Raw genomic sequence first — 72,089 nt, 5'->3', positions numbered from 1 at the left:
TTCCTTATAACCGGAACCACCATCAGGAACTAACTAGCTACTAGTCTTTGTTAGCCACGGCTAGCGGTTTTCACCTTTAGCTCAGACACCAGCCAGCCTTAGCCCGGACAATACCTGCCAGTCTTCACAGCGCGATAGCAACCCAGAGCATATTGGACTGCTTCTCTCTACCACATCACCGGATTCCTGCCGCTCTGGATCATTACACCGGATCATTGAAGCTAGCTAGCTGCAAACGAGTGGCTACTGTTAGCTAATGCCTCTGTCCCGAAGCAAGCACCAGTTAGCCTTAAGCTAGCCTCGAGCTAGGCCCATATACCAGCTAATTCTAGGGCTACAATACCTATTTTTCCAATTGGCCTGGACCCTTTATTGTCGACACGGACCCCCGCTGATCCATCACGACTGGTTTGCTGACGTAATTGCCCGATGTGGTCTCAACAGGTTATTCCGTTACGATGTTGCCGAAGAACCATCTGCTAGCCCCAGCCCACTAGCTTTCTGAACGCTGTGTTCCACGCTCGCCTGGCGTAGTAGTGACTACCGAACAGCTCCCTGACTCACCTATTGCTGTTCATTGAACCCAATGATCACTCGGCTACACAGCTGATGCCCCCTGGACTGTTTCAATAACACGGTACATCATTTTGTTTATCTGTCGGCCCCTGCTTCGAACTCAGGCCCTTTATGTACCTAACTGACCCGCTCTGCCCATTCATCACCATTTACCCGTTGTTGTCTTAGCTTTCCCGGTCAACACCTGTGATTGCTTTATGCCTCTCTCTAATGTCAATATGCATTGTCCACTGTTGTCTCGGCTAGTTCTTATTGTTTTATTTCACTGTAGAGCCCTCAGTCCCGCTCAACATGCCTTAGATAGCTCTTTTGTCCCACCCCACACACATGCAGAGACCTCACCTGGCTTAACTGGTGCCTCCAGAGATGAAACCTCTCTCATCGTCACTAGGTTTACCTCTACTGTACTCACATCCTACCATACCCTTGTCTGTACATTATGCCCTGAATCTATTCTACCACGCACAGAAATCTGCTCCTTTTATTCTCTGTTCCCAACTCACTAGACGACCAGTTCTTATAGCCTATAGCTGTACCCTTATCCTACTCCTCCTCTGTTCCTCTGGTGATGTAGAGGTTAACCCAGGCCCTGTAGCCCCCAGGTCCACTCCTATTCCCCAGGCGCTATCATTTGTTGACTTCTGTAACCGTAAAAGCCTTGGTTTCATGTATGTTAACATCAGAAGCCTCCCGAAGTTTGTTTTATTCACTGCTTTAGCACACTCCGCCAACCCTGATGTCCTAGCCGTGTCTGAATCCTGGCTTAGGAAGGCCACCAAAAATTCTGAAATTTCCATCCCCAACTACAACATTTTCTGCCAAGATAGAACTGCCAAAGGGGGCGGAGTTGCAATCTACTGCAGAGATAATCTGCAGAGTTCTGTCATGCTATCCAGGTCTGTGCCCAAACAGTTTGAGCTTCTACTTTTAAAAATCCACCTTTCCAGAAATAAGTCTCTCACTGTTGCTGCTTGTTATAGTCCCCCCTCAGCCCCCAGTTGTGCCCTGTGAATTTATTACCCCCCATTTATCTTCAGAGTTCGTACTGTTAGGTGACCTAAACTGGGATATGCTTAACACCCCTGCTGTCCTACAATCTAAGCTAGATGCCCTCAATCTCACACAAATGATCAAGGAACCTACCAGTAACAACCCTAAATCCATAAACATGGGCACCCTCATAGATATCATCCTGACCAACCTGCCCTCTAAATACACCTCTGCTGTCTTCAACCAGGATCTCAGCAATCACTTTCTCATTGCCTGCGTCCGTAATGGGTCCGCGGTCAAACGACCACCCCTTATCACTGTCAAACGCTCCCTAAAACACTTCAGCGAGCAGGCCATTCTAATCTACCTGGCCCAGGTATCCTGTAAGGATATTGACCTCTTCCCGTCAGCAGAGGATGCCTGGTTATTCTTTAAAAGTGCTTTCCTCACAATCTTAAATAAGCATGCCCCATTCAGAAAATACTACTAAGAACTAAGAACAGATATAGCCCTTGGTTCACTCCAGACTTGACTGCCCTTGACCAGCACAAAAATCCTGTGGCGTACGGCGTACTGCATTAGCATCGAATAGCCCCCGCGATATGCAACTTTTCAGGGAAGTTAGGAACCAATATACACAGTCAGTTAGGAAAGCAAAGGCTAGCTTTTTCAAACAGAAATTTGCATCCTGTAGCACAAACTCCAAAAAGTTTTGGCACACTGTAAAGTCCATGGAGAATAAGAGCACATCCTCCCAGCTGCCCACTGCACTAGGAAACACTGTCACCACCGATAAATCTACGATAATCGATCATTTCAATAAGCATTTTTCTACGGCTGGCCATGCTTTCCACCTGGCTACTCCTACTCCAACCAACATTTCTGCACCCCCCCACAGCAACTTCCCTAAGTCCCCCCGCTTCTCCTTCACCCAAATCCAGATAGCTGATGTTCTGAAAGAGCTGCAAAATCTGGACCCCTACAAATCAGCTGGGCTAAACAATCTGGACCCTCTCTTTCTAAAATGATCCACCGCAATTGTTGAAAAGCCTATTACTGGCCTGTTCAACCTCTCTTTCGTATTGTCTGAGATCCCTAAAGATTGGAAAGCTGCCGCGGTCATCCCCCTCTTCAAAGGGGGAGACACTCTAGACCCAAACTGTTACAGACCTATTTCTATCCTGCCCTGCCTTTCTAAAGTCTTCGAAAGCCAAGTTAACAAACAGATCACCGACCATTTTGAATCCCACCGTACCTTTTCCACTATGCAATCTGGTTTCCGAGCTGGTCATGAGTGCACCTCAGCCACGCTCAAGGTCCTAAACGATATCATAACCGCCATCGATACAAGACAGTACTGTGCAGCCTTCTTCATCGACCTGGCCAAGGCTTTCGATTCTGCCAATCACCACATTCTTATCGGCAGACTCAACAGCCTTGGTATCTCAAATTACTGCCTCGCCTGGTTCACCAACTTCTTCTCTGATAGAGTTCATTGTGTCAAATTTGAGGGACTGTTGTCCAGACATCTGGCAGTCTCTATGGGGGTTCCACAGGGTTTAAATCTCGGGCCGACTCTTTTCTCTGTATATATCAATGATGTTGCTCTTGCTGCTGGTGATTCTCGGATCCACCTCTACACAGACGACACCATTCTGTATACTTCTGGCCCTTCTTTGGACACTGTGTTAACAAACCTCCAGACGAACTTCAATGCCATACAACACTCCTTCTGTGGCCTCCAACTGCTCTTAAATGCAAGTAAAACTAAATGCATGCTCTTCAACCGATCGCTGCCCACACCTGCCCGCCCGTCCAGCATCACTACTCTGGACGGTTTTGACGTAGAATATGTGGACAACTACAAATACCTAAGTGTCTGGTTAGACTGTAAACTCTCCTTCCAGACTCACATTAAGCATCTCCAATCCAAAATTAAGTCTAGAATCGGCTTCCTATTTCGCAACAAAGCCTCCTTCACTCATGCTGCTAAACATACCCTCGTAAAACTGACTATCCTACCGATCCTTGTCTTCGGTGATGTCATTTACAAAATAGCCTCCAACACTCTACTCAGCAATTTGGATGCAGTCTATCACAGTGCCATCCGTTTTGTCACCAAAGCCCCATACACTACCCACCACTGCAACCTGTATGCTCTCGTTGGCTGGCCCTCGCTTCATATTCGTCGCCAAACCCACTGGCTCCAGGTCATCTATAAGTCTTTGCTAGGTAAAGCCCCACCTTATCTCAGCTCACTGGTCACCATAGAAACACCCACCCGTAGCACTTGCTCCAGCAGGTATATGTCACTGGTCATCCCCAAAGCCAACTCCTCTTTTGGCTGCCTTTCTTTCCAGTTCTCTGCTGCCAATGACTCGAACGAATTGCAAAAATCACTGAAGCCTTATATCTCCCTCACTAACTTTAAGCATCAGCTGTCAGAGCAGCTTACTGATCATTGCACCTGTACACAGCCCATCTGTAAATAGCCCACCCAACTACCTCATCCCCATATTGTTATTTATTTTTTGCTCTTTTGCACCCCAGTATCTCTTCTTGCACATCATCATCTGCACATCTATCACTCCAGTGTTAATGCTAAATGTTAATTATTTCACCACTGTGGCCTATTTATTGCCTTACCTCCCTAATCTTACTACATTTGCACACACTGTATATAGATTTTTTCTATTGTGTTATTATATGGGCACAAGGCAAGACCCAGATGCAGACACGAGAGGCAGATGGTTTGAGTCTTTGATATTTACTGATAATCCAAAAGGGGTAGGCAAGAGAATGGTCGTGGACAGGCAAAAGGTCAAAACCAGATCAGAGTCCAGGAGGTACAGTGTGGCAGGCAGGCTCGAGGTCAGGGCAGGTAGACTGGTCAGGCAGGCGGGTACAGAGTCCAGAAAAGAGGCAAGGGTCAAAACTGGGAGGACTAGCAAAAGTGCCTAGAAAAGGCAGGCGCACGGGAAAACCATGCTGGTTGACTTGGAACATACAAGACGAACTGGCACAGACAGACAGAAAACACAGGTTTAAATACCCAGGGGATAACTGGGAAGATGGGTGACACCTGGAGGTGGGTGGAGACAATCACAAAGACAGGTGAAACAGATCAGGGCGTGACAGTTATTGACTGTACGTTTGTCTATCCCATGTGTAACTGTGTTGTTTTTGTCGCACTGCTTTGCTTTATCTTGGCCAGGTCGCAGTTGTAAATTAGAACTTGTTCTCAACTGGCCTACCTGGTTAAGGTGAAATAAAAATAAATAAATGTCTCAATTGTCTCAAGGCTTAAAAATCCTTCTTTAACCTGTCTTTATTTTATTTATTTAACCTTTATTTAACTAGGCAAGTCAGTTAAGATTTTTATTTTATTTACAATGACGGCCTACCCCTGCCAAACCCTAACCCGGACCACGCTGGGCCAATTGTGCGCATCCCTATGGGACTCCCAATCACAGCCGGTTGTGATACAACCTGGAATCGAACCAGGGCCTGTAGTGACGTCTCTAGCACTGAGATGCAGTACCTTAGACCGCTGCGCCACTCGGGAGCAGCAAGTGGATTGAAAAGCTACAACAATAAGGGATCATAACTTTCACTAGAATAATAGTGAAGACATCAAAACTATGAAATAACACATATGGAATCATGTAGTAACCAAAAAAGTGTTAAAGTATTGATGGACTTTTGTTTCTCTTTGCTTATTTGAGCTGTTCTTGCCATAATATGGACTTGGTCTTTTACCAAATAGGGCTATCTTTTGTATACCACCCTTACCTTGTCACAAAACAACTGACTGGCTCAAACGCATTAAGAAGGAAAGAAATTCCACAAATTAAATTTTAACAAGGCACACCTGTCAGTACTAAAAGTGGAGTAGCAATTCAACGGCTCAGACACAAGACGTATGTGGCAGGGTCTACAGACTATCACGGATTACAAAGGGAAGACCAGCCATGTCGTCTTGCTCCCGGACAAGCTAAACGCCTTCTTTACCCGCTTTGAGAATAACACACTGCCACCGACGCAGCCCGCTCCCAAGGACTGTGGGCTCTCGTTCTCCGTGGCCGACATGAGTAAGACATTTAAACGCGTTAACCTTCGCAAGGCTGCCGGCCCAGACGGTATCCCTAGCCCCGTCCTCAGAGCATGCACAGACCAGCTGGCTGGAGTGTTTACGGACATATTCAATCTCTTCCTATCCCAGTCTGCTGTCCCCACTTGCTTCAAGATGTCCTGTACCTGTAGAAAGCAAAGACTATCGCCCCGTAGCACTCACGTCTGTCATCATGAAGTGCTTTGAGAGGCTAGTTAAGGATCATATCACCTTACTTGACACCCTAGACCCACTTCAATTTGCATACCGCCCCAATAGATCCACAGACGATGCAATCACTGCCCTATCCCATCTGGACAAGAGGAATACCTATTTAAGAATACTGTTCATTGACTATAGCTCAGCCTTCAACACCATAGTACCCTCCAAGCTCATCATTAAGCTCGGGCCCTGGGTCTGAACCCAGGTCCTCGAGAGAACGCCACTATCCACATCGACGGGACCGCAGTGGAGAAGGTGAGTTCCTCGGCGTACACATCACCGACAATCTGAAATGCTCCACCCACACAGACAGTGTGGTGAAGAAGGGGCAACAACATCTCTTCAACCTCAGGAGGCTAAATAAATTAGTCTTGGCCCCTAAGACCATCACAAACTGTTACAGACGCATAATTGAGAGCATCCTGTCGGGCTGTATCACCGCCTGGTACGGGAACTTCACTGCCCGCAACCGCTGGGCTCTCCAGAGGGTGGTGCGGTCTGCCCAACGCATCACCCTGGGCACACTGCCTGCCCTCCAGGACACCTACAGCAACAAAATAGTAAAAATAAAGAAAAATCCTTAACGTGTCCAAACGTTTGACTGGTACTGTGTGTGTGTGTGTGTGTGTGTGTGTGTGTGTGTGTGTGTGTGTGTGTGTGTGTGTGTGTGTGTGTGTGTGTGTGTGTGTGTGTGTGTGTGTGTGTGTGTGTGTGTGTGTGTGTGTGTGTGTGTGTGTGTGTGTATACAGTTGAAGTCGGAAGTTTACATACACTTAGGTTGGAGTCATTAAAACTCGTTTTTCAACCTCTCCACAAATTTCTTGTTAACAAACTATAGTATTGGCAAGTCGGTTAGGACAACTGCTTTGTGCATGACACAAGTCATTTTTCCAACAATTGTGTACAGACAGATTATTTCACTTATAATTCACTATTTCATTAAAAATCTGCTGCTACAATAGTCATTTACAACATTAACAATGTCTAAACTGTATTTCTGATCAATTTGATGTTATTTTAATGGACAAAAAATGTGCTTTTCTTTCAAAAACAAGGACATTTTTAAGTGACCCCAAACTTTTGAACGGTAGTGTGTGTGTATATATATATATATATATATATATATATATATATATATATACACACACACTACCGTTCAAAATATATACAGGTAACTGCCAGTAATGGAAGCACTAAGTAAATGAGGGATACAAAGTATACACAGGTGTGCCTCCTGAGTTAATTAAGCAATTAACATCCCATCATGCTTAGGGTCATGTATAAAATGCTGTGCGGGTCATTATTTTGCAACGATGGCTATGCCCCCATCCACACGGCACCTGAGACAGCAGTTTCCACCACCATCAACAAAATACCAATGGCAAGTAGCCTAGCAGTTGAGAGTTTTGGGCCAGTAACTGAAAGGTCGCTGGTTCGAATCCCCGAGCCGACTAGGTGAAAAATCTGTCGATGTGCCCTTGAACAAGGTACTTAAGTCACTTTAGATAATAATTTTTGTTAAATTACTAAAACATAAATAAAAACCCAACCTCTAAGTCCTTTAAACATGATTTTGTGTTTGTTTGCTATGGTGTGACACTGGTACCTTTAGTAGGAACATTGGGGGTTTAGGTGTTACCATGACAGCTGGGTAGGTGTATTGGCAACCTACAGTCTGTTCCCAGCCTCACAGCCATTTAACCTGTTCCACCCACTAATCTTAGACTCTGGCTGGGCCACTGGAAATTATCAGCACTGTCAACTTGATGTACACATGCACACACACACTCTGACACAGTATCATTCTATATCAGGCCTTGGTTAAGCCCTGTGACAGCGTTGGAGCACTGGACACCGACTCCGCGTGGTGGCTGTGCTGGCAGAGGGTGTATTGGGTGGTGTGATTCCACAGCTCTTGGCTGCGTTTGATAAAGATTAATACAATCCTATTTTCTGCCCAGGATTGCCTTTCCTAATGTGATTCTTCTCTCTCTCTCTCTCTCTCTCTCTCTCTCTCTCTCTCTCTCTCTTCCTGGGAAACACTAAGCACCTTATCCATGTAAGGAGTGACAATGAGAGAGTGATGCGAGCAGTGTTAGTGTGCTATAATACTCTAATTCACTGTAGATTAATTATCTCAGGATAAGCAGCGTCAGGGTACAGGATTGGGCCAGGCTGAAACACTGTTTGGCAAATCCTCCTCAGTTCCTCTCCAGGCTGGCCAGTGGCACACAGTATGATATGATATGGACGGGCTCGTTACAGTGACGTACAGTATATAGCAGATCAATATTATTTTACTGAGAGCTGTTGTGAATGGGTTTTCACACCTGTATGAATATGGTTTCTACTCTCTTTATTTCACTGAACTGAGTATTCAGGCAACACTAGAATGAATTGTCATGTGACATTTTGATGGATTTTTGTGAATTAGTTACAAGGGAAATATCTTCATGTACACAATATTCTCTGAATGCTGTATCTGTACTGAGCATAGTTTTGTACTTGGAGGTAATCGGTCTGAATATGCCGTGTTGAATGTTTTCAAGGGACTGATTTTAATAACATGGACATACTCCAGTGATTTTGGTCACACAGCCAGCCTTACTTTCCCAAAGAGAGTGTGTCTTGACAAGAGGGAATCATTGTTTTTCTTCCTCCCCACTTTCACTTGCAGAGTAACAGACTGCCAGTAGAGGGCGATACAAAGTTCTAAATAGGAGTTCTGCATGAACATCAGCCTGTTGGTTATTCAAACAAAATCAGAGCGAGGTAATTTATGAATTAGGATAGAATAATTTCAAAATGACTTTATTACAGAAATCAATCAATGGACAAAAAAGATCATGTTGGAATTTTGATTTAATAATTTGTCCACTGCGGTATATATTTTCCTCTTAAACGACATAAGATAATTTTTGAAATCCTCAAAATTGCTTTGAGTTCATGATATGTCTCATGTAATGTAAGCTAAGATAGCATTATCTGTGTAACAATATCTATATGTAGCAACAGTGAGGTCTAGATCCATCTTTCTGTTTTGATATTGATTAGTGCAGTGGCTCCATATCAAATAAGTGGTGAGTCAACAGCCTACACAGGTGTCTTACTGGGGCTGGTTGCTCTCATGCTGTCACAGTGACCTCTGCTGCCTCGACTACCACTTCCTCCCTCTCTCTATACTCCACAACACTCACTGTGCATTCATCTGACATTTGTTTAGTGCATCTGAGAGGTTCTGACTCTTGTCCATATGGTGAGAGTGGACCTGAAGCACTGTTGGCTTTGGAGGGATACATATGTGTGTTTTTACATTAAGATGCTTGAATCTTAAAGGAGTTGGCTTCATCCTCTGATTACATTTGCATTGATCACAGTCTGTGGCCCAGCAGGTGAACCTATCGTCAGCATCCAATCAAGGGAATGACAAAAATATGTAGCATCGCGTGAATACACAAACATAAACACACACACACACTCACACCTCCCAAGCCTGTGGTGCATGATCTGGTTCCTCACACAGTGTAAGAGAGGGAGAAGGTGTTGATTAATGCAGCACTCAGGAGCCTGCAGCCTTGGCAGAGGGTTAAAGAGAGGGGTGAGCTAGCACCTCTTCTGGCCCCCCTCTCCAAACTAGAGACATGAAGTGTAAAATTGGGCACACTCTCATAAACACTCCATCACACAGGCCGAGCGGACAGGCAAGGCACATTCCCCTGGCTGCAATAGAGACAAAACAGAGAACGAATGTTGGAAATGGATCAGACAAACTATTGCCTTGTGCAAAAATAATAAACTGATGCCGACCAATTTTACGACTGAGATAAACAGTAAATGGCTGTTTGTGTCCAGTCACAAACAGATGTTACTTGCTATATGCGTATGCCCATAATATAATGTAGCATACATGTTCGTATACTCTAATTTGACATTTTATTTGTTCTGGAGAGATTTCGACTTGACCAACCCATTTCCGCCCTAAGACCTTCTGACCTTGCTTCTCTTCTCTTTTCCTTACAGCAACAGCGACGTCTTGACCTCCTAACCATCACCAGCCCTGGTGAGTGCCCAATGTTTCCTAACTCTACTGATGCTGATGGGGTGTGTGTGAGAGAGAGAGTGAGTGAGTGTTGACATTAGACAGAAAAAAACAGTGGACAGAAAACAACTTCTGTTTGCAGAGCTGATAGTGACTACTAGCAGAGTACACGTTAAAAGATAAAGGTTCCCTGGATAATGGGGCACTACAGGATCAGTTACCAGACACCCTGGTGTCATTGCTTTGTTCATTTTAGCACCCTGATAGCGTACACTCACATCCACTTTAAACTTTCTAAACGTCTGCACGATGTTATAGCAATGTGAATGAAGACATCAAAATATCTATTATGTTTATTTTCATTTAATTGGATTTAATGGGAATAACTCTTGTCTATTATTTTCATATTATATGGTATCATGAAACAGCATGTGTGTGCTGCTCAGCGGAGCTGCGATGTGTTGTGATCTGGAGCGCCCCAGTTGGACTGGTGCTGCTCTAAAGAGCCTTTGCTGGGGAAGGCGAACCCAATGTCTTGTAAAAGCAGCTGGGTGATGGAGAAAATTGCAGAGATGGCGAGGGGAAACAGATGGGTACGCCAGAAATGATACAGTGCCTATTATGTCTAAATTATCTGGATGGTCTAATATGCTTTGATTAAAATAATGCTTATGTGAGGGAGGCACGTGGAGCCTGCTAATTTCACAGATTTATTTGGCATCTGTTCCCCATGCCCAGGAAAGAATATCTCTGACCTTGACAACTCTGAAAAGGGCAATCAGACATGCAGAGCATTATATGTCATATCAGGGTCTTTGTTTCTTTTTTAAGTGACAACTCTTCTGCTCAATGCATTGGCCAGTCTGGTTAGTTTCCTGGTTTTTGATTTGATTTTGGCTGCGTATACAGGCAGGACTGCTGTACTGTACTCCTTGCAGACATATTGTATGGACCTGCACTGTGCTTATTACAATTCACAGTGGGAGAACAATAAGGAGTCAAATATAAAAAAAAAAGCATTTCTCACTTCCCCCCACCTGTGACTCTTCACTGGGCCCTTGCAGTCTGTGGTAAGGTTATTATGCCCGTTGTATGGAAAACAGCCTGTGCTTTTAGATGAATGAGGCTGATACGGAGGCAACAACAAGAGGACACTCTCTCCCTTTCTGCCTCAAGATTAAAGGAGACTCGATCTCTTCTTCTCTCCCTATCTTTTCTCTCCTATCTTTTCAATCCCTCCCTTTCTATCCTCTCTCCAATACATCTCTCCACTCTCCTCTTTCTCTTACAGTACGTGCAGTAGGGCAGCGGGGCTGCAGACGGTGCTGGAGGTGTGAGGACACTAATAAGATCAAGTGGGGCCATGGCCGTGGGTGTGGGGGTCTGAGGGAGGGTCAGAGGAGGAGAGACCCTCAGTGGTTCACAGGGCCCATGCAGCTCAGTGGGTGATGGTGTATGTGAGAGGGAAGGGCTCCAGGATGCTCCATGGATCAGCATCAGCCATTCTGGCCCCAGCCTCCGTCCAGGGGCCCTCATTAGCCCCTCTGTCTGAAGTGCGCTTCCCCCACAACCTAGGTATTCCGTCTTTAATTGGACACTTGAGCGGAGCGATGTGCATCTGGGTCTATTGAAGTCTGACATTTCAGACTGCTGACCTTTCCAGACCTGCCACAACTAAATAATGATTAGCCCTGGCCATTGTTTTCACCACAATGGTACACTAACACACACACTGCGGTGTGCCCAGGAGGAGAGGAAAGGTGCTAAACTAAACACCTGCAGTATCTACACTCTCTGACCAAAATACACATACTGTACCCAGAAACCTTTATTCACACAAATGCTGGGAGAATAGGCTTTGGGTGGTCACAATTTTTTGAGAACATATTGTCAATCTATTGATCTCAATGACCTTTTCATATATCTGGATTCCCTACAATAGTGTGTTGAACTAAATTAACTTAGCTTGGCTGTGTTAAGTCCCTTTTCCCCTTCATATGCTCTGTGCGTTACAGGGGGGAAAAGGTCAATCACATTCATGAGATTTGGATAGATGTGCGAGGCCTCGGAGCAGAGAGATAATAGGCAACCTTCAGATGTCCTCTAATGGTATGGTCGTTTCTCTTCAGTCTCAGTCTTCAGTCTCTCTAGGGCTGTGGGACTCCACTCTCTCAGGGCCCTGATATTACTATACACAGGTTGGCTGTTAAGCAACAAAAACGATTAACACAACCATGGGGCAAAACAGATGAGGTTGGCTTAGATTGTTGACAACATGTAAGCTACAGTATGTTTTGTCTCCAATGTTTATTGAAAACATAAATACATTTGCACAATGAGAACTTGTATCCTCTCAAATATATCTTTACAGTTGTTGGTTAGCTAGCTAGAGAATTTTAGCAATAATTATTAGCATTGACATGAAATCAGTCAAAACACCTCAAAACAAGACATGGTGTCAAGGACAAGCTGAACTGAGCCACTTACGATTCCCCACATAGCAGTTTGTCATTCTTGCTTGCAATCTGGCCATCCAGAATCACAACATCTATAGAGGCCCCCCCCCCAACGCTCTTTCTTTCTATCTATCTTTCCTTCTCTCTCGATCACTCAATACCTTTCAGTTCCTCTTCATTTATCTCAATCTCACAATTACCACACATGCCTCAGAACAAAGGCCTCATAAACAAATTAGCCCGAGGATAGGTGGGTTGTTTGTGGGGAGAAATCTTGACAGGTTCCCTCACACCTCTTATGCATGATGTGACAGTCAGTATGTTTTGCACAATGTTGTATTGTCCTTCAGTTTTCATTTACAGATAAGCAACAGTATGTCACTTTTTATCTCTGTTTAACACATGCCACTCCACGTTAGAGAACTGGAGTCTGAAGTAGACTAGATGTAGGCCTATACAGAAAGCCATTCATTCCTTGTGAAAAGCTGAAACTGAATGAGTCCATTTGTGCATTTATTTTTCCTAGTGGCATCACATTGTCTTATGCCAGACTTCTGAGAGGCTGCATAGCTTTCAGTCCGAGTATGCTGGTGTGATATCCACTGGCTTGGCTCCCCAGGACAGGCCTCTGCTCTGTGTGTGGATGGGACTCTAGGGCTTCAGCCAGCAGGGCAGCGGGACAGCTGCACAGGCCTGCTCTCAATACCTGGGCTCTGGAGCTGGAGCTGGGCTGGAGCGGAGAGATGTGTCTTTAATGGAACGCAGGGACTTAGCGCCTTGCTGAGATAGAGAGGGACATTATTTATAAAACACTATCAGGGCTTTGTATAAATGAGCAGCTGTGAAAACAACACTTTCTATTATTGCCCTAATTATATCCTTTCTCTGTGAATTTGCATATTTTATCTCCCTGAAATTCATTATAGGGGACTTTGCTATCGTTTTAATGAAGGAAAGAATACAACACAACAAAGAGACGGCTGAGCAGTGGAGGGGGCTCTCTCTTCTCTGGCTGCTTTATATTGACTATTTTCCAGTAGATTTTTTTCGAAACCCTCTCAGAAGCGTGGCTAAATAAGCAAGAGCCTGCTAATGAATTGAGAATGAGTGCGATAATTCAGCAGGCAAAGACGAGTGAGGTCCACAGTAGGGAAAGATATTTAGAAAATATGCATCATTAAACCATTATTTAAAATCATGTCTCTTTCCTACACTCAATATTTTTGACTACTAATGCCTAGAGTAAATATTCCCTGCCTTGCAAATACCACAATTTCACACTCTTCACAAAATCAGCCACAGTTTTCGTGTCTGGCATGTGAACAACAAAGCTAAAACTCAAAGGACACTAAATGACAATTCACAACATTGCTTTCCGGGTAACTCCCTCTGTCTTATTTGAAGAAAGAAGATGTTGGAAAACGTAAACAACATTTTAACAGCATCTTTGCTCCAACAGGGAAGACAGCTGTGATTATTTCTTTGTCACCAGAGCCACCACTGTTGCTGAGCACTGCTGTGTAGCAAATCCTTATAGAAAAAATAGATTGGATTTTTGTTCCTGGGTGCCTTTTGTATCTCCAGTAAGGGAGTGTATAATAGAGGTTGATACCGTGGTGTCTGTCCTGTGTGGATTGAGTTGGTGGGGGCTGGTGTGGTTGTGTGGAGTTGTGCAACAACCATAGCACCCATTGAACAGCAGCAGTCTCTGCTCTGCGACCTGCTCAGGCTCTCTTTCACAGCTGCTGGGCTAATATGGTTGATATGGTTACCTGTCGACTAGGCAGGCTTGTTTGCAGGGTCACTTCATTAGCTTTTTCTCAGTCTCTTACTTAGCAGTGGCGTCGTGTGTTGGCTCAATAAGGAGCAGCTAGCTGTCAGGCTGTATCTGCTGCGCCGTGTAGCACCTGGTTATCAGATCATGTCTCCATGTTCCCATTCCCCTCTGACATTTACATGTTCTAACAGCCCAAGATGAGCTGTGTTTTCACTGTGTCATATTAACTTGTCTCCATTATCTGGATGTGAAAGGAGATGCTTGTCACCATCAAAAGGGAATCTTGCTCCGTTTGCTCATTTTGAAGGGGCCCTTCTTTACTGAGAAATATCTGTTGTGAAATGTAATGTCTCTTTGCGGTGGGTGTGTTTCATTAATGGACCTTTTGTTTCTCTGCTTTTGCTCATTGAAACGAAGCAGGGAACAACAGTGCGCCACAAAAATGTGTTATTACTCTGATTGAAAATTGACCAAGCCGTTAAACAAATGTGAGTATCCATTTGAAATAGCCTGTGTGTATTCATTTTGAATTCCAAGAACTTAGATCCCCCTCTACGTTGTAGGCGGCATACAAACGAATTGCATTGTATGAGGTATTTCTCAAAAAAGAAAACAGCAAGAACTTCTTATGGCTGAAGGGGCAGTATTGAGTAGCTTGGATGAAAGGTGCACAGAGGTGCCCAGAGTAAACGGCCTGCTCCTATGTCATAGTTGCGAATATATGCATATTATTATTACTATTGGATAGAAAACACTCTGAAGTTTCTAAAACTGTTTGAATTATGTCTGTGAGTATAACAGAACTCATATGGCAGGCAAAAACCTGAGAAGTTCCACTTTCTGTTTGGATTTTTTCTGGGGGTGGCAGATTTTCAACCAAGCTCTCATTAAAATTACAGCGAGATATGGATGAGTTTTCACTTCCTACGGCTTCCACTAGATGTCAACAGTCAATAGAACTTTGTCTGATGACTCTAATGTGAAGGGGGGCCGAAGGAGACAGGAATGAGTAAACACTGCCATGAGGTGCCCACTCATTGAACTGGCGCGTTCACGTGAGAGGGAGCTCCGTTCCATCGGTCAACTGAAGTCAATGTAATTCTCCGGTTGGAACGTTATTCAAGATGTATGTTAACGACATTCTAAAGATTGATTCAGTACATCGTTTGACATGTTTCTACTGACTGCTACGGAACTTTTGGACATTTCGTCACGTTATAGTGGACGCGCTTTGTGACTTTGGTTAGCGCGTTTGGTAAACAATTCCAAAGTAGCTAATTGGACATAATAACGGACATTATCGAACAAATCAAGCATTTATTGTGGACCTGGGATTCCTAGGACTGCATTCTGATGAAGTTCATCAAAGGTAAGGAAACATTTATCATGTGGTTTCTGTTGAGTCCAACATGGCGGCTAATTTGGCTATTGTTCTGAGCTCCGTCTCAGATTATTGCATGGTTTATTTTTCCGTAAAGTTTTTTTTTTTAAATCTGACACAGCGGTTGCATTAAGGAGAGGTATATCTATAATTACATGTGTATAACTTGTATTATCATATACATTTATGATGAGTATTTCTGTTGAAAAGATGTGGCTATGCAAAATCACTTGATGTTTTTGGAACTAGTGAATGTAACGCGCCAATGTAAACTCAGATATTTTTATATAAATATAAACTTTATCAAACAAAACATGCATGTATTGTGTAACATGAAGTCCTATGAGTGTCATCTGATGAAGATAATCAAAGGTTAGTGATTCATTTTATCTCTATTTCTGCTTTTTGTGAAAGCTATCTTTCGCTGGAAAAATGGCTGTTCTTATTGTGGTTTTGTGGTGACCTAACATAACCGTTTGTAGTGCTTTCGCTGAAAAGCATATTTGAAATCGGACACTTTGGTGGGATTAACAACAAGATTACCTTTAAAATGATATAAGACACATGAATGTCTGAGGAATTTTAATTATGAGATTTCTGTTGTTTGGATTTGGCGCCCTGCACTGTCACTGGCTGTTGTCATATCATCCCGGTGATTGCAGCCATAATACAAACGAATTGCATTGTATGAGGTATTTCTCAAAAAAGAAAACAGCAAGAACCAAAAACATGACTTAGCTCTTTGGACATTAATTCAATCACTCAGCTATCATATCTCATAAGCTCAAAATCAATTTCAAGCTCCAGTTACAGGCATATAAACTGATGCTGAGAAGGTGTTTGTGAGATGACCCTGAGTGTCCTTGACTTGTATATTTGGTTTCAGGATCCTGCTGAATGGCTAAAGGCACAGTTCCTCCTCATATGCCGCCTGTCCCTGAGCGGGCTAACTTCTGTTTGGGCATGGGTTTATCTGCTATTATCTGTCAAACATCACACACAAACGACACTGGCCTCTGGTGCAATCCCACAGGCAAGCTGCTGTCATACCAACACCTTCAATGTGTCACTTGCTGCCTCCATTTGTGGCAGCTCCAGGGGCTGTAGGGATAAGCATTAAACCCTATTCCCCAGGACCAAAGCCTCCCTAACAGCTAGGCCTATGTGTTTAGTAGGCTGACAGTTTGTGGACATGGAAAAATATACTGTGAAAAATCATATTTTGTTTTCCCGTTCAGATGGATTAAATAAACCAGAATAACTTTTATTTGACATTTGCTGTCCATTGTTTGTCATATAGACATGTTTACCTCAGTGAAAATATTTGAAATATTCATGATATATGCAACAAATTGCCAACAACTTTTAGCTAAGTAACTGTGGTGTCTTTATAGTCTATACGTCCATACATCTTTGAGAATTCAATGACCCTCGCCCAGTGGTGTAAAGTACTTAAGTAAAAATACTTTAAAGTACTACTTAAGTAGTTTTTTGGGGGGTATCTGTACTTTACTATGCATGTTTTTGACAACTTTTACTTCACTACATTTCTAAAGAAAATAATGTACTTTTTACTCCATACATTTTCCCTGACACCCAAAAGTACATTTTGAATGCTTAGCAGGACAGGAAAATGGCCCAATTCACGCACTTATCAAGAAAACATCCCTGGGCATCCCTACTGCCTCTGATCTGGCAGACTCATTAAACACAAATTCTTAATTTGTACATGATGTCTGAGTGTTGTAGTGTGCCCCTGTGTCACGACTCCTACCGAAGGTGGCTCCTCTTCCTGTTCGGGTGGCGCTCGGCGGTCGTCGTCACCGGTCTACTAGCTGCCACCGATCCCTTTTCCTTTTCTGTTGGTTTTGTCTTATTAGTTACACCTGTTTCTTGTTTAGGTTTTTTAGTTGGGCTATTTAAGCCGGTAGGCCCGCCTACTCTTTGTGCGGGCTTGTTTTTCCTACTGTGTTATTGTGTGGTAGTGCGTCTCAGTTGTGGGTTTTCCTCCGGACTTGTTTTGTCCTGGTTTCGGGCGATCGCGTTGTGCGCCCAGTAGCTTGGCGCGTACGATTGTCCTGTGCGTAAATAAAGCACTATTTCTGTACCTTCTGCCTCTGCGCCTGACTCCGCACCCACTACGCCTAAGAGCGTTACACCCTGGCTATCCGTAAATAAAAAAACATTGTGCTGTCTGGTTTGCTTAATATAAGCACTTTGAAATGATTTATACCTAAGTATACTTAAAACCAAATACTTTTAGACTTTTACTCAAGTAGTATTTTACTGGGTGACTTTTACTCAAGTATGACAATTGGGTACTTTTTCCACCACTGCCCTCGCCAATCAATACAAAATACCCAGGGGGAAGAGTGGCCCTAATGAACTGAATAGTTTGGCGCTGAAATGTGATCACTATTTCTGCGGCAGTCATTTGTTCTTTTAAGAAAAGATCAATGTCCTCTGGCGTATCAGTGAGAATACACTGTAGGCAGGGGGAGCAATGATACCGCTCTACATATTTAATGAAGGAGTTAGACAAAGTTTGTTCGTGCTCTTGCTGTCAGTTTTGAAGTCTGTCTTTGGGCAACCCACACTAGTAATTAATGTCCCTCAGCCTATTGGGGGCCACTGTTCATTTCATGGGCTATCACTTTTTTTAATTGGAAACTGACTACTTTCATGGCCAATTAATTATTTATGAAGTGCTAATTAAGAAGCAAAATAAAGGAACACTATGACCATACTTAAAATGTAAAAAACATAATTGTTATGTAAATAGTCCCTTGATCAATAGGCTCACCCAAGTTTTAAAAAATCCATCTTGGATTCACTTCCATACTGTAACAATGTGCGCTGAGAGTCTGGAAGCAAGTTCAGGGAGTGAGCATTTTCATAAATAAATGAAAACATAATACAAAACAAGAGACACGAACAACGCACAGACATGAAACAGAAACAATGACGCCTGGGGAAGGAACCAAAGGGAGTGACATATATAGGGCAGATAATCAAAGAGGTGATGGAGTCCAGGTGAGTGTCATTATGTGCAGATGCGCGTAATGATGGTGACAGGTGTGCGCCGTAACTAGCAGCCTGGTGACCTAGAGGCCGGAGAGGGAGCACACGTGACACGTACCCTCATTTCCTGTGAGTGTTTACCTTACACTTGTGATCTTAAAGGGATACTTTTGTTTTTGTTCTTTTTTGGTGGTAATGGCGCTGGTGGGAATAGCGGCCATTTTACAGGCTCCTGACCAATTGTACTATTTTGTGTGTTTTTATGCGCTGATCTTAACTGTCGTTGTACATAATGTTTCCGCCATCGTTTCCTATGACTGAAAAGAGCTTCTGGACATCAAAACAGTTCACTAACAGTTCACTACTAGTTTTGTAGTGATTCATATGTTGATGATGTAAAGAATATTTGCTGGTCTGGTGTGTGTAATGAGGAGCAACCAGATACTGCACTTGACACATTTATGAAATTGCTTATTCCAGTTACTAATAAGCACGCACCCTTCAAGAAAATGACTGTAAAAACTGTTAAATCCCCTTGGATTGATGAGGAATTTAAAAATTGTATGGTTGAGAGGGATGAGGCAAAATGTATGGCAAATAAGTCTGGCAGCCCAACTGATTGGCAAACGTACTGCAAATTAAGAAATCATGTGACTAAGCTAAAGAAAAATGTAAATAAACTATACTATGAAACAAAGATAAATGATATAAAGAATGAGGGTAAAACGCTTTGTAGCACCTTAAATTACATTTTGAGGGAAATAGCCAACTCGGCTCCATCATTCATTGAATCAGATGGCTCATTTATCACGAAACCCACTGATGTTGCCAACTACTTTAATGACTTTTTCATTGGCAAGATAAGCAAACTTAGGGATGACATGCCAGCAACACTACACATCCAAGTATATCTGACCAAATTATGAAAGACAAGAATTGTACTTTTGAATTCCGTAAAGTCAGTGTGGAAGAGGTGAAAACAATATTGTTGTTTATCAACAATGACAAGCCACCGGGGTCTGACAATCTGGATGGAAAATTACTGAGGATAATAGTGGATGATATTGCCACTCCTATTTGCCACATCTTCAATTTAAGCCTACTAGAAAGTGGGTGCCCTCAGGCCTGGAGGGAAGCTAAAATCATTCCGCTACCCAAGAATAGTAAAACCCTCTTTACTGGCTCAAATAGCCACCCAATCAGCCTGTTACCAACCCTTTGTAAACTTCTGGAAAAAATGGTGTTTGACCAGATACAATGATACTATTTCACAGTAAACAAATTGACAACAGAATTTCAGCATGCATATAGGGAAGGACACTCAACAAGCACAGGAGTTACGCACTTGACTGATGATTGGCTGAGAGAAATTGATGATAAAATTATTGTGGTACAGTCTTGTTAGACTTCAGTGCAGCTTTTGACATTATCGATCATAGTCTGCTGCTGGAAAAACGTATGTGTTATGGCTTTATACCCCCTGCTATAATGTGGATAAAGAGTTACTTGTCTAACAGAACCCAGAGGGTGTTCTTTAATGGAAGCCTCTCAAACATAATCCAGGTAGAATCAGGAATTCCCCAGGGTAGCTGTTTAGGCCCCTTGCATTTTTCAATCTTTACTAACGACATGCAACTGGCTTTGAGTAAGGCCAGTGTGTTTATGTATGTGGATGACTTAACACTACTGTATATACGTTAGCTACTACGTGACTGAAATGACTGCAACACTTAACAAAGAGCTGCAGTTAGTTTCGGAATGGGTAGCAAGGAATAAGTTAGTCCTAAATATTTCCAAAACTAAAAGCATTGTATTTGGGACAAATCATACACTAAACCCTAAACCTCAACTACATCTCGTAATGAATCATGTGGAAATTGAGCAAGTTGAGGGGACTAAACTGCTTGGAGTAACCCTGGATTGTAAACTGTCATGGTCAAAACATATAGATACAACAGTAGCTAAGATGGGGAGAAGTTTGTCCATAATAAAGCGCTGCTCTGCCTTCTTAACAATGCTATCAACAAGGCAAGTTCTACAGGCCATAGTTTTGTCGCACCTATACTACTGTTCAGTAGTGTGGTCAGGTGCTACAAAGAGGGACTTGGGAAAATTGCAGTTGGCTCAGAACAGGGCAGCACGGTTGGCCCTTAAAAGTACACATTAACGACATGCATGTAAATCTCTCATGGATCAAAGTGGAAGAGAGATTGACTTCATCATTACTTGTTTTTGTAAGAGATGTTCACAAGCTAAATGTACAGAGCTGTCTGTTTAAAATACTAGCACACCCATACATACCCCACAAGACATGCCACCAGAGGTCTCTTCACAGTCCCCAAGTCCAGAACAGACTATGGGAGGTGCACAGTACTACATAGAGCAATAACTAACTACATGGAGCTCTATTCCACATCAAGTTTTTTATTTATTTATTTTATTTAACCTTTATTTAACCAGGTAGGCAAATTGAGAACACGTTCTCATTTACAATTGCGACCTGGCCAAGATAAAGCAAAGCAGTTCGACACATACAACAACACATAGTTACACATGGAGTAAAACAAACATACAGTCAATAATACAGTGAAAAATAAGTCTATATACAATGTGAGCAAGTGATGTGCGATAAGGGAGGTGAAGGCAAACAAAATATATATATAAATAAATAAAAATATAAAAAAGGCCATGGTGGCGAAGTAAATACAATATAGCAAGTAAAAAAACACTGGAATGGTTGGTTTGCAGTGGAAGAAAGTGCAAAGTAGAGATAGAAATAATGGGGTGCAAAGGAGCAAAATAAATAAATAAATACAGTAGGTAAAGAGGTAGTTGTTTGGGCTAAATTATAGATGGGCTATGTACAGGTGCAGTAATCTATGAGCTGCTCTGACAGCTGGTGCTTAAAGCTAGTGAGGGAGATAAGTGTTTCCAGTTTCAGAGATTTTTGTAGTTCGTTCCAGTCATTGGCAGCAGAGAACTGTAAGGAGAGGCGGCCAAAGGAAGAATTGGTTTTGGGGGTGACCAGAGAGATATACCTGCTGGAGCGTGTGCTACAGGTAGGTGCTGCTATGGTGACCAGCGAGCTGAGATAAGGGGGGACTTTACCTAGCAGGGTTTTGTAGATGACCTGGAGCCAGTGGGTTTGGCGACGAGTATGAAGCGAGGGCCAGCCAACGAGAGTGTACAGGTCGCAGTGGTGGGTAGTATATGGGGCTTTGGTGACAAAACGGATGGCACTGTGATAGACTGCATCCAATTTATTGAGTAGGGTTTTGGAGGCTATTTTGTAAATGACATCACCGAAGTCGAGGATTGGTAGGATGGTCAGTTTTACAAGGGTATGTTTGGCAGCATGAGTGAAGGATGCTTTGTTGCGGAATAGGAAGCCAATTCTAGATTTAACTTTGGATTGGAGATGTTTGATGTGAGTCTGGAAGGAGAGTTTACAGTCTAACCAGACACCTAGGTATTTGTAGTTGTCCACATATTCTAAGTCAGAGCCGTCCAGAGTAGTGATGTTGGACAGGCGGGCAGGAGCAGGCAGCGATCGGTTGAAGAGCATGCATTTAGTTTTACTTGTATTTAAGAGCAATTGGAGGCCACGGAAGGAGAGTTGTATGGCATTGAAGCTCGCCTGGAGGGTTGTTAACACAGTGTCAAAAGAAGGCCCAGAAGTATACAGAATAGTGTCGTCTGCGTAGAAGTGGATCAGAGACTCACCAGCAGCAAGAGCGACATCATTGATGTATACAGAGAAGAGAGTCGGTCCAAGAATTGAACCCTGTGGCACCCCCATAGAGACTGCCAGAGGTCCGGACAACAGACCCTCCGATTTGACACACTGAACTCGATCAGAGAAGTAGTTGGTGAACCAGGCGAGGCAATCATTAGAGAAACCAAGGCTGTCGAGTCTGCCGATGAGGATGTGGTGATTGACAGAGTCAAAAGCCTTGGCCAGGTCAATGAATACGGCTGCACAGTATTGTTTCCTATCGATGGCGGTTAAGATATCGTTTATGACCTTGAGCGTGGCTGAGGTGCACCCATGACCAGCTCTGAAACCAGATTGCATAGCGGAGAAGGTATGGTGGGATTCGAAATGGTCGGTAATCTGTTTGTTGACTTGGCTTTCGAAGACCTTAGAAAGGCTGGGTAGGATAGATATAGGTCTGTAGCTGTTTGGGTCAAGAGTGCCCCCCCCTTTGAAGAGGGGGATAACCGCAGCTGCTTTCCAATCTTTGGGAATCTCAGACGACACGAAAGAGAGGTTGAAAAGGCTAGTAATAGGGGTGGCAACAATTTCAGCAGATAGTTTTAGAAAGAAAGGGTCCAGATTATCTAGCCCGGCTGATTTGTAAGGGTCCAGAGTAACTGATGCAAGCAGTAGAAGTAACTGATGCAAGCAGTAGAATCAGACTTAAAAGCAGGTAAAAATACACCTTATGGAACAGCGGGGACTGTGAAGCAACACAAACATAGGCACAGACACATGCATACACACACATGATAACATACACACTATACACACACGTACACATGGATTTTGCAGTGTAGATATGTGGAAGTGGAGTATAGGTCTGAGGGCACACACTTAGTGTGTTGTGAATTCTGTAATGCATGTATTGTAATGTTTTTAAAATTGTATATAACTGCCTTTATTTTGCAGGACCCCAGGAAGAGTAGCTGCTGCCTTGGCAGCAGCTAATGGGGATCCATAATAAATACAAATAGCTGTCTGTTTACAGTTCAAGTTGGAAGTTTACATACACCTCAGCCAAATACATTTAAACTCAGTTTTTCACAATTCCTGACATTTAATCCTAGTAAAAATGTCCTGTTTTAGGACAGTTAGGATCACCACTTTATTTTAAGAAGGTGAAATGTCAGAATAATAGTAGAGAGAATGATTTATTTCAGCTTTTATTTCTTTCATCACATTCCCAGTGGGTCAGAAGTTTACATACACTCAATTAGTATTTGGTAGCTGTCACGTTCCTGACCTTATTTCCCTTGTTTTGTATTTATTTAGTATGGTCAGGGCGTGAGTTGGGGTGGGTTGTCTATGTGTGTTTTTCTATTTTGGGATTTTGTGTTCGGCCTGGTATGATTCTCAATCAGAGGCAGCTGTCAATCGTTGTCCCTGATTGAGAATCATACTTAGGCAGCCGGGGTTTCACGTTTGGTTTGTGGGTGTTTGTTTCTTGTGTCAGTGTTTGTGCCACACGGGACTGTTACGGTTAGTTCGTTTGTTATTTTGTATCGTGTCTTGTTTTCGTGAATATTAAAATCATGGAAACTTACCACTCTGCACATTGGTCCTCCGATCCTTCTCGCCTCTCCTCGTCCGAGGAGGAGGAAGAAATAGACTGCCGTTACAGTAGCATTGCCTTTAAATTGTTTAACTTGGGTCAAACGTTTCGGGTAACCTTCCACAAGCTTCCCATAATAAGTTGAGTGAATTCTGGCCCATTCCTCCTGACAGCTGGTGTAACTGAGCCTCCTTGCTTGCACCCGCTTTTTCAGTTCTGCCCACAAATGTTCTATAGGATTGAGGTCAGGGCTTTGTGATGGCCACTCCAATACCTTGACTTTGTTGTCCTTAAGCCATTTTGCCACAACTTTGGAAGTATGCTTGCGGTCATTGGCCATTTGGAAGACCCATTTGCGACCAAGCTTTAACTTCCTGACTGATGTCTTGAGATGTTTCTTCAATATATCCACATAATTTTCCTGCCTCATGATGCCATCTATTTTGTGAAGTGCACCAGTCCCTCCTGCAGCAAAGCACCACCACAACATGATGCTGCCACCCCCGTGCTTCCCGGTTGGGATGGTGTTCTTCGGCTTGCAAGCCTCCCCCTTTTTCCTCCAAACATAATGATGGTCATTATGGCCAAACAGTTCTATTTTTGTTTTATCAGACCAGAGGACATTTCTCCAAAAAGTATGATCTTTGTCCCCATGTGCAGTTGCAAACCGTAGTCTGGCTTTTTTATGGCAATTTTGGAGCAGTGGCTTCTTCCTTGCTGAGCGGCCTTTCAGGTTATGTCGATATAGGACTCGTTTTACTGTGGATATAGATACTTTTGTACCGGTTTCCTTCAGCATCTTCACAAGGGCCTTTGCTGTTGTTCTGGGATTGATTTGGACTTTTTGCACCAAAGTATGTTAATCTCTAGGAGACAGAACGCGTCTCCTTCCTGAGCAGTATGACGGCTGCATGGTCCCATGGTGTTTATACTTGCGTACTATTGTTTGTACAGATGAATATGGTACCTTCAGGCTTTTGGAAAATGCTCCCAATGATGAACCAGACTTGTGGAGGTCTACAATTTTTTTCTGAGGTCTTGGCTGATTTCTTTTGATTTTCCCATGATGTCAAGCAAAAAGGCACTGAGTTTGAAGGTAGGCCTTGAAATACATCCACAGGTACACCTCCAATCGACTCAAATTATGTCAATTAGCCAATCAGAATCTTCTAAAGCCATTACATATTTTTCTGGAATTTTCCAAGCTGTTTGAAGGCACAGTCAACTTAGTGTATGTAAACTTCTGACCCACTGGAATTGTGATACAGTGAATTATAAGTGAAATAATCTGTCTGTAAACAATTGTTGGAAAAATTACTTGTGTCATGCACAAAGTAGATGTCCTAACCGACTTGCCAAAACTATAGTTTGTTAAACCTGTTTGGGCTGCAAGCCCGACACCGGTACACTTATGACAACAGCCAGCTCAAAGTGCAGGGCGTGAAATTCAAAAGATATTTTTTTTAAATATTTAACTTTCACACATTAACAAGTCCAATACAGCATATGAAAGGTACACATCTTGTGAATCAAGCCAACATGTCCGATTTTTAAAATGTTTTACAGGGAAGACAAAATATGTAAATCTATTAGCTAACCACGTTAGCAAAAGACACCACTATTCTTACTCCATCAGTTTCTTACTCCATCACTAGCTATCACAAATTCGACCAAATAAAGAAATAAATAGCCACTAACCAAGAAAAAACTTCATCAGATGACAGTCTGATAACATATTTATTGTATAGCATATGTTTTGTTCGAAAAATTTGCATATTTCAGGTATAAATCATAGTTTACATTTCAGCTACAATCAGAAATTGCACCGAAAGCAGCCATAATATTTACAGACACCAACGTCAAATACCTAATTACTCATCATAAAACATTTCTGAAAAATACATAGTGTGCAGCAATTGAAAGACAGGCATCTTGTGATTCCAGACAATATTTCCGATTTATTAAATGTTTTACAGCGAAAACAAAATGTTGCGCTATATTAGCGTAGCCACAATAGCCAGAAACACTTGGGCGCCCACGACCAGTTCACATGCACGACAGATATATGAAATAACATCATAAATTGGGTCTTACTTTTGCTGATCTTTCATCAGAATGTTGAACAAGGTGTCCTTTGTCCAGATGAGTCGTTGTTTGGATTCAGAACGGCAAATTTCCCTCTTCATTTAGCATGGGCACTAGCCGAGTGGCACGGATCTCTCCAACATAAACACAGTCAGAGAACGGAACACGGCAAAACTCCCGAAAAAATTTCAATAATCTGATTAAACTATATTGAAAAAACATACATTACGATGATATGGTCACATGTATCAAATAAAATCCGAGCCGGAGATAGTTGTCATCCATTACGGCAGCAAAACAGAAGGCAATCCCACTTCCAAGTCGCGCGCTTCAGAGTACCGGAAGTGGACGGTCACGTCAAAGAAATAGCTTTTATTCCACCCCAGACCAAGATAAACACAAAATTTCTTCTCTCACATCATCTTGACACCCAGAGGAAGGCGTATGGAGTGTACGTAGACTCCTACGTGTCATGACCATGTATAGGCAGGAAGTTGAACAGAGCATATATTTCTGACATTCTACTTCCTGGTCAGGGAAAGTGCTGCCAAATGAGTTCTGTTTCACTCAGAGAAATAATTCCAACGGTTTTAGAAACTAGAGAGTGTTTTCTATCCAATAGTAATAATAATATCCATATTGTACGAGCAAGAATTGAGTACGAGGCCGTTTGAAATGGGCACGATTTCACTGGCTACTCAATACTTTCCCTTGCAGCCATAAGAAGTTAACAAGAAATTTGTGGAGCGGTTGAAAAATGAGTTTTAATGACTCCAACCTAAGTGTATGTAAACTTCCAACTTCAACTGTACCTCCGCCAACCGTTGCTGGCCTGTAAAACCACACCCAACAAGATGTATAGGGCCATAAGCAAAGAAGAAAATGCTCAACCAGAGGCGGCGCTCCTAGTGGCCGGTGACTTTAATGCAGGAAACCTGAAATCCATTTTACCTCATTTCTACCAGCATTTCACCTGTGCAACTAAAGGTGAAAAAACTCTAGATCACCTTTACTCCACACACAGAGACACATACAGTAATAAGCTCTCCCTCACCCTCCATTCAGCAAATCTGACCATTTCTCTATCCTCATGATTCCTGCTTACAAGCAAAAACTCAGAGGAAGTACCAGTGATGCGCTCAATACGGAAGTGGTCTGTTTCACTAGCACAGACTGGAATAGGTTCTTGGATTCATCCAATGGCACCGGGTTCATTAATAAGTGCATCGACGTCGTGGTCCCCACAGTGACCGTACGTACATATCCCAACCAGAAGCCATGGATTACAGGCAATATCCGCACTGAGCTAAAGGCTAGAGCCTACGCTTTCAAGGAGCAGGAAACTATTCCGCTACACCCTCCGACGAACCATCAAACGGGTAAAGCGTCAATACAGGAACAAGATCAATTCCTACTACACCGGCTCTGACGCTCGTCGGATGTGACAGGTCTTGCAAACTATCACAGATTACAAAGGGAAACCCTGCCACGATCTGTTCACTGACGCTAGCCTACCAGACAAGCTAAATACCTTCTATGCTCGCTTCGAGGCTAGCAACACTGAACCATGCATGAGAGCACCAGCTGTTTCGGATGACTGTGTGATCGCGCTCTCCGTAGTCGATGTGAGTAAGACCTTTAAACAGGTAAACATTCACAAGGCCGCAGGGCCAGATGGATTACCAGGACGCATACTCAGAGCTTGCGCTGACCAGCTGGCAAGTGTCTTCTGACATTTTCAACCTCTCCCTGACCCAGTCTGTAATACTTACATTTGTCAGGCAGACCACCATAGTCTGTGTGCCCAAGAACGCCAAGGTAACCTTTCTAAATGACTATCGCCCCGTAGCACTCACATCTGTAGCCATGAAAAGCTTTGAAAAGCTGGTCATGGCTCACATCAACACCATATTCCCAGACCCCCTGGACCCACTCTAATTTGCGTACCGCCCCAACAGATCCACAGATGATGCAATCTCTATTGCAATCCACACTGCCCTTTCCCATCTGGACAACAGGAACACCTACCTGAGGATGCTGTTCAGCGTTCAACACCATTGTGCCCTCCAAGCTCATCCCTAAACTGACCCTAGGATTAAACATCTCCCTCTGCAACTGGATCCTGGACTTCCTGAAGGGCCGCCCCAGGTGGATAGGGTAGGCAACAACACATCCGCCATGATGACCCTCAACATGAGGTTCCATCGAGTGTGTGCTTAGTCCCCTTCTGTACTCCCTGTTCACCCACGACTGCACAACTCCAACACCATCATTAAGTTTGCTAAAAACATGAAGGTGGTAGGCCTGATTACCGACAATTATAAGACATCCTATAGGTAGGAGGTCAGAGACCTGGCAGTGTGATGCCAGGAAAACAACCTCTCCCTCAAGCTCAAGAAAGACAAAGGAGCTGATCGCTGACTACAGGAAATGGAGGGCCGAGTATGTCCCCATTCACATTGACGGGGCTGTAGTGGAGCGGGTCAAGTGCTTGAAGTTCCTCGGTGTCCACATCACTAAGGATCTATCATGGTCCACACACATCAATATAGTCGTGAAGAGAGCACGACAACGCCTCTTCCCCCTCTGGAGGCTGAAAAGATTTAGCATGGGCCCTCAGATCCTCAAAAAGTTCTACAGCTGCACCATTGAGAGCATCTTGACTGGCTTCATCACCGCTTGGTATGTCAACCGCTTGGTATGTCAACTGCTTGGCATCCGACCACAAGGCGCTACAGAGTGTAATGCGTACGGCCCAGTAAATCACTGGAGCCGAGCTCCCTGCCATCCAGGCCCTCTCTACCAGGTGGTGTCAAAGGAAGGTCCTAAAAATTATCAAAGACTCCAGCCACCCAAGTCATAGACTCTTCTCTCTGCTACACAATGTCTGGAATCAACAGGACCCTGAACAACTTCTACTTCCAAGCCATAAGACTGCTAAATAGTTAGTTCTCTCTTCATTGTTTTGAATGGACCGTATGTAAGCATTTCACTGTTAGTCTACACCTGTTGTTTACAAAGCATGTGACAAATAACATTTTATTTTATTTGATACTTTGGGATTTTGGCAATTAGGCCCTTTACTTCCCCAGAGTCAGATGCTAGTAGATACCCATAGACTCCCAGCCATTGCACTAATGCTAGTTATGCATTGGCTCACAAAACTACCTCTAACTTCCTTCATACTGGACACAGAGACATAAAAATAGTATCCACAAGTTAATCTGACCCTGGGGAAGGGATGCATTGACAATATCCCGAAGTATCCCTTTAACGCATATTTCGATTAGTTCACCAAATTATCCTGCTGTCCCTGCTGTATGCTCATTTGCCTGGCAAAGGCTGTGGCGTTCTGCATGCCAGCCTGCTGGCGTCAAACCCAGCCTGCCATCAGGCACACCTGTGCGAGCGTCTGTCCATCGCACATATTGGCACAGGTGCTTTGTTTTGATTGGCTGTGCTCTAATGTTAATGCATCCCTAGCATCACAGCGTTTTTACCAACACACAGGCGTGAAGGGACTAAAGACCTGCTGTGAACATATGCGAAGCCCTTTTGAATTCCAGGCACAACGAGATGACGTCCGTCTCAGCAGTCTAATTCCATCATCATCATTATTGCTATTATCCCATGTCTCTTTTTAATACAGGGTAATGTATCACCAATAAAGATAAATGAGAGAGGCAGCGAGGAGCTAATTGGCAGGACATGATGTCTGACTCTACACTGACTAAAGTTTACAGTGTTAACTGCTCCCAAACCTTCAGGAAAATTCAACCTTCATGTAGCCCAACTTCTCTGTTAATACCACTGAGGGGATAGATTTTGTCCTCATTGTATTACCTTCTAACTGTGCTATAAAGGTGTATTTAACATGCTGCTTTTATGTATTTAAGGGTGGGGAAACGTCAGTCTACACAGTTTCTTGTGTAATGTCATTTTTACATATGGCAGCCCTACTTTTGGTTTGTAGTTTTAATGGTTTTAAGTATATCTATTCTCATTCCACAGTGAGTGCAGTGTTTAGAATTAGTGTGCAGATCTGTTAAGACACATGCTGGGGGTCAGGTAGCTTGAAGTAGAACAGAGGAAGTTCAGTCTTAAGCCTGAGACACTTCAAAACAACAGCTCCTGGAATTGAGCTGTTTTATTGTGCCAGACACCGGCTTGAGGACCTAGCCATTGGACAGTAGATTAGATTAACAGTAATCCTCCATTGGAGACATTGGAGATGAGAAGCTGCTGAAATCTTGCCTACCAGTGATGCTCACTGGTCTAGTTTATTAAAGCCCTGTACAAGTGTCCTTTGTCTTTCTATTTCAGGGTTTCAGAAAGTAATTTTGTTTTTCTCGTTGTCTTATCCCAGGATGATTGACGCTTAACTGATACACAACTCATTTTCCTATGAATGTTAGCAATTTACACTGAGTGCACAAAACATTAGGGACACCTTCCAAATATTGAGTTGCACCCCCTTTTGCCCTCTGAACAGCCACAATTCATTGGGGCATGGACTCTACAAGGTGTCGAAAGCGTTCCACAGGGATGATAGCCCAGGTTGACCCCAACGATTCCCACAGGGGTGTCAAGTTAGCTGGATGGTGTACCATTCTTTATACACACAGGAAACTGTTGAGCGTGAAAAACCCAGCAGCTTTGCAGTTCTTGACACTCAAACCAGTATGCCTGGCACCTACAACCATACACCGTTTAAAGGCACTTAGATATTTTGTCTTGCCCATTCACCGTTTGAATGGCACACATACACAATCCATGTCTCAATTATCTCAAGGCTTAAAAATCCTTCTTTAACCTGTCTCCTTCCCTTCACTGATTGAAGTGGATTTTACTGGTGACATCAATAAGGGATCATAGCATTCACCTGGATTATTCTGATCAGTCTATGTCATGTTTTTTACACTCAGTGTATATCAGTGTATTACTTAGCACTTTATTTTGGTACTGTTTCCCACTCACATGTACACTACAGAGAATATTTTAGCTGCCCAGAGAGATCCCCATTGGGGTTACAGCGGTAGTAGCTAGGTACCACATTGAAATAGGAGATCAACCTCTAGTACAACAATTGAAATAGCCAACTGGTTACCTGTCCTCATTCTCCGTCAGAAAACATCTCCACTGGACAATAACTCTCAGAACCCTCAGCAAGAGGAAACTCATAAGTGAAATTACAGCAACCTATGCCCCGAGCCTTGATGTCTGATCTGAATCAAAAAATGAAATTAAATAACAGAGTAGAAAAGGCATCCAAGTTCTGCATCAGTTACTTTTCAATTACGACAGGCGAAGCAGAACGAAATTGTTAGTGCCATTTATCGACTATGCTACTCTCTATTAAAGTACAAGTGAAGAAATCCATTCCATTGTGTAACAGCCTGACTATTTTACTATAACAAAGAGTTTCCTTTCTGTCAGATGGCTTTTGTCATCTAGTGTGAAGAAAAGGTACACCAGGCAACACATTGACTGAGACACACTTGTACGCCCACAGACAAATAGAATCAGAGATCAGACCAGATAATCATCTCTGTGGCCCTTCTTCTCTTCTCTTGGTTTCATTCCAGGGGGTTGAGGACTCAATGGGACCTACAGAGGCAGAATGAAAGTAATAGGTGAATGTATTGATTACACTAATGATTGGTTTGTGGAAATGCCATGTCTTTAACTGGAAGTATCTGGAAAGAAACAGCAGGAAAAAAGCTGAAATATTAGTCAGCTCACTAGGAACCATGTTTCTTGAATATCCCCAGTAGTTTAGGAAGTTGACTTTTATTGTATTTCAAACTATGATTTCCATATGTACAAACACCAAAATAAAGATTCCTTTAGATTAAACTTCTGTGATGACAAATGTGTGATTTATCAGACAGTCACAATCACAAACAAGGTAATATCCTGTGTATCCTTTTGAGTTACAGTAAGGGGAAGACTTTAAATCAATCACGTTTTGTGCCCCCGCCCCCTACAATTTTTTGGGGAAAAGCATAAAAAAAAAAAAAAATCACGTTATGGCGCAAACACTGTCATTTTCGCGCGGGTTTGACTGAATTCCTGCCCATGCCTTTACTGTAGGATATTATGTGTGCCCTGTGTTGATAATGTGTACTCTGTCAGTAAATATATATTTTATTAAATTATTTCATGAATTTATTTTACATTTAATTTTGATGAAGAAAATATTAGTTTATTCTTCTCTCCATTAGCAATGTCTTGTGATGGAGCGCGCGGCAAATTTCCTGAAGTGATGTAGACCAGGCCAGAGTAGCAGAGGGCAGAATAGAAACCCTTCCCAATTCCACTTTATATTTGTTTAAATACTTATACTTAGAGGGAAAACTGTCAACCAAATCAAAGTAAAGGACCAAAGAAAAATAATGTATGCTTTTGTGAGGTTCTTGGAAGATGATATGTGCTACGCTTTACCTGCTTCAAATGTGAAAGATTTTAGACCTCTGCACAAAACAGATTTTGATAATCAGGTGTATCTGGTTCTCAGAACAGAAGAGAATGGTGCAGGCCAGCCGGGAAAAGCACAGATTCTTGCCCTTGCAGGTAAGTTAGCTTCATGATCTCTTTGTTTTACTGTTTATGCATTGAAATAGTTAAAATGTTTGAAGTGAGACACATCAGAGAAGAAGATAACACGGTCTTCTGTCAAAAACACTAACTTAGCTAGCTAGCTATGAAGCTAACATTGTTCTCGCAATGATGCTATTGCTAACGTTACCTAGCTTGCAAGTGTACAGATATATTTGCTCTCATCACATATTTACATATGAAAGCTACATAGAGTTCTTGCTGACATTGTTTTCAGCTAACGTGGCTAGCTATCTAAACTAGCTAATGTATAGCTAGTTATGTGACATCAACGTTAGCTTGTTTGCTAATGTTAGCTGAGCCAGCCACTCACATCCAGCTTGCTTACTAACATTGGATACGTTAGCTAGCAATACACAACACTTCGATACGGTAGTTAGCTAGCTACGTGATGTGATGACTGTCACTGTCAGTCGACCTTTGGTAGCTAGCTCGGACAACGTCAAGCCAGCTGCATACAAGTTAGCTAGCTATCAATATGTATCCACCACGTCACCGGTTATATCAAAAACGTTCCCCCTACACATATGAGTGGAACGTTTTGTTCATGCGTTCACACTTGCATCGTGTAACAGAGCAGCCACAAGTAGCTAGCTAAGCTTTGCACCATCCATAACTATGGTATTTAGCACGATTATTAATAATCCTCGTGTCTGAACAGTCCCTGGGTTTAAATATCTGAATGATCTCAGGTCCCTGGCTAATGTCAATTGAGTGTGCATTGGTTAGGTTTGTTGTTGTTGTTGTTTTGAGATTGTCATAGTGTTGCTCGCTAACCCAACAAGATCTCTCACAGCAGAATTAGAAGTATATGCACATTCTACAAACGTACAAAAAAAATCGAAGTTGCTTGAAACTTCACATTTCGAAGTGTTATTGTTGCTCTAGCTTTCCATTTATCCAAACTTAAAATGTAGAAGTTAGGTTTAGGCACTCATTCCGAATGGTTAGGGTTCAAACAGAAAATAAAAACCAGTGTAAAAAAAAAAAACTGTCCACGACTGTGATCGAACATGCAACCTGGCTCACTTTTTAAGACATTTCTCAACGTCCTCAGGTCATGGATAGACGTCCAACGTCAATCTTGAACGACCTGGCTGAGCTAACCGTATGCCTCTCTAGGTTCACACTGGATAGCTAGCTATTAGCTAGGTATGGAGCGAGATAGCAGCCAAAAGGTTGAACATGCGTATCGTAAGGAAATCCATATGTAAATGGTTACGATCATAAACCGGTGTCAAAGCTGACTTGCATACCTATATAACTTAGGTACATGACGTAATGACGCCATGTAAAATTTTGTGCAACACAGCATTCCTAACCTAGCCCACAATGTCTGCTTTGTGGAACGAGCAGTCAACAAGTTGAGCAGTCATTTGAAAGAGTAAGAACATTTCAGCGAGACAACTTAAAGGCGAAATCCATTAAAGCCAAGATAATGGAATTAATTTTCCTTGACAATCAACCTTTCTGTCGTGCCAGGACAACAACCTCTCCCTCAACGTGATCAAGACAAAGGAGATGATTGTGAACTACAGAAAAGAGGCCCGAGCACGCCCCCATTCTCATCAATGGGGCTGCAGTGGAGCAGGTTGAGAGCTTCAAGTTCCTTGGCGTCCACATCACCAACAAACTAACATGGTCCAAGCACACCAAGGCAGTCGTGAAGAGGGCATGACAAAACCTATTCCCTCTCAGGAGACTGAAAAGATTTGGCATGGGTCCTCAGATCCTCAAAAGGTTCTACAGCTGCACCATCGAGAGCATCCTGACTGGTTGCATCACTGCCTGGTATGGCAACTGCTCGGCCTCCGACCGCAAGGCACTACAGAGGGTAGTGTGAACGCCCCAGTACATCACCGAGGCCAAGCTTCCTGCCATCCAGGACCTCTATACCAGGCGGTGTCAGAGGAAGGCCCTAAAAATTGTCAAAGACTCCAGCCACCCTAGTCATAGACTGTTCTCTCTGCTACCGCACGGCAAGCGGTACCAGAGCGCCAAGTCTAGGTCCAAGAGGCTTCTTAACAGCTTCTACCCACAAGCCATAAGACTCCTGAACATCTAATCAAATGGCTACCCAGACTATTTGCAATGACCTCCCCCTCCCCTCTTTTACACCGCTGCTACTCTCTGTTATCATCTATGCATAGTCACTTTAATAACTCTACCTACATGTACATACTACCTCAACTAACCGGTGCCCCCGCACATTGACTCTGTACTGGTACCCCCCTGTATATAGTCTCGCTATTGTTATTTTACTGCTGCTGTTAATTACTTGTTACTGTTATTTCTTATTCTTATCAGTTTTTTTTAAACTAAATTGTTGGTTAGGGGCTCGTAAGTAAGCATTTCACTGTGAGGTCTACACCTTTTGTATTCGGCGCATGTGACTAATAAAATTTGATTTGAAGCGCCACAACTACTATCAGTAGCACTGTCAAAGCTGTACAAAAAAGTCTGCAAACATCGGCCACAAACGATGTTTACAATACCGCATTGGTAATAAGCATTATTTGTTTGACCGCAACTTCTGGGGTAGCTAGCTAGCTTTAGCTTGGTACCGAGCTAGCACCAATACAACCAGTCTGAAAACAATGACCAGTAGAAACTGCAGTCATTTTCAATATTCCTAGCAATGATTTAGGAATCCTTGTAAGTATTAGCTAGGTAGCCACTTGTTGTTCGCCTATTGAAATTGAACTTCAGTTCATGAAAATAAATAGCTAGTCAGCTTCTTAACCCTGTTGCACAAAGCTAACGTTATAAGCAGCCAGCTAGCTTCATCTGGCTAGTGAGGCTCGACCGGACCGGGTTATGTGTTGTATTTATGCCATATTTAGAGTAGATGATGTTAAACAAGGTTGGAATGTGAAGCAATAAAATAGGGTATCAGTCTTCTCGGTGACACCCACAGAACACAACTCTGAAGAGTTTACGCAAATATTAGCATTGTAGCTATTGTAGCGGGACTGTGACTGTCTGAAATCACCTCCCCAGTTAGCCTATTGAGTTGTCTCGCTGAAATCTTCTTACTCTTTCAAATGACTGCTCGACTTGTTGACTGCTCGATCCGCACAGCAGACATTGTGGGCTAGGTTAGGTGTGTTTCATGCTGTGTAGCGTGAAATTTTACGTGCCGTCATTACGTCATATGTCTACGTTATTTAGGTATGCACGTCAGCTTTGACATTGGTTTTTCACATCGGCGTTAAGCTAGACATTGGGCCGATTCCGATGTTGGCATTTTTAGCTAATATCGTCCGATTCAGACATGTTCACCGATCTATCGTGCATCCCTAGTACAAACCCTAACTTACGACTATGAATGACCATTTACACGTTCAATTCTTACTTTACGTCTCCCTTTACTTGGTTACAGATTGTTTTTATACCTTCAAACTTTTGTCAGTAGTGGAGCATCTGCAAAGGACATGAACTGAACGTAGCTTGTCAAAGTTAGATAGATAGTCAATCAAGGAACTCTAGCCCAGATGTTAGTTGCTTTGCAGCTTCTGATTTCATTTCCAAAATAAAAGTAGATCTTGTTTTAGAACTGCATTCGATAATGACGTTATACCAGTAGATGGCGTAGTATAGGCTTGGGCCTTCAGCAAATTACTTGTGTGAGAAAGATAGACATGAGCCTGGTCTTCCAGAGCTGCAAAATAAGTAAATATGATTTAGGCCTATTCTGTTATTTAAATATGCCATGCTGTTGTGTGTTATTTAATGGCCATATAATTGCATAATTTATGTTTGTAGCCGCGTGGGGATACTGTGATGATCATGTAACTTAATGATTCACTCTTTTTCCAGTATTTGGGAGCACGGACTGTATGCCTTTTATATAAGGCATTTTGACTGTTGTATTAGTGAATTCCATTCTGTATATAGGCTTGTGATAGCCATTTGCATTGCACAACCCCATCACACAGAGGCTATATCCATATCAATAAATAAGACAAGACAAAATATTGATTTAAGTCTTGGCTTTAACCTGTCCTAAGTGAAATGGCCAAGGAGTCCCAAATGGTCAAGACTATCTGTAGCCTATTCCTATTGCCAGATCTGTTTACCCTATCAGCCACAGCAAGTGCTTCTTCAACTATTTTGGTTAAAATGTATTTAGAGGCCTGTGAGTTAGGGTCTCTTTTTAATGGGAGCCCTATAATAAAAACAGTTATAAAACACAGAGTTCTAAAATTATTCTGCAAGACACCAGTACCCACGATGATGGCTTAAATTGCAATGCCTACAAGTTGAAGACCTATTTTTTTGGGGGGGGGATAGGCCTAAATAAACATTTTAATTTTTGAAGTGATAGACTGAAGACATAATTTTGAATACGTACATTTTGTTTATTGAAATCCATATGTAAGACTGTTCTATTCTCTTTAATTGAGTTCCTATTGCAACTCAGACAAATGATAGGATGGATGAAATACTGACTGAACTGAATGAAGGATTCATTAAATGTTGGAATGATTAGTTCCACGCATCATGCATGCTCTATACTTTTATTTGGCTAGTAGGCAAATAGGCCTACATTCGGGTATAATGACTATGGCTGCGTGCCCCCAGAAGGACATCTTCTGAGGCTGAGGGGTGCTTTTCCGAAGGCGCTTGGTGCTGCATGGAGATGACAAGCTCTTCAACTGGGCAGCAGTATCGCAATGGAGAGAATAGCCTATACGAAGACTAGCTTAGACCGGTTCAACATAGTTATTTTAAAGTGTGGGAATAAGCTTATGCCAGATTTAGCCTACATTTAACCTCTCCCTTGTTAATTTCAAACAGCATATGTTCATGACCAGATTCATATAAATAATTTTAAATTCGTACTAACCCCTCCTACAGAAAATGCTTTGGCAAGATTGAGTGATGAAATAAATGTCTAAATATTCTTTAAAAAATATTTTGAGAGGTAAAGACTCCAGTGGTCATACATAATTCATAGATTCACCAAACATCTAATATTATTCTGTTTCATTATTCCTGGTAGATACTACTGGTTATGATTGAAGACAGAGCCCAGAGAATGGGTGCGATATTGAATTAGTCATATTTTGATAAGGTGCATGCATGGGGATGTCCATGTCACCCAGAGATATGCCTATGCTGTAGGGATACACCTACCTAGCGGGCTGAAACTTCACTGTTGTAGGCATAATACAGCTAGTGCTACAGTATCTAGACTTATGCTGGCAAACAAATCCATTACATTAGCTACCTAAATGTGAAGTAAACTCAACTGAGGAGCAATCAGTGTTGGCATGTTTGCGGTTTTCCTGCCAAATTAGTCTACTTTGAAAACTGTCGCGGGTAAAAATGTGTTGGTTGCAGGTTTTGCGCTATTTCTTAGTTGCACTGCGGCCGCCATGGCATTTCTTTAAATATATCATTCATTCACTGTGACCTGCTGCTGACTGTCAGGCAGTGAGACAGGCTTTTGCTGAAGTGGTGGGGAGAGCCGGAAGGGGGGTGTGTGTGTGTGTTGAGAGAGCGCTACTGCTATTGGCTGAGTCACGTGAGCGAGAGAGGGAGCAGCACGTCCCGACAACTTTTTACCAGTTGTAGGTAGGCTATTTAGATTGTGGTTATTGAGACGCCTCTTTCGAACCTCGTTTCTATAAAATATGTTAACACGCTAGAACTGAGAAGAAGCACTGGAAGACGATTTTGGGCGCACTAGAGCGCATTGCATGAATTCACTCGGAGATGGTTTAAACTGCATTCTAATGTTGACTTTGCTTAAAGAAAACGGTATCAAGTTAAGTGTTTTATACATGCTCAGTTCTTGCGTCTCGGGGACTGTCCGAGTGGAAATTTGAAATGGAAGTTATGGAACTCCCTCGCTTGGTTCTATTTTATGGGGAAAAGTTCTCAATGAAACTGACATTACATGTGTAGAATGATACGTTTGCTTCTGTTGGCCATCAAGTAGCCTGTTATCTTATAAGCCATTGTAGTCTACCATTGGATATAATACAGTGCATTTGGAAAGTATTCAGACCCTTTGGACTTTTTCCACATTTTGTTACGTTACAGCCTTATTCTAAAATGTATTAAATAAAAAACGTTACTCATCAATCTGCACACTACCTCATAATGACAGTGAAAATAGTTTTTTTTAAATGTTGGCAAATTTATAAAAAATAAAAAAAACAGATACCTTATCTATTCAGAGCCTTTGCTATGAGACTCGAAATTGAGCTCAGGTGCATCCTGTTTACATTGATCATCCTTGAGATGTTTCTACAACTTGGAGTCCACCTGTGGTAAATTCAATTGATTGGACATGATTTGGAAAGGAATACCCCTGTCCCACAGTTGACAGTGCATGTCAGAGCAAAAACTAAGCCATGAAGTGGAAGGAATTGTCCTTAGTGCTTCGAGACAGGATTGTGTCTAGGCACAGATCTGGGGAAGGGTACCAAAGAATGTGTGCAACATTGAAGGTCCCCAAGAACACAGTGGCCTCCATCATTCTTAAGTAGAAGAAGTTTGGAGCCACCAAGACTCTTCCTAGAGCTGGCCACCTTGCCAAACTTAGCAGTCGGGGGAGAAAGTCCTTGGTCAGGGAGGTGACCAAGAACCCTATGGTCGCTCTGACAGAGCTCCAGAGTTCCTCTGTGGAGATGGGAGAACCTTCCAGAAGGACAACCATCTCTGCAACACCAATCAGGCCTTTATGGTAGAGTGGCCAGATGTGAGCCATTCCTCAGCAAAATGACAGCCCGCTTGGAGTTTGCCAAAAGGCACCTAAAGGACTCTGACCATGAGAAACAATGGCTTGAATGCAAAGTGTCACATCTGGAGGAAACCTGGCACCATCCCTATGGTGATGGAAGCATCATGCTGTGGGGATGTTTTTCAGCGGTAGGGACTCTGAATGTCCTTGAGTGAACCAGCCAGAGCCCGGACTTGAACCCGATTTAACATCTCTGGAGAGACCTGAAAATAGCTGTGCAGCGAGGCTCCCCATCCAATCTGACAGAGCTTGAGAGGATCTGCAGAGAAGAATGTGAGAAACTCCCCAAATACAGATGTGCCAAGCTTGTAGCGTCATACCCAAGAATACTCGAGGCTGTAATCGCTGCCAAAGATGCTTCAGCAAAGTACTGAGTAAAGGGTCTGAATACTTATGTAAATGTCATTTTACTTTTTTTATACATTTGCAAAAAAATGTAAACACCTGTTTTTGCTTTGTCGTTATGGGGTATTGTGTGTAGATTGAAGGGGAAAAAGCACTAATCAATTTTAGAATAAGGTTCTGACGTAACAATGTTGAAAAACTCAAGGGGTCTGAATACTTTCCCGAATGCACTGTACCATACCCCAATGTGCCTTATTGCTTAATCATAGCAGTCAACGACCTAAATCAACATCCATTGATGGAAAAGGTATCTGCCGAGCTTAATAAGGGTAAATTATTTCTACTCTTGCTACATATTCAAATTCCTTTATTACGTCATGTCATAGCTCGCAATAATTATTGTTAGGTAAACCTAATTTAGCTTCAAACGTCATTACAAGTTACTACGATATTCCTTAGTTGGCTCGATAATGTTATGGAAAAAGGGTTTATTGTATAAATATTGGAACTCCCTATCTTGCTGTGGGGTAAAAATGTGCCTAGATTTAAGGCCTTTTGGGTGGGTTTTGAGGGGTCATTGGGCAACCTTAGGAGTAATAGAGAATGGAGACTTTTAACTTGAAAATGTGCAGGATATCTCTTTCCGTGTTCCCTGACTTCCGTTTATTTTAGACTGTGTTATGCTTGTTCACATAGCAATCCTCATAGGCCGTTTGGTGTACGTTTTTTTTGTTTGCGAGATGAAACTACTAAAACTCTGAAAGGCTTTATTGTACGTCAGAATTGCTGCACAAGATTTGTTCAAGCCTAAAATTTTAGTCTGTAATCGTAACATGTTTGTATGTTCAAGATGAAATTTTATGTTTCACGCATGGCTTTTCTTACGATTCTAACAATTTACGTATGGATTTTCTCACAAGCCTAACGATACGTATGTTCAACCTTTTGGCAGATATGTCATTCCATAGCTAGGTAGCTAGAAAACACACACTTATGTGAAGTTGTCCACAATAAGGAGTAGCCACAATAGTGGAATTTGCGATCACCTTCAAAATAAAAGTTACTAATTGAAAGCGTTGCGAATGTATACAAAAAGTGGAATCATGCCATATTTGGTCTAGATAATGTTGGATTGTTATATCAATTCTACAAAAGACAGTAATTAGTTCATTTAAAAAGGTAGTTGGGAAAATAAAGAACTTTCTAAATGCAGATCTAAAATGGTTCTTATGAAGCTGTTTTCTGCCGAATGTGTTGCACTAATGTATTTTCTGTGAAGGAAAACTAGTTGCACACCCCTGATCACGCTATTGAAGCAAAAAAAACACTGTTCACTTTCAATATAAAACGCAGGTGAAATGGTTTAAAACAGATTTAAACATTTTTGTCTGCGTTTTGAAAATGCAGATTTCTGAACTCTTAACGAGACCCCTGACTGAATTTATTGAACTTCAGAATTGTATTGGGGGGCATACTTATACACTGCATGACTAAAAGTATGTGGACACCTGCTCATTGAACATTTCAGTCCAAAATCATGGTCATTAATATGAAGTCGGTCCGCCCCTTTGCTGTAGTAACAGCCTCCACTCTTCTGGGAAGGCTTTTCACTAGATGTTGTAACATTGCTGCGGGGACTTGCTTCCATTCAGCCACAAGCATTAGGGAGGTCCGGCACTGATGTTGGGCGATTAGACCTGGCTCGCAGTCGACGTTCCAATTCATCCCAAAGGTGTTCGATGGTTTTGAGGTCAGGGCTCTGTGCAGGCCAGTCAAGTTCTTCCACACCGATCTCGACAAACCATTTCTGTATGGACCTCGCTTTGTGCACAGGGGCATTGTCATGCTGAAACAGGAAAGGGCCTTTACACAAAATTGTATGCAATGTCATTGTATGCTGTAGCATTAAGATTTCCATTCACTGGAACTAAGGGGAACTAGCCCCAAAAACGTATTTTTCCTCCACCAAACTTTACAGTTGGCATTATACAATGGGGCAAGTAGCATTCTCCTGGGATCCGTCAAACCCAAATTCGTCCATTGGACTGCCAGATGTTTTTTAACAAAGAGTTCAGAAAGAACTCATCAATGACACCAAAACCCATGTCTTCATCACACTCCTCAGACTCCTGCATATTGTCCTCCTTCAACAAGGAATGTGCAAAGTTTGGCTACATTTTCTGGCAACATTAAAAAAAATTGGACATGAGTCTGTAGTCAATATGCATATTACCTACACTTTGACATGTAGGCCATTTTGTAGGACAAGTGGCTAAAAAAAGTTAATGTCAAGCCCTGCAATACACATAGTAGGTTGACTAGTAAGCTTAATGTGGCTCCTTTCTGTGGTTTGAGTCCTGCAATAAGAGCTACATCACTAATATTTGTGTAAACTCAGTTGTTGTCGGTCACCCATTTCATTGATCAACAATCCATAAGTAAGGCTGTACAGTGATAATCCAAGATGGCGTAGCAGTCGGACGTGTGTTTTGTCTTGTGTAAATCGTTTTCCTCTTTTTTTTCATATTTCGTACACATGTTCATCTCACTTTCCATCTACGGACTGAATATAGTCATCTGCAACCCGCCTCACCCAATGTGGTACGGATCTGCTATTATACTTTAGAACCGGAAACCCCCATCAGGAGCTAGCCAGCTAACGAGCTAGTAGTCAGTTAGCCACTGCTAGCGGTCTTCACCGTTAACTCGGACACCAGCCAGCCTCCGCTCGGTCAATACCTGCCAGTCTGCACAGCGCGATATTAACCCAGAGCATATCAGACTGCTTTTTCTCTACCACATCTCCGGATTCCTACCGCAAGCTCTGGACCATTTATACCGGATCATTGCAGCTAGCTAGCTGCAATTCGAGTGGCTACTCCTGGCTAACACCTCTGTCCCGAAGCAAGCACCAGTTAGCCTTGAGCTAGCCTCAAGTTAGGCCCATCTCCCGGCTAGCCGAAAAGGTCTACCAGCTAATTCTTGGGTGACAATACCTCTTTTGCCAATTGGCCTGGACTCTTGATTGCCGACACGGAGCCCCGCCGATAAATCACGACTGGTCTGCCGACGTAATCGTCCGAGGTGGTTTAAACAGGCTTTTCCATTGCAACGTCGCCGAAGACCCATCTGCTTGCCACGGCCTGCTAGCTTTCTGAATCACCGTGTCTCCAGCTTGCCTAGCGTAGTAGTGACTACCGAACGGCTCCCTGACTCACCTATTGCTGCTCATTGGACCCTATGATCACTTGGGTACACATTCCTCTCCCTAATGTCAATATGCCTTGTCTACTGCTGTTTAGGGTAGTTATTATTGTTTTATTTCACTGTAGAGCCCCCAGCCCCGCCCTAAATGCCTTAGATAGCTCTTCTGTCGCACCCTCCACACATGCGGAGACTTCACCTGGCTCAACTGGTGCCTCTAGATACGCAACCCCTCTCATCGTCACTCAATGCCTAGGTTTACCTCCACGGTACTCATATCCTACCATACCCTTGTCTGTACATTATGCCCTGAATCTATTCTACCACGCCCAGAAATCTGCTCCTTTTATTCTCTGTTCCCAACGCACTAGACGACCCGTTCTTATGGCCTTTAGCCGTACCCTTATCCTACTCTTCCTCTGTTCCTCTGGTGATGTAGAGGTTAACCCAGGCCCTGTAGCCCCCAGCACTACACCCATTCCCAAGGCGCTCTCATTTTGTTGACTTCTGTAACCGTAAAAGCCTTGGTTTCATACATGTTAACATCAGAAGCCTCCTCCCTAAGTTTGTTTTATTCACTGCTTTAGCACACTCTGCCAACCCTGATGTCCTAGCCGTATCTGAATCCTGGCTTAGGAAAGCCATAAAACTCATATTTCCATCCCCAACTACAACATTTCCCGACAAGATAGACCTGCCATAGGGGCGGAGTTGCAATCTACTGCAGAGTTTTGTCATGCTATCCAGGTCTGTGCCCAAACAATTTTGAGCTTCTACTTTTAAAAATCCACCTTTCCAGAAATAAGTCTCTCACCGTTGCCGCTTGTTATAGACCCTCCTCAGCCCCCAGCTGTGCCCTGGACACCATATGTGAATTGATTTCCCCCCCGTCTATCTTCAGAGTTCGTACTGTTAGGTGACCTAAACTGGGATATGCTTAACACCCCTGTCGTCCTACAATCTAAGCTAGATGCCCTCAGTCTCACACAAATTATCAAGGAACCTACCAGGTACAACCCTGAATCTGTAACCATGGGCACCCTCATAGATATCATCCTGACCAACTTGCCCTCTAAATACACCTCTGCTGTCTTCAACCAGGATCTCAGCGATCACTGCCTCATTGCCTGTGTCCGTAATGGGTCCGCGGTCAAACGACCACCCCTCATCACTGTCAAACGCTCCCTTAAAAACCTCTCTGGGATAGGTGGCCAAAAGCCAGGGAAAATGCAGAGCGCCAAATTCAAATAAAATGATATAAAAATTAAACTTTCATTAAATCACACATGTAAGATACCAAATTAAAGCTACACTCGTTGTGAATCCAGCCAACATGTCAGATTTCAAAAAGGCTTTTCGGCGAAAGCATAAGATGCTATTATCTAATGATAGCACAACAGTAAACAAAGAGTGTAGCATATTTCAACCCTGCAGGCGCAACACTAAACGCAGAAATAAAATATAAATCATGCCTTACCTTTGACGAGCTTCTTTTGTTCGCACTCCAATATGTCCCATAAACATCACAAATGGTCCTTTTGTTCAATTAATTCCGTCCATATATATCCAAAATGTCCATTTATTTGGCGCGTTTGATCCAGAAAAAAACAGCTTCCAATTTGCGCAACGTCACTACAAAATATCTCAGATTACCTGTAAACTTTTCCAAAACATTTCAAACTACTTTTGTAATACAACTTTAGGTATTTTTAAACGTTAATAATCGATCAAATTGAAGACGGGTCTATCTGTTTTCAATACAGGAGGACAACAAACTAACGCTACTTTTCTAGTCTTGCGCAACTCTCAAACAGTACACATAACTTTACACTGATTCAAGATGGCCGTACTTCTTCATTGCACAAAGGAATAACCTCAACCAATTTCCAAAGACTGGTGACAGTGGAAGCGGTAGGAACTGACGCTGTCCCTTAGAAATCTAGTATCCCAATGAAAACTCATTGAACAGACATTGACCTCAAAAAAAAAAAAGAATCTGAATGGTTAGTCCTCGGGGTTTTGCCTGCTACATAAGTTCTGTTATACTCACAGACATGTTTCAAAAAGTTTTAGAAACTTCAGAGTGTTTTCTATCCAAATCTACTAATAATATGCATATCTTATATTCTGGGGATGAGTAGAAGGAAGTTGAAATTGGGCACGCTATTTATCCAAAAGTGAAAATGCTGCCCCCTATCCTAGAGAAGTTAAACACTTCAGCGAGCCAGCCTTTCTAATTGACCTGGCCCGGGTATCCTGGAAGGATATTGACCTCATCCCGTCAGTAGAGATTCCTGGTTGCTCTTTAAAAAAGTGCTTTCCTCACCAACCTAAATAAGCATGCCCCATTCAAAAAAATTGAACTAAGAACAGATATAGCTCTTGGTTCACTCCAGACTTGACTGCCCTTGACCAGCACAAAAACATCCTGTGGCGTACTGCATTAGCATCAAATAGCACTCGCGATATGCAACTTTTCAGGGAAGTTAGGAACCAGTATACACAGTCAGTTAGGAAAGCTAAGGCTAGCTGAGATTTGCATCATGTAGCACTAATTCCAAAAAGTTTTGGGACACTGAAGTCCATGGAGAATAAGAAAACCTCCTCCCAGCTGCCCACTGCACTGAGGCTAGGAAACACTGTCACCACTGATAAATCTATGATAATCGATCATTTCAATAAGCATTTTTCTCCGGCTGGCAATGCTTTCCACCTGGCTTCCCCCCCGCTTCTCCTTCACCCAAATCCAGACAGCTGATGTTCTGAAAGAGCTGCAAAATCTGGATCCCTACAAATCAGCTGGGCTAGACAATCTGGACCCTCTCTAAAATTATCCACCGAAATTGTTGCAACCCCTATTACTAGCCTGTTCAACCTCTCTTTCGTATCGTCTGAGATCCCCAAAGATTGGAAAGCTGCTGCAGTCATACCCATCTTCACAGGGGGAGACACTCTAGACCCAAACTGTTAGACCTATATCCATCCTGCCCTGCCTTTCTAAAGTCTTCAAAAGCCAAGTTACCAAACAGATCACCGACCATTTTGAATCCCACCGTACCTTCTCCACTATGCAATCTAGTTTCCGAGCTGGTCATTGGTGCACCTCAGCCACGCTCAACGTCTTCATTGACCTGGCCAATGCTTTCGACTCTGTCAGTCACCGCATTTTTATCGGCAGACTCAACAGCCTTGGTATCTCAAATTACTGCCTCGCCTGGTTCACCAACTACTTCTCTGATAGAGTTCAATGTGTCAAATCGGAGGGCCTGTTGTCCGGACCTCTGGCAGTCTCTACGGGGGTACCTCAGGGTTCAATTCTCGGGCCGACTCTTTTCTCTGTATATATCAATGATGTTGCTCTTGCTGCGGGCGATTCCCTGATCCACCTCTATGCAGACGACACCATTCTGTATACATCTGGCCCTTCTTTGGACACTGGGTTAACAAACCTCCAAACGAGCTTCAATGCTATAACACTCCTTCAGTGGCCTCCAACTGCTTTTAAATGCTAGGAAAACTAAATGCATGCTCTTCAACCGATTTGCTGCCTGCACCAGCCCGCCCGACTAGCATCACTACTCTGGACGGTTCTGACTTAGGTATTTGTAGTTGTCCACATATTCTAAGTGTCTGGTTAGACTGTAAACTCTCCTTCCAGACTCCCATTAAGCATCTCCAATCTAAAATTAAATCTAGAATCGGTTTCCTATTTCGCAACAAAGCATCCTTCACTCATACTGCCAAACACACCCTCGTAAAACTGACTATCCTACCGTTCCTTGACTTCCTTGATGTCATTTACAAAATAGCCTCCAACACTCTACTCAGCAAATTGGATGCAGTCTATCACAGTGCCATCCGTTTTGTCACCAAAGCCCCATATACTACCCACCACTGCGACCTGTATGCTATCGTTGGCTGGCCCTCACTACATATCCATCACCAAACCCACTAGCTCCAGGTCATCTATAAGTCTTTGCTAGGTAAAGCCCCGCTTTAGCTCAGCTCACTGGTCTCCATAGCAACAACCACCCGTAGCACGCGCTCCAGCAGGTATATTTCACTGGTCATCCCCAAAGGACAACACCTCCTTTGACCGCCTTTCCTTCCAGTTCTCTGCTGCCAATGACTGGAACGAGTTGCAAAAATCACTGAAGCTGGAGACATATCTCCCTCTCTAACTTTAAGCATCAGCTGTCACAGCAGCTTACCGATCACTGTGCCTGTACACAGCCCATCTGTAAATAGCACACCCCATCCCCATGTAATTTTTTGTTTCTCTTTTGCACCCCAGGATCTCTACTTGCACATCTATCACTCCAGTGTCAATGTTAAATTGTAATTATTTAGCCTCTATGGCCTATTTGTCTTACCTCCCTAATCTTACTACATTTGCACACACTATACGTATACCTTTTCTATTGTGTTACTGACTGTACGTTTGTTTATCCCATGTTTCTTTATCCCTCTGTGTTGTTTTTGTCGCACTGCTTTGCTTTATCTTGGCCAGATCGCTGTTGTAAATGAGAACTTGTTCTCAACTAGCCTACCTGGTTAACTTCTTTAGGCTGCAAGCCCGAAGTCGGGCACAATATGACAACAGCCACTTCAAGTGCAGGGCGCGAAATTCAAAATATATTTTTTAGAAATATTTAACTTTCACACATTAACAAGTCCAATACAGCATATGAAAGATAAACATCTTGTGAATCCAGCCAACATGTCCGATTTTTAAAATGTTTTACAGCGAAAACACCACATATATTTATGTTAGCTCACCACCAAATACAAAAAAGGACAGACATTTTTCACAGCACAGGTAGCATGCACAAAGCCAACCTAACTAACCAAGAACTAACCAAGAAACAACTTCATCAGATGACAGTCTTATAACATGTTATACAATAAATCTATGTTTTGTTCGAAAAATGTGCATATTTGAGGTATAAATCAGTTTTACATTGCAGCTACCATCACAGCTACCGTCACAAATAGGACCGAAGCAGCCAGAGTAATTACAGACACCAACGTCAAATACCTAAATACTCATCATAAAACATTTCTGAAAAATCGATGGTGTATAGCAAATTAAAGACAAACATCTTGTGAATCCAGCCAATATTTCCGATTTTTTTAAGTGTTTTACAGCGAAAACACAATATAGCATTATATTAGCTTACTACAATAGCCTACCACTCTACCGCATTCATTCATCAAGGCACGTTAGCGATAGCGAATAAACCAGCAAAAGATATATAATCTTTGACTAACCTTGATAAGCTTCATCAGATGACAGTCCTATAACATCAGGTTATACATACACTTATGTTTTGTTCGAAAATGTGCATATTTAGAGCTGAAATCAGTGGTTATACATTGTGCTAACGTAGCATCTTTTTCCCAGAATGTGCGGATATTTTTATGGCACTCAACTATTCTGACCAAATAACTATACATAAACGTTACTAAAAAATACATGTTGTATAGGAAATGATAGATACACTAGTTCTTAATGCAATCGCCGTGTTAGAATTCTAAAAATAACTTCATTACGACATCCAGCTTAGGTATAGGGAGAGAGTACCCAAAATCTGGGCGCAAACGACTATTTCACATGTTCGACAGATATATGAAATAGCATCATAAAATGGGTCCTACTTTTGATGATCTTTCATCAGAATGTTGTACAAGGGGTCCTTTGTCCAGAACAATCGTTGTTTGGATTTAGAATGTCCTCTTCTCCAGTCAATTAGCACGGAAAGCTAGCAAAGTGGCGCGAAGATCTCCTTCCTGAACAAAGGCACAACGCAACACGCCTAACGTCCCGAAAAAATTTCAATAATCTAATAAAACTATATTGAAAAAACATACTTTACGATGATATTGTCACATGTATCAAATAAAATCAAAGCCGGAGATATTAGTCGTCTATAACGACAGCTTATCAGAAGGCAAAACCAGGTCCCTTCACGCGCTCTCCAGAAAACAGGAAACTGGTGACAAGTCATGCCGAGAGCTTTTATTCGACCCCAGATCAAGTTACACACTCCATTTCTTCTCTCACTGCCTGTCGACATCTAGTGGAAGACGTATGAAGTGCATGTATTCTAATAAATATCAAGGACATTTATAGGCAGGCTCTAGAACAGAGCATCGATTTCAGATTTTCCACTTCCTGTCAGGAAGTTTGCTGCAAAATGAGTTCTGTTTTACTCACAGATATAATTCAAACGGTTTTAGAAACTAGAGAGTGTTTTCTATCCAATAGTAATAATAATATGCATATTGTACGAGCAAGAATTGAGTACGAGGCCGTTTGAAATGGGCACCTTTTATCCGGCTACTCAATACTGCCCCTGCAGCCCAAACAGGTTAAATAAAGGTAAAATAAATTAAAAATATAAGTACCCTGTTTAATTCTGAAATCTAATACATCCACAGTGCGATTTAACAGATTTTATTTATTTTTGTCAAATGAACTTGTCTTTTGTTAAAATGTATATAACAGTCCAAACTTGTTTAGCATTATCAAGTCCAAATATGGCATAATTCCACTGTTTAACTATTTGCATCACTTTCAATTAGGGACATTTATTTTGAAGGTGAACCTCAAATTCCAATATTGTGGATCATTCTTATTGTGGCTAGCTTCACATAAGTAAAACAAACTACATGCAACTTGTTTACTGTAGATGGGTGAAACTCATGCCAGATGGAGATGCATAAAAGTTCTTCGGGCGGGCTCATTTTATGGAGGGTGATCAGTGCCAGTTCCAAAATGCAATGCTTAAATGCCCAAATGATAAATGCATTTATATTTTCATAGCAGTGGGCGTGCCACAATGAAATTGCAACGTTAAAATGGTTAATTGGTAACTGTAAACAGAAATTGCAAATGGCAAATGGAAAAGGGGCTGTTTCCATTACCCAACTGCAAAAAAAAATATTTTCTCTTTTAATTTTCCACGTTCATGCAAATTGCTTCCTGGATGCGTGAACCAGGAGAGCAACACGACACCACCATGCATTGGTACTAGAGGTCGACCGATTAATTAGTGCCGATTTTCAAGTTTTCATAACAATCGGAAATCGGTATTTTTGGAATCCGATTTGTCCTATTATTTTTTAATTTTTTAACACCTTTATTGAACTAGGCAAGTCAGTTAAGAACACATTCTTATTTTCAATGATGGCCTAGGAATGGTGGGTTAACTGCCTTGTTCAGGGGCAGAACGACAGATTTTTACCTTGTCAGCTCGGGGAGTCAATCTTGCAACCTTGCGGTTAACTAGTCCAACGCTCTAACCACCTGCTTTACATTGCACTCCACGAAGAGCCTGCCTGTTACGCGAATGCAGTAAGAAGCCAAGGTAAGTTGCTAGCTAGCATTAAACTTATCTTATAAAAAACAATCAATCAATCATAATCACTAGTTAACTACACATGGTTGATGATATTTCTAGTTTATCTAGCGTGTCCTGCGTTGCATATAATCGATGCGGTGCGCATTCGCGAAAAAGGACTGTCGTTGCTCCAACGTGTACCTAACCATAAACATCAGTGCCTTTCTTAAAATCAATACACATGTACATATTTTTAAACCTGCATATTTAGTTAATATTGCCTGCTAACATGAATTTCTTTTAACTAGGGAAAATGTGTCACTTCTCTTGCAACAGAGTCAGGGTATTTGCAGCAGTTTGGGCCGCCTGGCTTGTTGCGAACTGTGTGAAGACTATTTCTTCCTAACAAAGACAGCCAACTTCGCCAAACGGGGGATGATTTAACAAAAGTGCATTTGCTGCACGACAGTACCTAACCATAAACATCAATGCCTTTCTTAAAATTAATACACAAGTATATATTTTTAAACCTGCATATTTAGCTAAAAGAAATCCAGGTTAGCAGGCAATATTAACCAGGTGAAATTGTGTAATTTCTCTTGCGTTCATTGCACGCAGAGTCAGGGTATATGCAACAGTTTGGGCCGCCTGGCTCTTTGCGAACTAATTTGCCAGACTTTTACGTAATTATGACAACATTGAAGGTTGTGCAATGTAACAGGAATATTTAGACTTATGGATGCCACCCGTTAGATAAAATACGGAACGGTTCTGTATTTCACGGAAAGAATAGACGTTTTCGAGATGATAGTTTCCGGATTCGACCATATTAATGACCTAAGGCTCGTATTTCTGTGTGTTATTGTGTTATAATTAAGTCTATGATTTGATAGAGCAGTCTGACTGACCGATGGTAGGCACCAGCAGGCTCGTAAGCATTCATTCAAACAGCACTTTTGTGCGTTTTGCCAGCAGCTCTTCGCAATGCTTCAAGCATTGCGTTGTTTATGACTTCAAGCCTATCAACTCCCGAGATTAGGCTGGTGTAACCGATGTGAAATGGCTAGCTAGTTAGCGGGGTGCGCGCTAATAGTGTTTCAAACGTCACTCGCTCTGAGACTTGGAGTAGTTGTTCCCCTTGCTCTGCAAGGGCCGCGGCTTTTGTGGAGCAATGGGTAACGCTGCTTCGAGGGTGGCTGTTGTCGATGTGTTCCTGGTTCGAGCCCAGGTAGGGGCGAGGAGAGGGACGGAAGCTATACTGTTACACTGGCAATACTAAAGTGCCTATAAGAACATCCAATAGTCAAAGGTATATGAAATACAAATCGTATAGAGAGAAATAGTCCTATAATAACTACAACCTAAAACTTCTTACCTGGGAATATTGAAGACTCATGTTAAAAGGAACCACCAGCTTTCATATGTTCTCATGTTCTGAGCAAGGAACTGAAACCTTAGCTTTCTTACATAGCAGATATTTCACTTTTACTTTCTTCTCCAACACTTTGTTTTTGCATTATTTAAACCAAATTGAACATGTTTCATTATTTATTTGAGGCTAAGTTAATTTTATTGATGTATTATATTAAGTTAAAATAAATGTGTTCATTCAGTATTGTTGTAATTGTCATGATTACAAATAAAGAAAGAAATCGACCGAAAAATCGGTATCGGCTTTTTTTGGTCCTCCAATAATCGGTATCGGCGTTGAAAAATCATAATCGGTCGACCTCTAATTGGTACATCCTAGCCATGTCATGCTTTCGTTGCAATGATTTTAACTGGTGTAACCGACGAGGTTCGAACCTGGTGTCCTGTACACCAGAATAACATATTGGCCTGCTAATCCAAAGCCTAGGCAATTTAGATTGTACTTTTTCTGGGCTCAGGCAAAGTTAACCAAACACTAGGCTAAGTTGCTCATCACGTGCACAGTCACCGAGCCACTTCTTCCTGGTTAGTTGTTCTCATGATGAGTACCCTTGCATGATACCTGACGGGTTGCATTGGTGATAGATTTTAACTTTGCAATTTAATTGTGCCATGAATCATGCGCACTGTTTTGAAAATAAAAATACTTTTTATAATTTTCACACACCAATTTAGAATCTAAGCTTTGCATTTTTGAACTGGCACTGATCACCCTCCATAATATTTGCCATAACACAACAAATTCACTCTGATTTTGAGAATCTTTTTTTCTCATATGTAACCTTTATTTCTGTCTGAAGAGTTTATATATTTGATTTCAGTTGACACTAAGCTCTATTTTGCAGATAACATTGATGAGTTTGAACACAATATAATGCAAAAGAAGATGAAAATTCCTAAGATGTCGACAAGGAATATGGGAAATTCAGTTGAGAACAACTTTGGGGAGGAACGACTGCCATTGAGACATAAAAAGGTAGGAAACAAAGCAAGGTAGTCAAAACTAGTCATGGTTTTCAAACTGTTAGAGCATTTCTGTGTTTTTTGTGCTCAGTGAATTTGATGGTGCGTAAGTAAGTATTTGACTGTTAATAAGAATACTTATGGTAATTTGTCTTTTTATAATTTAACAAACTGTTACTATGAGTTTGGACATTCCCCAAAAATCCCCCTGCTTTTTGTTTAACCATATGCCTGATTAACACATTCAGCACTCTGGACTGCTGCCCTTTAACAGGCAAGTCCTCTGAGTATCTCATCAAATAACCTCATGACTCTTCCCAGTGATTATAGCACATCATATAATTTTGTCAAGCAAGCCCCCCACCGCTATGGATATATGGACATCTACTCAACATTTACATTTTAAACCAATATATATATATACTGAACAAATATATAAACACAAAATGTAAAGTTATGAGCTGAAGTAAAAGATCCCAGAAATGTTCCTTGCGCACAAAAATATTATTTCTCAAAGCTTTTGTGCACAAATTTGTTTATCCCTGTTAGTGAGTATTTCTCCTTTGCCAAGATAATCCATCCACCTGACATGTGTGGCATATCAAGAAGCTGATTAAACACAGGTGCACAGGTTACACAGGTCCACCTTGTGCTGGGGACAATAAAAGGCCACTGTAAAATGTGCAGTTGTCACACAACATAATGCCAGAAGTTGAGGGAGCGTGCAATTGCCATGCTGACTGCAGCAATGTCCACCAGAACTGTTGCCAAATAATTGAATGTCCAATTCTCTACCATAAGCCGCCTCCAATGCTGTTTTAGAGAATTTGGCAGTATGCCCAACCAGCCTCACAACCGTAGACCACGTGTAACCACGCCAGCCCAGGACCTCCACATCCGGCTTCTTTACCTGCAGGATTTCCAGAGACCTGCCACCCGGACAGCTGATGAAACTGAGGAATAGTTCTGTCTATAATAAAGTTATTTTGTGGGGGAAAACTAATTCTGATTGGCTGGGCCTAGCTCCCCAGAGGCCCACCCATGGCTGATCCCCTGCCCAGTCATGTGAAATCCATAGGGGCTAATGAATTTATTTCATTTGACTGATTTCCTTATATGAACTGTAACACAGTAAAATCATAAAAATTGTTGCATTTATATTTTTGTTCTGTATATAAATATATAGTCAAATTTATTTAAAAAATTTGACTGAAAATATGACATACCAGATAACTCTTATCATGAAATGATGATGCAGGCTCCACTTCATTATTATCACATTCATAACCCTTGTTTTAAACAATGATAACCTGCATTAAATCCTATTTGATTCTACAGGCCCAGACACAGGACCATGGGCGTCCCACAGCCAACTCCTCGAAGAGCCTGGCAGCGGTGGTGGCCCGCCTGGAGAGGAACGCTGTGAGTTCCTGCATAGAGGGAGAGGATGACCTGGAGGAGGACAGGCTGGCTGAGTTGGAGGAGGAGGGGGACTCTGGGCCTGAGAAGGCGGTGGTACCGCAGGTTCTGTATGAGGAGCTGGTCCACAGCTACAGGCAGCAGGAGGAGGAGGTGAGGAGGCTACAGCAGGAGCTGGAGAGAACCCGCAGGCAGCTGGTCCAGCAGGCCAAGAAGCTGAAGGAGTATGGCAGCCTGCTGACAGAGGTGAAGGAGCTGCGTGACTTCAACAGGAGGCTGCAGGACGTACTCCTCATGAGGCTCGGCAGCGGTGAGAGACACACACTCTCCAGTCACCTCTCACTGCAGCCTGCCTTGCACATCTGTTCAGGTTAAGAAAAAACTGTTTTACTAGACTAGTGTCACCCACATTGAGTTGTCTCAATGTTTTTTATCTGTAGGTTTGGGTACTGTCATTATATGCTTTTTAGCAATTAGCTGCAGAGTTGATAAGTTATGAAGTATTTGGTTGTTATCGTTAAAGTCTTTAGTGTGTTTATGTTGTAAATCGTAGTATTTGCTTGATACTACAGCTATTTGAGGTGGCAGGTAACCATAGTGGTTTGTGGTTGGACTAGTAACCGAGAGGTTACAAGATCGAATCCCCGAGCTGACAAGGTTAAAATCTGTCGTTCTGCCCCTGAACCAGGCAGTTAACCCACTGTTCCTAGGCGATCATTGAAAATAAGAATGTGTTCTTAACTGACTTGCCTAGTTAAATAAAGGTAAAATAAAAATACATTTGGACTTCTAGAGAGGAAGTGGTGTAATCAGTGAGTTTGCTAAAACCTTAAATATTGAGTGTCAAGTGCATGCTTCTTCCACAATACTAATCAGTTTAGCCAGGGTCCCTGATGGAGTTACACATTGCTTTGGGACTGAACTGGAATTGACTGTGATTACTTTTTGTATCATAAGAGACTCCGGGTTCGAGACTGCGACCAGAACACTCGCATTTGCGACCCTTTGACTTGGCAGTGACACCAATTTTTAATTGGACGCTAGTGAAACTTTTTTATAGCTGGTCCTGTTAGTTTAATGTTGCTTGGTATAGGCCTACCAAAACTTTGGTACATTTTCAATAATAGAACATAAACTTTTTGTTACTTTTGTTACTTCTGTGAAATGTGTCTGACGTCGTCTACTGATTGAGAGAGGATCAAGTCTGTCAGCGCAGCCTATGTCCCCTTATAGCACGACAGCCCCATGCCTGCTCCACTTACTCATTGCTAGCTGTAGCCTGTCCTGAGGAACCACTGCACTCACTGGGAGGCTGCATCATGTTAGCTCCCCACTCATGCTGCACAGAAGTTAACACACTTGAATAATGCAACACGGTATGTAGAAATATTGCAAATGTTATTTACAGTTCGCAAAACTGTGCATTACAGGCTATAACACTTTACAATGCAGGAAGATACCAGTAGCTTCCAGCTTTGTAGGCTAACATTCCTTGCTAAGGGGGGGGGGGTGTAACTTTATTTTTTTGCTTTGGGAAGTTTATTAAAAAAAAAACTTTAGTTAGTGGAGGGTAGTGTGTTTTTTCCCCCTGGTTTACATTTTGCAGGTTTGACTATATCATTTCTTCCATCCAAGCTAAATTTCCTCATTTGCTAGCATACGCCTCCCCTATATCAAGGTGTTTTGGTACTTCCCTTATGCTCTACGCTTTTCCGCATGCTTATTAGACCACAGGTCAATATAATCTACCAGTCTCTCTATTCTTCTCTCTATCCACCATTCATAGTGACAATAGTGGTAGGTGGATCGTTTGTCCAGATCTGCAGTAGGCTAACTAGCGATCATACCACAAAAACAAAATCATTCAAAGCTGCACCAATTTTGTATTTATTTTTATTCCACAAGAACATAGAGGTATAGCTGATAGGCAGCGGAGAGGCCTGGTGCCTCATTGCGGATGGAAGAACAGTGAAGACATGAGACACGCAGCTCATAATGCTCCCCTATTGATCTCTTTTAGGGACATTACAGTTATCCTACAACACCACAATGCAATGAATAATTGCATTACTGTTTTCGAGAGAGTACACAATTCTACTCTAGGCTGTAAACTGCAGTGAAAATTTCATTTAATTAACGGGGCAAAAGTTTTATAAGGTTTGGAAAGGCATAGTAGCACACCAGTCTGGCTGTATTTTTACTTCTGATACTGAGATGCGCTGTCTGTTGCTATGCTCCCAGCAGGCCCAGTTATTCATCAAAGCTTAATGCTCTGCCTCGTTTCTGACCCAAGCAGCTATTCCGCTATTTTGGCAGTGTGTCAAGAAGCAGTACGGTTTGGCAGGGTCGTGTTACGGAGAACGCATGGCTCTCGACCTTCGCCTCTCCCGAGTCCGTACGGGAGTTGCAGCGATGGAACAAGACTAACTACCAATTGGATATCACGGAATTGGGGAGAAAAAGGGGTATAAAAATATATACAGCTGAAGTCGGAAGTTTACATACACCTTAGCCAAATACATTTAAACTCAGTTTTTCACAATTCCTGACATTTAATCCTAGTAAAAATTCCCTGTCTTAGGTCAGTTAGGATCACCACTTTATTTTAAGAATTTGAAATGTCAGAATAATAGTAGAGAATTATTTATTTCAGGTTTTATTTCTTTCTTCACATTCCAAGTGGGTCAGAAGTTTACATACACTCAATTAGTATTTGGTAGCATTGCCTTTAAATTGTTTAACTTGGGTCCACAAGCTTCCCACAATAAGTTGGGTGAATTTTGACCCATTCCTCCTGACAGAGCTGGTGTAACTGAGTCAGGTTTGTAGGACGTTCAGTTCTGCCCACAAATGTTCTATAGGATTGAGGTCAGGGCTTTGTGATGGCCACTCCAATACCTTGACTTTGTCCTCCTTAAGCCATTTTGCCACAACTTAGGAAGTATGCTTGGGGTCATTGTCCATTTGGAAGACCCATTTGCGACCAAGCTTTAACTTCCTGACTGATGTCTTAAGATGTTGCTTCAATATATCCACATAATTTTCCTGCCTCATGATGCCATCTATTTTGTGAAGTGCACCAGTGTCCCTCCTGCAGCAAAGCACCCCCACAACATGATGCTGCCATCCCCGTGCTTCACGGTTGGGAGGGTGTTCTTCGGCTTGCAAGCATCCCCCTTTTTCCTCCAAACATAACGATGGTCATTATGGCCAAACAGTTCTATTTTTGTTTCATCAGACCAGAGGACATTCCTCCAAAAAGTACCATCTTCATCCGAGTGGCTTCTTCCTTGCTGAGCGGCCTTTCAGGTTATGTCGATATAGGACTCGTTTTACTGTAGATATAGATACTTTTGTACCTGTTTCCTCCAGCATCTTCACAAGGTCCTTTGCTGTTGTTCTGGGATTGATTTGCACTTTTCGCACCAAAGTATGTTAATCTCTAGGAGACAGAACGCGTCTCCTTCCTGAGCAGTATGACGGTTGCGTGGTCCCATGGTGTTTATACTTGCGTACTATTGTTTGTACAGATGAACGTGGTACCTTCAGGCGTTTGGAAAATGCTCCCAATGATGAACCAGACTTGTGGAGGTCTACAATTTTTTTTCTGAGGTCTTGGCTGATTTCTTTTGATTTTCCCATGATGTCAAGCAAAGAGGCACTGAGTTTGAAGGTAGGCTTTGAAATACATCCACAGGTACACCTCCAATCGACTCAAATGATGTCAATTAGCCTATCAGAAGATTCTAAAGCCATGACATATTTTTCTGGAATTTTCCAAGCTGTTTAAAGGCACAGTCAATTTTGTGTATGTAAACTTCTGACCCACTGGAATTGTGATACAGTGAAATAATCTGTCTGTAAACAATTGTTGGAAAAATTACTTGTCATGCACAAAGTAAATGTTCTAACCGACTTGCCAAAACTATAGTTTGTTAACAAGAAATTAGTGGAGTGGTTGGTAAATTAGTTTTAATGACTCCAACCTAAGTGTAGGTAAACCTTCAACTGTATCTGTGAGAATATCCAAGGGGCTTTTATATAATGCTAAATTAATAATGATCACTTCAAAAAAATAGGATTCTGGAGATTTTTTCTCTCCAAATAAGGTAAAATGAATGAGGAAAAAGGCCATTCTTGAACATGGGGTGAGACATTGTTACTATTTTGTAAATAAAGCTAGTTATTTAGAATTATTTATTTCTGTTTTTAGAGGGAGAGAAACCAAAAACCTAGAGTCAACTCATGGGTCTCCCAGTTGAGGCCTGCACGGGTATTGAACCATCATCTGTAGCAACACAGCTTGCACTGCAATGCAGTGTCTTAGACCACTGCGCCACTTAGGTGCTGTACAACATGACTGGTCGGGAGTAGGCTAGAGTACTACAGTAATAGCAAAATAATCCTAACTTTCCACACCCTAATTGTAGTCTAAGTTTCTCTCAGAATAAAAACCTTAGTGTAACAACAGTTTTGTAAGTAATACTGAAGTCGTGCACAATTGTCAGTTTCTATTTAGGTTTATGTCCCCCATTCATTGTCAGTTAGAGACACGGTAGCGCCTTGGGACCCAAAAGCATAATCAGTGCTCTAACTCCCCCTTGTGCTGGTCTGGAGCAATGAAGTGGTGACGCAGGGTACCGTACTAAACCACAAATTACCTCTAAGTCCCGCAGCATAATCACAAAACATTTAGTGGAGCAACCACTGTACTTTACTTGCGCTAAAGAGGAAAGACCCATGTGGAAGGCTGGTCCTTGTGGAAGGCTGGTCCTTCCACATGCGCAGATCAAAAACACAACTGGAACGCTGATTTTAAGGTGTTAATATGTCCTAATAAATCAAAAGATTACTCAGAAAACAAACCGTTTTAATCGGCAGATGCTTACTTCGATTTTGACTTTAAGTCGATTTTAAGATAAGCAGAGTAAGAGGTGTTTACATGACTATTGCATTATCTGCCTAGTGCCATAATCAATTTAATATGGAATGATTACTTTGCATGTAAATGTGCTTATTGTGAGAATGAATGTCATTAGCTCTTAAAGAGAGAGTGCACACTTTTATAAAATAATAGTTTGCTTCTTCTATGCAAATGTTGTTGATCACTTGTGGTTAGAGCGTTGTGCCAGTAACTGGAGGGTTGCTGGATCGAATCACCGAGCTGACAAGGTAAAAATATTCTGGCCCTGAGCAAGGCAGTTAACCCACTGTTCCCCGTGCGCCAAAGACATGGATGTCGATCAAGACAGCCCCCCGCACCTCTCTGATTCAGAGGGGTTGGGTTAAATGTGGAAGACACATTTCAGTTGAATACATTCAGTTGGACAACTGACTAGGTATCCCCCTTTCCCTTTACAGTACAATAAAATAACTCCCAAATGGAAGGGAAACATTGTTTTTCATCTGTAGCCCCATGAAATCAGCCAAAAAAAGCCCCATAACTCAATGCATGCAAACACTCCTATTGAATATGCATCCACCTGTAGTGTGAATAGGCCTAGGGTACATTTTTATTTAATCAGTTTATCAATAGAGATTTACCATTCAAATAAATGATTACCATTATGTAGTCAGAGTGGTAAAAACAAAGTCAAATTGATTGTATAAACGGACACAGGTCAGGTCACAGCTGTGAAACATTGGTGAGACCAAAATCGTGCTGGTTGCCATCAACTGAAAAAGTAGGTACCACCAGTGGAGAAAGTTAGTCTAGAACCCTGAGACTACTGTAGTGTAGAAGTGCAGCCCTCAAGCCAGTTCCATGTGTTTTGCATTGGTTCCCCTGGAGTGTGATATGGGAGCCAGGCAGTGTAATGGACAGGTTAAAGATTAGACTGGCAAGGGTGCTTTCGGGTCAGGAATGTATTTTGCTGACCAATATTAAAACTTATCAGCTACATTAGCGCTTAGTGTGGCCAACCACCAAGCCAGCTTACTGGGTTAAAATAGACCCACAGTCTCGAGACACAGTGAAGCCTTGCTGCAGGCGCCGGTCCAAAGCTAAGACTACAACTCCCTAACCACATGCTGTTGTGGATGAGTCAAGGCCTCTGTCAGTGTTCTAGGCTTGTTGTCACCTGAGAGACTAACAACACTATACAACGTGCCTAGAGATATGCATCTCAACATTACTTTTGATTTTGCACCTCATACAGAGCCTATGCATGACAATGGCACTCAGACAATCAAAGCGGAGGTGGTGGAGCCCGTCATTGAGCCACAGGAAGTGTGCAGAGAAGAGGCCAATACCAGCTCCAGCCACTCCCCCTCCCCAAGAACAGTCTACACTTGTAATGATGGTAAGGTGAGTGTCACCGACCCTGGTCTCACCTCCTTTCGTTCTTCCGCGCTGTGGTTGCTTTGATGAGGTGGAAGCATTCTATTTTCCCTTACACATGAACTTGGGAACTTGCATTGCACAAGTGTTCACCTATCCTTGAGGGTAAACAAGGCTGAGATGATTGTCCGTATAGCTTAGACATCAGTACTGTTTATTGCCCTGATAGTGGTTGCAGGGCTATACACGTAGTAATTCTGCCTGCTTCACATGACAGGGGGGGAATTTGTGTTACAAGCAAAGAGCCTCTCAGTTCAAGCGTGAAGAACAAAAGCAAATTAGAACTCTCACACATTGCCCGCTATTAATTATTTCTACCAGAGGAATTGAAGTGACTGACAGGTAGCCCTAGAAAGAAAAAAGAGAAAGGGCTCCTCTAAGTTAAGAGCAGTGAAAAGCTTGTCTGCTGGCAAGGGGCCTAAAGCACATTAGCTGCAAAGGGAAAAGCCTTTGGATGCCAGCCTAAAGACTTCTCAGTGATAAAGGCAGGACGGCACACATGGCGCTCTCTGCATTCGCTCACCTTTAACTCAGGGCAGGCCTGTCTCTGTGGTTCTATGCCAGTATAAATACTCATTGCAAGTCATCCACGCTGGAAACTATTGCCTCTTACTTATTAATGTAGCTGCTGAAACATGGCTCTGATTTCTAATTTGGGCTGAATAGTTGTGGGATGGGTTGCTTTGCTGCTGTTGGTTATAGTCCAGTGTGGTCACAGGTCTGGGTGTAGGTGACCCTCACTACATATCTGTGCTGTGTTGCTGCAGGTGCACCTGGGTGGGGGCATCTGGGTGCAGGAAGAGAAGTGGCACCAGCTACATCGGACACAGGGAGACTCCAAGTTCACCAAGAACCTGGCCGTCATGATCTGGGGCACTGAGACCCTCAAGAACAGGAGTGTCACTGGCGTGGCCACCAAAAAGAAGAAAGATGCCCTTCCCAAGCCCCCGCTCTCCCCAAGCAAGCTGAAAATAGTCAGAGGTAGAACTGTGTAGGCCTGCTATCAGATGTTTTAGGTACTGTTTGCAACTCAAAGTTTGGAATATCGCTTCATTTTTGGGGATGAATAATGCACTCTTATTTCCTTTTTTCCAGAGTGTCTGTATGACAGAGTGTCTCAAGAAACAGCAGACAGCGCAGAGATCACACAAAGATTGTCCAAAGTGAACAAATACATTTGTGAAAAAATTATGGATATCAACAAATCCATCAAGAACGAGGAGAGGCGGGAATCGAAGCTGCTCATTAGACAAACTGTCAAGAAGGAGAATTTTACCTATGATGGCATGTAGTGTCGTAAAGTTGTTGCCATACTGTACCTCTCATTTTCTGGTGGGTAGGATCATGTGTGCCAGCACTAAAGGTTTTCAGTGAGGGCCCAAGGCCCTAAACAATCCATCAGCTGTAAGACAGCTTTACCTGCCAGTCAATGCCACGAGTGGTTGAGCGCTTTGGTATGAGTCATATGAACTGGTGTGAGTATTTTTTACAAGCTTTAAGTAGAACTTTCTTGAACTGCACTGTTGGTTAAGGGCTTGTAAGTAGGCATTTCACGGTAAGGTCTACATGTTCTATTCGGCGCATGTGACAAAGTTTGATTTGGCTGGGTGGACCTGGGTTTTAGAGATGTTTTTGTGTGGAGAGATTCTTAAAGCAATCTGGTTGTTAGAGAATGCAGGCGCGCTCAAACCAAATGTTCTGTGTCAGAACATGACATTGAGTCCTAATATTCTCAGTGATTTCCCTTGAAAAATAACTATTCTGTTTGTAAGAAGATATTTTGGAATAATCATGTTCGTGTGTGTGGTGGAAAGGTTAGCCATGATGAAGGCCTTAGTGTTGAGGTCTCTGTGTGTGCTATTGGTACTTAATGTGTTGTGGGGAGGATGTAAAGATGCACTTTTACAACAAGGTCTTAATTGATCGAGGCCACATTGCACAGATATTCTGTTGCCCTAGAGATTATTGCTGTGTATCTTCCATGGAAATATGGATTTCCATAGTATAGAGCACCAATGAACATTAAGAGTTTGGTTCAGAGGTTTATCATTGTTTCAGTGCGGTGCTTGTCTACATCAGACTGGCAACGGTCTTGAGAAGATACAGTATGTTATTTTCTGGATACTTGGTTTACAGTATTTATCTATCCTACTTGAGCGATCCAACTTAAGATTTGATTTTACATACAGTTGAAGTCGGACGTTTACATACACCTTAGCCAAATACATTTAAACTCAGATTTTCACAATTCCTGACATTTAATCCCAGTAAAAATTCCCTGTCTTAGGTCAGTTAGGATCACCACTTTATTTTAAGAATGTGATATGTCAGAATAATAGTAGAGAATGATTTATTTCAGCTTTTATTTCTTTCATCACATTCCAAGTGGGTCAGAAGTTTACATATACTCAATTAGGTATTTGGTAGCATTGCCTTTAAATTGTTTAACTTGCGTCAAACGTTTCGAGTAGCCTTCCACAAGCTTCTCACAATAAGTTGGGGGAATTTTGGCCCGTTCCTCCTGACAGAGCTGGTGTAACTGAGTCAGGTTTGTAGGCCTCCTTGCTCGCCCACGCTTTTTCAGTTCTGCCCACAAATTTTCTATGGGATTGGGGTCAGGGCTTGTGATGGCCACTCCAATACCTTGACTTTGTTGTTCTTAAGCCGTTTTGCCACAACTGGGGTGGCAGGTAGCCTAGTGGTTAGAGCGTTGGACTAGTAACCGAAAGGTTGCAAGATCGAATCCCCGAGCTGACAAGGTTCTGCCCCTGAACAAGGCAGTTAACCCACTGTTCCTAGGCTGTCATTTGAAAATAAGAAATTGTTCTTCACCTCTCTGGTACCAGTGGGACGCCTCGACAACAGCCAGTGAAATTGCAGGGTGCCAAATTCAAAACAACAGAAATCCCATAATTAAAATTCCTCAAATATACAAGTATTATACACCATTTTAAAGATACACTTCTTGTAAATCCCCCCACAGTGTCTGATTTCAAAAAGGCTTTACTGCTAAAGCACAGCATGTGATTATGTTAGGTCAGCACCTAGTCACAGAAAACCATACAGCAATTTTTCCAGCCAAAGAGGGGAGTCACAAAAAACAGAAATAGAGATAAAATTAATCACTAACCTTTGATGGCACTCATAGGACTTCATGTTACACAATACATGTATGTTTTGTTCGATAAAGTTCATATTTATATCCAAAAATCTCAGTTTACATTGGCGCGTTATGGTCAGAAATGCATTGTCTCAAACAAACATCCGGTGAAAGTGCAGAGAGCCACATCAAATTACAGAAATACTCATCATAAACATTGATAAACGATACAAGTGTTAAACATACGAATAAAGGTAAACTTGTCCTTAATGCAACCGCTGTGTCAGATTTCAAAAAGGCTTTACGGAGAAAGCACACTTTGCCATTATGTTAGGTCAGCACCTAGCCACAGAAACCCATACAGCCATTTTCCAGCCAAGGAGAGTGTCACAAAAGTCAGAAATAACATTAAAATTAATCACTTACCTTTGATGATCTTCATCTGGTGGCACTCCCAGGTCTCCATGTTAGACAATAAATGTTTGTTTTGTTTGATAATGTCCCTCTTTATGACCAAAAACCTCCTTTTTGTTCACGCGTTTTGTCCAGTAATCCGAATGCTTAACTTCTCTGGGATATGTGGGACGGTAGCATCCCACTTGGCCAAAAGCCAGAAAAAATGTAGCGCGCCAAATTCAAATAGATTGATTTTTATAGTAATATATCCTGAGATCACACATGAAAGACACCAAATTAAAGCTACACATGTTGTGAATCCAGCCAACATGTCTGATTTCAAAAAGGATTTACGGCGAAAGCACACCAAACGATTGTTAGCTCAGTACATAGCCACAGAAAATCACAGCCATTTTCCCAGCAAAAGATAGTCACAAAAAGCAGAAATAGAGAGAAAATGTATCACTAACCTTTGATCTTCATCAGATGACACTCATAGGACATCATGTTACACAATACATTTATGTTTTGTTCGATAATGTGCATATTTATATCCACAAATCTCGGTTTACATTGGCGCCATGTTCAGAAATGCCTCCAAAATATCCAGTGAAATTGCAGAGAGCCACATCAAATAACAGAAATACTCATCATAAACTTTGATGAAAGATACATGTTTTACATAGAATTAAAGATACACTTGTTCTTAATGCAACCGCTGTGTCAGATTTCAAAAAAACTTTACGGAAAAAGCACACCATGCAATAATCTGAGACGGTGCTCAGATATAACAACATTTCTCCGCCATGTTGGAGTCAACAGAAATATGAAATTACATCATAAATATTCCCTTACCTTTTGATCTTCATCAGAATGCACTCCCAGGAATCCTAGTTCCACAATAAATTGTTGTTTTGTTCGATAATGTCCATTACTTAAAGTAGCTACTTTTGCTAGCATGTTTAGTGCACATGTCCAAACGCTCGCGCAGATGCAGGCGAACTCGGACGAAAACGTCAAAAAGTTATTTAACAGGTCGAATAAACTAACTAAGTGGAGAATCAATCTTAAGGATGTTGTTATCATAACTATCCAATAACGTTCCAATCGGAGAATTCCTTTGTGTCTCTAGAAGTTACGGAAAGCAAGACGACATCGTTTGGAACGCGTGTGACCAGGAACTGGCATTCTGCCAGACCAATGACTGAAACACCTCCCATCCGGCTCAACATCACAGTAGAGGCTTCATTCCACGTTCTACAGACTGTTGACATCTAGTGGAAGGCGTAGGAAGTGCAAACAGATCCATATCTTACAGGGAATTGAATAGGCGATGATTTGAACATCGACCAGCCTCAGAATTCTCACTTCCTGTTTGGATTTTTTCTCAGGTTTTTGCCTGCCATATGAGTTCTGTTATACTCACAGACATCATTCAAACAGTTTTAGAAACTTCAGAGTGTTTTATATCCAGTAGTAATAATAATATGCATATATTAGCATCTGGGACAGAGTAGGAGGCAGTTCACTATGGGCACGCAATTAATCCAAAAGTGAAAATGCTGCCCCCTATCACAAAGAAGTTAATTCATTCGGTCCAGACAAAGTTTTTAAATAAGTACAATAAAAGTTAGTAGAAACATGCCTAACGATGTTTAAAATCAATCCTCCGGTTGTTTTTGTCATAAATAATCAATAATATTTCAACCGGACAAAAGCTTCGTCAATAGGAAAGGAGAAACAAGGAAGGCGCGTTCCCGATCAGGCGCATGGCTGATGAATGGAAATATCCACTGGCCACTGATTGAAAGTGCTGTATCTCCCTCATTTTTCAGAGTAAATACGTGAAACAATGCCTAAAGACTGGCCACACGCAGAGGAAGCCACAGAGCTCGTGAACTGGGTCCTAAGTCTTTGTATGGTGGATAGGCTTTCAATGGAAAAACAGCCTTTCAAAATAGTGTTTTCTATCCAAATCATATGCATAGCCTATCTTCTGGGCCCGAGTAGCAGGCAGTTTAATTTGGGCATGCTTTTCATCCAAAATTCCGAATGCTGCCCCCTACCCTAGAGAAGTTAACTTCCTGACTGATGTTGCTCCAATATATCCAAATAATTTTCCTTCCTCATGATGCCATCTATTTTGTGAAGTGCACCAGTCCCCTCCTGCAACAAAGCACCCCCACAACATGCTGCTGCCACCCCCGTGCTTCACGGTTGGGAGGGTGTTCTTCAGCTTGCAAGCCTCCCCCTTTTTCCTCCAAACATAACGATGGTCATTATGCCAAACAGTTCTATTTTTGTTTCATCAGACCAGAGGATATTTCTCCAAAAAGTACGATCTTTGTCCCAATGTGCAGTTGCAAACCATAGTCTGGCTTTTTTATGGCGATTTTGGAGCAGTGCCTTCTTCCTTGCTGAGCGGCCTTTCAGGTTATGTCGATATAGTACCTGTTTTACTGTGGATATAGATACTTTTGTACCCGTTTCAACCAGCATCTTCACAAGGTCCTTTGCTGTTGTTTTGGGATTGATTTGCACTTTTCGCACCAAAGTATGTTAATCTCTAGGAGACAGAACGCGTCACCTTCCTGAGCGGTATTACGGCTGCGTGGTCCCATGGTGTTTATACTTGCGTACTATTGTTTGTACAGATGAACGTGGTACCTTCAGCCGTTTGGAAATTGCTCCCAAGGATAAACCAGACTTGTGGAGGTCTGCAATTCTTTTTTCTGAGGTCTTGGCTGATTTCTTTTGATTTTCCCATGATGTCAAGCAAAGAGGCACTGAGTTTGGAGGTAGGCCTTGAAATCCACCTCCAATCAACTCAAATGATGTCAATTAGCCATCATGATGTCTCAAATGATGTCAGAAGCTTCTAAAGCCATGACATCATATTCTGGAACTTTCCAAGCTGTTTAAAGGCACAGTCAACTTAGTGTATGTAAACTTCTGGAATTGTGATAAGTGAAATTATCTTGTCTGTAAACAATTGTTGGAGAAATCACTTGTGCCATGTGCAAAGTAGATAGTTTGTTAACAAGAAAATTGTGGAGTGGTTGAAAAATGAGTTTTAATGACTCCAACCTAAGTGTATGTAAACTTCAGACTTCAACTGTAAATGTCATTGTTGTAGATATCTTTATTCAAACTGTTCTGCAGGTCATTAAACTGTTTTGAAGAAAGGCCTTAGGATATGGCAGTTATTGGGGACTGTGTCCTCAAGATTTCTAGTAAGCTGTGATTGTAAAATAAAGCTGATATAGCTTTAAACTGCACTTTGGTGTCTGAATGTGAAAAGTTGCCAGATACTGTGTGTGGCTGTAGGTAAAGCTGTCTGCAGCGGTCAGTGTTAGTCTTGATCCCTGTGGGCCTGGATAAAGCAGACTTCCTGCTCTCTCACAGCCCTCTTCTTTGAGGCACACCACTTGGAATGAAATAAGGTATAGTGACAACTTCCAATGACATGCCATCAAAACTTTTCAAATGTCTTCTTTGTTTTTCCCCAAACGGCTTGTCTGGCTGTCTGCGATCTGGAATTAAATGCTGCAGATTGAATTCTCAACTGTGACCATGTGGCTAACTGTGAATCACCTGCAGGTCTGCCTGTCAAGCCTTTTTGTCTCATCACTTTCTATTTTTGTTTGTGTGTCTGTCTATGGTTTTTCTTTATAGTTCTTACCATTCGGTCAACCTTTTGTTAAGCTACCATATGTGGGGATATTTTAGTGTGTATATAACTAGTATTTTTTTTTTTTTTACAAATCGTGGATTTTCAGTTATTAGTCCGACTTACATGTTACCATGTTAAATACCTTTTGGGTCTTTTCTTTGTCTGGTTTGTTAATTGACATTGCAATTCTTTTGTTACTTGGTGATTTATTTTTATGTGTGTTTATTTTTGTAATCATTGTTGGCTTTAAGCTTGATGTTGTATCCAAAATGTATATCAGGAGCATCTCAACTCAAAGAAATGAAGTGTCTCTCGTGTGACCTCAAGACAAACCACAACACTCTGACATATCTTAAGTTTCCCCTGTTTTAAGGATTGGTCAGACTAGCAAATCAATCATTGAATGCACTTTAAATCTCTTGTGACAGATTGTCTATTTCCAAAGAAATGGATTGTTTGCAAAATGGAAAAAAGACAACTAACAATCAATGTATTATATATTTGAGTTCTGGTTTGTTATTTGTATGAACTGAATAAGTGTGAAGAGTGGTCCTTAGTAAGCAATGCCTCTGGCACTTACTGCTTTATATCCCCCAGGGTTAGCCTATTCCCTCCCACTTGCCACTCCACAGACATTGGAATACGCTTTAGACCTCAAACTAATGTGTAAAACAAAGATGTTTTGTGTTTTTAAAGCAACATCCTTTGAGCCAGACAATATAATTCTACAGAGGAACTGCATAATAGTTGTTCAAAATTTTAAGCTAATCTTGTCTGCTGCTCTCTTGTCCTGTTGTTTCTATTTTCCATGTTTGACAGTTATTTTTATGTGCTTTGAATTGACCCTATTATTTAAATGTGTGATTGTTTAAGACGTAGACTAGGGAGTGGGACGCGGGGAACACTGGAAGTTCTGCTGGAATGATATCCTGGTTGAATGATTGCCAAAAATAATCTACAGCCCTTTTCAGTCCACTGTTATTTTTTTCAAAGAAATGTTCAAATCTGAGAAATTGCGCATTCCCTGTATTTTGTGGTGCGGAGGAGTTAAGAAAAAAGCCACGTTTTATAACCGGCCCCTCCCTCTCTGTTTGAACAGCTAATGGTTAAGGTGGGCACGGCCATTTACTATACAATACATGGCCTGGCGTCACTCAGCCCTCACAGCCATTGGTCCCTTTATGGCCCGCCATGTCATGTTGCAGCTTTGCTGTTATTGACAGTAGAATCACGCTGAACCCCAGGCTGCACTAGATGCCAAGCTATCGCTAGTGGTTAAACATTGGATCCATCTGTGTTACCAGACAGGATAATGTGTTGGAATGGCTATAGAGCAGGGAAGGGCAGCTCTGAGCCACAGGGATGGCAGACTCCATCAGCTCAGTACAAACAGATAGCATGGGAACTGACTGGGGATGGGGCATTGGGTGGGTTGACATATCAAACAAACAATGACTGTACTGTGCTATTTCATCTAATGTGATTCACAAATTCAAGGACCTTGGCAATGGAGATGTGCATTATGAATGGATTGTGTGCTCTTAACTGAATGTGTAACGGTGCTGGATATATTGAGGGTTGTTGTGGATGAGTGGTAATAATAAGCCAAAGTATTGAATGCTGACGATGTAGCGGGGAAAGCTGGTGAGGAAATAGGCTGGGTTTGAACTTGCTCAAAAACGGCCCTTGCCAAGTTTTTAGTCCAGAGTTATCTAAGTTACCACAGAGACTGAATATATATATATATATATATATATTTTTTTTTTTTAATTCTCCCTAATGTAGATGTCATGCTATTATTTCTGTAGTAATCAACATGGTCCTGTCGGGTCCTTATGCACACTATGTATTACAATGCATACGTTTAAAGCTTTTAGGTTGTGTGTGAGAAACTGCTCTGCTGTGTGGACTGCGACGAATTCCTGTGACATGTTATTGTTGTTTACTCATTTGTTTTCTGATGCCAAAACAGGGTGTGTGGTTAAACAGTGATGAATATTGGAATATATTGTCACCTGACCCGTTCATGAAAAGATGTTATGTCTCTGATGCTGAGGACCAGTCCAGGTTTAACCCTCCAAACTGCCCAGTGTTCCTACTACAGTACTATCACTGCCACTAGACGTAGTTACAACACTTCCTTTGGTATGCAGCGATATGAGGTTTTACAAAAAGAAGATTAATTTGTCATATCCTCACTATGGCAGTGAGTCATGGACTGGCAGCATGTCTTACTGCACTCTCGGTCTGGCTGTCTGTCTGATTCATGAGGCCCAATGTACTCACCTCAGATAAAATGTAAAGCTTACACTAAATTAGATTTTTTTTTTTTTGTGTCATTTAAAAAATGTATTCTTGCTCATCTTTACATGTAGCTTTCAGTTCTACAATCCATTAGCCAGGTATACTTCATCTAGCATCACCGCCCTACCTCATTGCTACTCTTGTGTCTGTGTGTGATGTATATATTTCTAATACTATAGGAAAATACCTTACTGGTAACTCCTTTCCACATGTATATGTAAACTCGTAACCTCAATACTACACAGTTGATATCATTATTGGGAAATCTGTTTTATAACCTGCTTACTAAAGATGCTACTGTCAAGGGATGCCCAGTTGTCTCCAAATATATATTTCAAATCATTGCTATGCTGTGACTTTGATGGGTGTTTTATGTCACTTTCTGAGATTTTCACTGGTTGATGGTGCTACCAGCAAACAGATTAACTGATCTGTGTCTCTTACCTCAAATGGTGGTCATTTTTTATCTGTTTTTATTCTCATTAAGCTGTTTATTCAGGTTGGTGATCCCAAAATCAACGACTGGTCAAATTTCTTGTTTAAATCATACATTTTGGTTGTAGCAAAATCAACTCTGGTGTTTTAAGTCAAGTACTTAATAATTCCTAGTTCATCTTAAAATATACTTTTAGCAGGTATCTGCATACTTAGGAATTGGACAATTTGGGCTTGCTTCAGATCACCATTTAACCAAATACTGCTATTAGCTTGTTGCATATTGGCTTCATGGGCAGTTGTGCTAAAACCATTTTCTAACTGGACTGGGCAGTTCTATAAGAGAGAGATTGCATATTGGCTTCATGGGCAGTTGTGCTAAAACCATTTTCTAACTGGACTGGGCAGTTCTATAAGAGAGAGATTTGGTCCTCAGTAAATGTTTTGTTATCCACAGGGCAATGCTGTGACAACACTTCTAAAGACAGATTGCAATTACAGTACAAGGTTATTTCTAAGCCGTGTCTAATATTTAGCTGGAAATTCAATATTGGTTTGGATGGGATTGTGAATTTATCTCAGAGAATATTAAATGTACCCCTTATTTTTTTTAAATCTTGTAAAAAATATTTTATAGATGGGTGTGAACTGTCCTGACAACCTCTTGTTGATATGTGACAATTTGAAGAACGTCAAAAAATTCATCAATTTCACCTCTGAAAATTGGAATCGCAATCAATCACAAGTTTTGTTTCACTTCTTGTTGATCTTCTTCATTCTTGCTACTCTTCCTGACCCCAGGAAGAGTAGCTTCTGCAAAAGCTAATGGGGAGCCAACAAACAAATTCATAAAAAATATATATACATATATAAATAACTGCGAACATGCTCAATTACTGTGAACCAGAACCATAGATCTATGAACAGTATATGTACTCTGTGTATATGTACTCAATCTGTGGCTCTGCTGTAGTCATGTGGTCTTTTTAAATCCCTCTTTTCTTGGAGCCAGAGATACAGGTTTCAGGAACAGTCTAGTTTTTGAGATCGTACATATTCTTGTGTAAGGTGGTGAGCGGAGCCTAGATCTGTGAATTTGTCCTTGGGAGGGGGGTGTGGCCTCATCAGTGTGTCCTAGGGAGGGAGTGAGACCCTCACACAGTCACTGTCCCCAAAAGGTGTCATACAGAAAGAAAATGTTATAAATATACATGTCCTTGCAAATCGGTCACACCTCTGCCATGCGATCGATTTTGACGCTTAGCATAATTTTTTTGTGTTTGATGCAGTCCAGGTACACCTGTTCAATGTACAGATCAACAAAATAAATCCTGACTTTTATTCTACCAGAACATTTGACTCATGGCTCTTTTTCCATTGCACATCGTACAGGAAAACATTTTTGCTCCTCACAACCCACCCCCCATATGATTGTTATTAAAGGTCCAATGCAGCTGTTTTTATCCAAAGATCAAATAATTTCTGGGTAACAATTAAGTAACTTACTGTGATTGTTTTCAAATAAAATGGTCAAAAAGAAACAAATTGCTTCTTTCTTAAGCAAGATTTTTGCTAGGACTGTTTGGGAATGGTTTGAGTGGGGAGGGGGAAACTGAAAACTAGCTGTTATTGGAAGAGAGTTCTGTAACTCTATTGGTCTATTAACTAATTTGTCACCTGGTGATTACACCAGGCAAGCCAAAACTTAATCTTACCAAAACAGGAGAAATTTCAGGCAGTCTTTTCAAACAGCTCCTGAGTGGTGCAGCTGTGTAAGGCACTGCATCTCAGTGC

General features: G+C 41.9%; 1 protein-coding gene across 1 annotated transcript; it reads left to right on the top strand.

Moving 5' to 3' along the window:
* Nucleotides 1–32,266: 32,266 nt before the first annotated feature.
* bend5 (BEN domain containing 5) lies at nucleotides 32,267–61,679 on the top strand. Its single transcript, XM_039002525.1, has 6 exons — nucleotides 32,267–32,543; nucleotides 52,511–52,641; nucleotides 53,967–54,357; nucleotides 60,206–60,354; nucleotides 61,155–61,368; nucleotides 61,483–61,679. Exons 1-6 carry the CDS (start codon nucleotides 32,366–32,368, stop codon nucleotides 61,677–61,679), a joined length of 1,260 nt encoding a protein of 419 aa, XP_038858453.1. The 5' UTR covers nucleotides 32,267–32,365.
* Nucleotides 61,680–72,089: the final 10,410 nt, after the last annotated feature.

The sequence above is a fragment of the Salvelinus namaycush genome, chromosome 10, assembly GCF_016432855.1.
Source record: "Salvelinus namaycush isolate Seneca chromosome 10, SaNama_1.0, whole genome shotgun sequence".
Classification (NCBI taxonomy): Eukaryota; Metazoa; Chordata; class Actinopteri; order Salmoniformes; family Salmonidae; genus Salvelinus; species Salvelinus namaycush.
This window is presented reverse-complemented; position numbering and strand designations above follow the sequence as displayed.

Coding starts and splice junctions, on each gene's coding strand:
- bend5 (XM_039002525.1), top strand. CDS start 32,366: ATGTATGCTTTTGTGAGGTTCTTGGAAGATGATATGTGCTACGCTTTA. Junction 32,544..52,510: donor ACAGATTCTTGCCCTTGCAG/GTAAGTTAGCTT, acceptor TCTATTTTGCAG/ATAACATTGATGAGTTTGAA. Junction 61,369..61,482: donor CAAGCTGAAAATAGTCAGAG/GTAGAACTGTGT, acceptor CCTTTTTTCCAG/AGTGTCTGTATGACAGAGTG.